A 71,180-nucleotide genomic window follows, 5' to 3' on the forward strand; every position below is an offset into this window, starting at 1 on the left:
TTGTCGCACTAAAAACTAACTTTTATATCTGTTACGTAATTAAAAACGTAATTTTAACAATAATAATATATAACCCAAGAAAAAACCGAAACCAACTTAATTAATGGGTATAGTTTCGGGTTTTCTTAAAAATAAAATAAAATAACCAAACCCTCGATAGGAACCATTAAAAATAGAATGCAACTTCGAAACCAGTAAAAACCGACCCATGAACACCCTATTTGGTACCATGATCAACCGATCTTTGTTTAGCCTTAGGGTGCCCAGGTGTGTCTACCGCAAATTTGTCCTATCTCATTTTATTATATTTTTATTTGAAAATGCGATCTCGTGTTATCAAAGAAAAACGTCCACCAATCTTTGAAGTTATGCCCGCCGCCTACCCCAGACCAGACCTCGGCGCTGCGGTGCTACCAAAAAATGAACAATCAATGTTCATATATGTTTTGGGTATGAACATTTATTGTTCATATATGTTTTGGATATGAACAATCAATGTTCATGTCTGTTTTGGGTTCATTCTTTTTTTTGGGTGTGAACATTTATTGTTCATACCCTCTAAAGCACGGACGCACCTCCTAATAGGTTGTGTCCGTCCCCGACGCCGACACGACACGACGCAAAGATGGGCCTTGGTCGGACGTGGTCAACATGGTCGGGGCGGGGAAAGACCACGGTCGGGGCCGTCATTTTGACCTTTTGAAATAATAATTAATAATCAAAATAATATTAAAAAACTAAATTTTTTCATTTTTTTTTTTGTTTTGTTAAGACTTATAACATGTTTTTAAAGTTTGATTAGAAAATATTAAACTTAATTTTGTGGCTATTTATCTTTAATAGTTTTGAATTTATGAATGTTGATACATTTAATTAAGTTTTTAATGTTTAATTTATATAAAATAAAATTATAAATATTAATTAATTTCCGCGTCCTTTGCCGCGTCCGCGTCCTACTTTTTTTAGATATAACCGAGTCACCGCGTCGGATTAATCAAGGCGTCTGGTCGGTGTCCACGTTCACATCCGTGTTCCTGCAACATAGTTCATAGCTAATGTTCATAATTTGGAGTATGAACAGTTATTGTTCATATCTGTTTTAATAAGCAGTTGATGAAGAACAACTATATAGTTGATTGAGAAGTTATATATGTGATAAAATATATGAAGAAATGGTCACACACCCCATGCTTTCCAACGACAAATATTCCTTATGGGCTTATTAGCGAGTAAAGTGTGTAGGAAAAGACGACTTTGGATTGTGCTTTTAAACAGACTTAAAGATTACAATAACTTGAAGGAGAAAAGACAATGGAATTAGAAAGCCTTAAATGAAGTGCACGTCATGTTCAAGTGAAACGTGTCAGGGATGGTTAAAGAAGTTAAATGGACTTGTATACAAAAGGGTATGCCCGTGCCTTCTTACACATCGGCGCTTCTTTCTGAAAAATGAACAATCAATGTTCATATATGTTTTGGGTATGAACAATCAATGTTCATGTGCGTTTTGGGTATGAACAATCAATGTTCATCAATGTTTTTTGTTATGAACATTTTTTTTTTTATTTGTTCATATATATTTTTAGGTATGAACAATCAATGTTCATATCTGTTTTTGGGTGTGAACATTTATTGTTCATATATCTGTTTTGTTTATACCTATTGTTCATAGCTAATGTTCATAATTTGGGATATTCATATCATATCTGTTTTTTGGGTTCATGTTTTCATAGCCACAATCAATGTTCATAGCTGACGTTCAAAGATGGGGTAGATATGAACAATCAATGTTCATACCTATTGTGGGTATGAATCAAAAAACTTGTCAAGTCTCACAGTTCAAACCAAAACCAACTTCATTATAGGCATTTTTCACCATAAAATAATAATAATAATAAAAAGATTCTAGTGCCTCTTCAAAGGAAACTAAGGCATGTGTGAATATGAATACTAAGGAAGCTTTTCATCACGACAACAATCCGGCTGAAAATTTCCCGCATTGCGACGGTAAATTGCACCATACAAAGTGACTTCTAACATCCAAAGAACCAAAACCAAAGGGACATCGGGATCATCATCATGAGAAATTCAAAATGTGGCTATAAAGAGATTGTATCATTCGCATGAAATTTCCGTCTCAAACACATTGGCGTGATGAGTTGAAACTTGGAACCGGAGAACACACTATTCCCAAATCGAGTGAAGAATGCAATTAGTAACCTCTTCAACAACCCAACCAAGCCATCCATGCATGAACCTCTAGCTGGTGGACATTAATCACTTATCTTGAGTTGTGGGTAGTCTTGATTATTTTTGTTGATGGAGACTTGAAATGATTTTGGGTTGAAGTAATGGAATCATTGGGGTCGTGAAAATTTCAGAAGTGTAAATAAGGAGGCAAGTATATGATGGTTCAAGGAAGCAAACCAAGAGCTAAGCATGTATCCATCCACAAAAACAATGGCGTACCTCGAACATGGATGAAGACGGTGAATCACGGGAGTGATGGATGAAAGATGGCATCTCACGATCTAAAGCGAAAAGTGTTAGTTTTCACCCGGACCCGATCATGGCGTGGAGACATATTCCATGGGCAAAAATGTATGTGTTACCTGATTGGATCAAACTCCATGCCTTGGCACGATTGCGCCCATTTTAGACACATATTTCAGACATATGTCATCTAGACAAATGCTTCAAGCAAGACTTCAGGGTATACGACATTTGTAGTAAGCTTTTCAGCGTTTGGAGGTAGAAAAATACTTACGCGGGCTGCGGAAGTGCACATGGATAATGCCACATATAACTGGCCATGGCTGAAAACTTCAGTTCGAAGATCGATTCCTACAAACTTCACGGATTGTCCTTGTCAGTTATTGAATCAATATGCAAACGGAAAGATGTGAAAATTTTGGAAATTGTTTCAAGTAAATCTTAAAAGACATGGCTTGACTTGTTTCTAGGCACATAATACAAATTTGACTTTGTGCTAAACGGGAAGGAAGGAGTATCAGACAGTACCTAAAGTTGCATAGTGCATTGAGGAATACTTCTAGGTACATCCATTTTGTCTGAGGGGTTTGTCTTATTTTATAGGTGCATTGAGGAATACTTCTAGGTACAACCATTTTGTACGGTTTGTCTTATTTTATGGGGTGGGGGTGGGGGGGGGGTGGTTTATGAGATACATCATAGAGTATTCCCTTTGCACTATCATAGTATCTCCCCTTCCTAATTGGTATGCTCAATAAAATTGATAACTTCAGGAAACAACACATTTCGTTCTTACAAGGAACAATAAAATGGTGTAGTCTATTCACTAAAATGCTAGAAAATCCGAACAAAAAAAAAAAAAACTTCCAACTAAACCAAAGAATTGTAAAGCCAAGAAAATAAAACTAATAAGTAGGAAAAGAAACTACTTATGCACTGACCTGAAAAATGCTTAAAGCAAGACTTCAGGATATACAACATTTGCCGTAAGTTTGGAGGTAGAAGAATACATATGCGGGCTGCGGAAGTGCACCTTGATAATGGCATATATAGCTGGCAATGGCTGAAAATTTCAGTTCGAAGATCGATGCCCACAAACTTCATGGATTGTCCTTGTGATTTATTTATAGTCATGGAATAAGCCAAACGGATTGGAAATTGTCTTCTTGTCCACTTTGTCCACTATAACAAAATGACATCTAACGTGAAAATAAACTCACATGTAAGCGTTGTAATGCAGTGTTAAATAATATTATTTATGTTAAGTTCTTCAATTCAATTATATGGCCACTTTGTCCTATTTTCTAAATCAAGCTTCCAGACTACAATGGTATACTTTATTACGCATGTCATAGACATAAGCTTCCAAAGCATTCTTTTTGTCTTTGGTTCGTTCCATAATTTGATCCTGCTGCACCAACCTAAGCTCTTTACCATGCATGAGCTTCGAAGACTTGGGCTTTTGTCATTCCACTATATATAGTCTCGTGAACAGGTACCTCAATCCTCCTAGAGTGCTTGCTCTTCCTCATTTCATCAGCCTGCACATGGTAATTACAGAGCACTGAAGTTCCAAGATGTAATTAGTTTGATTTAGGCCAGAGCATTTTGAACTTGACAAACAATAATATTAAGAATTAAGGGTATACAAAGTTTAAAGCAAGACAACGGTAGAATAAAACGCTGGACAATATTAATAGCGAAAGTTCAATTAAATTCTTACCTGAGCACCAAACGACAGTAGAAGAGACGGAGGAATGTTATCCGTTGTGAATAAATAATAGACATAATTGCAATGCAAGAAAACAATGTTGTACATATAGTAACCCATGAGGTAACTAAAGTAACACCTAGAAGCCATGAGGTGGCTGAAGAATCAACCTATCTTGTGGGGGAATATAAATATGTCTTTATTGACGGGTGCATTGGGCGCTTGCCCTTATCCACATTTGGTTGGTTGGATTGCTTTAATACATAAAAAGGAAAAAAGAATTAATAATAAAGTGTGCAAATAGATCAACTTGTTGAATAAGTAAATGTAAACAACCATGAAAATAAAATAAAACTAAAAATAAGGAAAAGAAACTACGTATGCACTGACCTGACAAATGCTTAAAGCAAGACTTCAGGGTATACGACATTTGTAGTAAGCTTTTCAGCGTTTGGAGGTAGAAGAATACTTATGCGGGCTGCGGAAGTGCACCTGGATAATGCCACATATAACTGGCCATGGCTGAAAACTTCAGTTCGAAGATCGATTCCCACAAACTTTAGGGATTGTCCTTGTGATTTATTTATAGTCATGGAATAAGCCAAACGGATAGGAAATTGTCTTCTTGTCGTATTGAAAGGAAAATCTGAAGAGGATGGTGACAAAGAGATCCTTGGAATAAATACACGGTTACCCTCGATTTTTCACCGTAAAATTCTCGCCCGGATAACGCGTGTGGTTGACATTGCAACACCATCAAAGCGAGTCCCGTTGCATAACCCATCTCACTGGGGCAATATTAGCAGCAACATTATTGGACAACCCTCTTTTAGATTGAGTCGAAATGGTGGCGACCCGGGGATCAAGTGAGTTTAGGTACTCATTTGGATCTTGATTAATATTTCTAGGATTATTTGCATCCGCCTCATCCAACTTGTCGGCCACGAAAAAGTCCTAGTTTCTCCCGGGAACATACGTAAAAGCTGCAACATTAATGCCATTGACATCATCATTCCTCGCAGAAAGAATTGTCCGCTCAGTTAAATAGTCAGGGGTGACAGTAGAAGTATCATCCAAATTAGGCTAAGTAGCGAAATCAGTCCCCGAAGATGTGTGCAATGATGGATCGTTGAGGGTAGCTCAATAACCTTCGGGGATCGTTTCCAACCCGATGACATAAAATGTGAAATAGAATATTATGAGAATTCTAATAGAGGAATATTATAAATTCGGACATGAATGTTCGTACCTTTGTTAAGAACTCTGCAAAAAGTAAATTCTCATAAGTACCACGCTCTAATCGCATGTTATGTAGCAGGGTGAGAACATTGACGTGATTCCAAAGAACAGAGCATTGCAAGGAAGCACGAACAATTTGCTCTTGGGACCCTCTGGGTATAACTGGCAGACATTGGCGGAAGTCACCACCAAGAACAACAGTGATTCCCCCGAATGGGTTGTCATTGTCTCGAATATCACGAAGTGTGCGATCAACAGCTTCCAAACAGAACTTGTTTTGCATCGGGACCTCATCCAATATGATTAGGTTAGCTTGTCTGAATAAATTAGCTTGTGGTGAACGCTTACTGAACCCACATACAGAGTTATCCATAATATCTAATGGGATGCAGAAGGTTGAGTGAGTAGTCCGACCACCTGCCAATAGTAAAGAAGCTATTCTGGATGAAGCCACCATAATAGCAATGTGTCCTTGAGTACGACACGTAGCAGCAATGGTGTTGTAAACAAAAGTTTTTCCTGTGTCGGCTGCTTCATTCAAGAAAAATAGTCGTCCGCTGTTGTGAGCTACTGAATCTGTCACTTCACTATATGCAAAGTGGTTCTCAGCATTTAAGTGGATGGCATTGGCATGTGCCTCTTCATTGTGTGGGTCAAACTGAAATTGCCTTTGCTCCCATATAAGTCTGTTCCCAACAACCAAGCTCTAATTTCTAATTGGGAGCGGCATTGTAGGAAAATGAGCAAGAGTTCGACCACCTGACTCGTAGAGAATATCATTTAGGAGAAATAAGCCATAATCTTGTACCTGGTCATATGTAGGATGAGGAATGAAGAACATGGTTTGAAGCTTGTATGGGAGGTCATCACAAATGCTTTTGCAAAATTCATTCCATAAGGTTTCAGGTTGCACCGGATTGCACTCCGTGAGAATAGTACAGAAAATTCGACGAAGTTGATACCCAGTTTGCATGATTGCAGCCTCTTGTAAACATTGCACCCATTATTTATCGCCTTCAAGAAGTCCACGATAACACACGCTTCTTTGAAAGTACGGGCGGAGGACCATTTCCAATTCTCTTTAGATCATCAAAGGATTGCGGACCTTTTACAAATGTTAAGTAACCGCCAAATAAAACCGCCACCGAGTTAGGACTTGCAAAGTACATTCTGCCAATAGCAGGTGCTTGAGTCCTTTTTGTCCATCTATGCCACCTTTTACTCCAAATATATTGTTCTGAAAATTCTTGATATGTAAGCCCTCGTGCATAAGGATCTAAAGCACATCGCTCAAAAAATGCAGTTAGAGTTGACTTTTGTTGCTGAGCCCTTAAGAGAATAGTATTCGTTGATTCATTATGATTGTAAACTAATTGGTGCATTCCAAGGAGATGAAGTGCCAATCTCACAACAACAGGCTTCTCTTGGTGAAGAGAAAACCCGAACAACCTCCAAACCGCTTCAGGTGGCCCGATATATCGTGCATCTAAATATTGTTGTATCTCATCGAAGTCATTGAACACCACTGTTTACACACGGGCTACCACTTCCGGTCGATCAGTAGCAGTTTCGTTCTTCTGCAAGGCCTTAATAACTTCCTCCCAATGTGGGTTTGCAGTTATGGTGAGGAATATATCTGGATGGTTGTTGAACCGAGTTATAACCATTGAGTCCTGGAATATCTCAAACATATGCCTTGGACTGCCGACGTATGATGCTGGTAGAACTACGCGCCTTCCAACTTGATCTGGATTTAAGGTTTCTCTTTGGGACATCGGTGAGATTTTGATATAATTCAAAGACGGTACATCTTGCCTAAATCAGTAGTACCGTGTATCTGTTACGTTCGGTGGCGTTCCATGCATCAACTAAGAATTCCCGAAATAGTTTTTCCCTCGAGAATAGAAGAATAATATTTGCTTGGAAACGCCAGATAAGAATAGAAGTCCATCCGTGAGGGAGGCGGTCAGATGGTGGTTGAAGTTGAGGGGTCCGAACGCCCGATCCGGTGACCACCCAAGCTCTCCACGAGGAAACATTAACACATAGTGCAAAGGTAAGTATGCTGGATGACACTCACTGATATGAACAAATTTATTTCCCCCTTTAAGATAAATCACAATGTCTCGCATACAGTCCCGCTCACTGCCATCTCCGGGTAAATAACCGCAATTTCATCAGCTGATGGCAAGTTGTAGCGGCGTCTGTCGATGCTATCGACCGTAATGTAAATAAGCATGGATGTTGAGATTTTCATCATTCCCAACAGAAGCCGATCTAAGAACCTCATATGCATGTAGGAAAGTGTCAGAGAAACGGTTATATTGGAGCATAGTTTTGTGCAGGATTCTAAGAACATCTACATCCGGATTAGGATTCCGGAGCTGCCGAATATCCAATGCTGCACTTGGATCATAAATATAGAGTTGAGAGTATGTTGCACTGCCCTGCTGGATCGGGAATAAGAGCTCCCCGCTCGCGTCGTAGTTCTCCATGTATAGTGAAAGGTCGTGGACCTCGACCAACAAAGACACGTTCATCAGCACCTAGACTTGTAAATGCAAACGCCTGATTGTATTGTCTTCTGTACTTTCGAAAAGACTTTGACTTGCGATCATCTCCCTCGTACAAAGCTTTGAGGGCATCATGCAATGTTTACAATGGAGGCATTTGTATTTTTCCTTGCAAACAGCAAGTCCCAAACCGAGGATTTGCTAGAGACGATCTACTCAACCGTTCGTCTTTCCAATGAAGTGCATGGCAGAAAGGACATTGAACATTCATTTCCCCTAAAGAGTGACGTCCTTGTTCAATTGGACGGTTAAGAACATTAGAATGAAGTACATCATCTTCATCGCCGTCATGTCATCATTTCCATCATATTGTTGTTGTCTACATAATAGCGAATGTGTCAGCAAAGTAGATGAAGGTTAACGCGTCAGCAAATTAGACGAAAATGCAAATAATGATCAATGTTTCGATAAGAACAGATGTATACCCTGCATTTTGGTGATGCGATGTTGAAGGACCATTTGATGTTGTTGGATGTGGTATCGCAGGAAGAAATGATGAGGTTGAAGACTCGGGGGGGCATACGCTGTAGAGAATACATGTAAGAGTTGACTGTAAAAATCAAGATCATACAGGTAACAAATAATTGCCTATTTAAATACCTTGCATTTTGATGACCCATTGCAGAATCAGTCTGAGCACGTGATGGGAGGACATCTGTAAATAGCCTTACAAGATTAAGATGTCCCACAACTCGTTGAAGAGATTCAGAGGAAGTGAGTAGCTCGAATCCAGGAATAGGTGTAATAGGGCTATGGTGAGTTGGGCGTCTCACAGCTTGAGGAGGAGTACGTAGATTTGGAGGAATGATATTTTGTGAGGACCCGGGCAGCCGCTGGAAACCGGGTAAGACTGGTGCGGTAGATTGTGCGAACAAACAACACGAGTTATTGTTTTGTTTAAGGTTTTTTTCTCGTTCCCTTCTAGCATGTTGTGCCATCATTCTTTTTGTTAATATCTATAGCAAAGGAAACAATATGAAAATCTATATAATAATAGATATAAATGTGTTGGAGTAGTGACAACAATTTGAAATTTTAAAAATAAAATCAATAAAAAAAACAAGACAAAAAGTAAGAGTTCTATAGTAATAATACAGTTTGGTGGAGAAATAATTGTAGACGATGGTCGAATAAAACACATCGACAATATTAATAATATGGGAAGTTCAATTCGAAGCTGACTTGAGCACCGAGGGCGGCGCATTTTGAAGAAGAGGGAGGAATGTCACCGTTGGTATTGAACAATTAAGAAATATAAAATAAACAAATAAGGGTAGTAAAATTCATAACAAAATAATAGAAAAGTGTGAGAAGTTGAAGTAGTACCCGAAAGGCAGGTGGTGGTTGAATGGTCAACCTATCTTGGGCTGGATCAGAATTATGGTTTTCATGGTTCGGAGGATCCTCACGTGGATTCATGGGGTGCTTGCCCCTGTGCGCCATTTGGGAGGCTGTGAAGAAGAAGGCATGAGCGTAGAACGCATGAATATGTCTAGCTTACATCACATAATTCAAATTAAGGTACACAATCAGAGAATCATTCTTACAAGTACTTGGATGTAAAAGTGAAGTCCCAGTATACTCGTGGAACTACGGAAGCGAGTTCCAAATATCTTGCTACACGCTCAATCCACTCCTGAACTACGTAGAAGCACATGACAATGGCACGAAATTCAGTCAGAAGAAGAAAATCAGAAAAGTTTCTCAGACATCCACAGAGCATAATGAGTTGGTGACAATTAAGCGTTTGAACTAACCTATACTGTTTTCCCCTTTGCTTTCTTTGCCAATTACAAACTGTTCCATATGAAGAAAGTGTAAGTCACTCCAGTAAGAATTAAGTTACAAAGTTGCACAAAACTATCAAGTTACCGTGAATAATAAAAAGTATGGCAGGTTTCTTTAAGGATTTGCATTTGGCAGGTTTTAATACAAAAAAAAAAGTATGTTGTATCAAAGTAGGCCCTGCTTGCTTCCACTATTATTGACACAACAATAGACACCACATTCAAAGCCAAATTATCTTTTCTATTCCCAGAAACTAAACTAAACATGGTAAAGATTCAACACTAACAAGTAAAATTTCTGAATTTTCTCACGTGTGACCAAACACAGCAATATTACATTTTCTTGGGTAAATATCATGAGAATATTAAGGCCCAAAATAAGCTGAAATGAAGGTACTGGGTTGAGAAGAAGAAATGAGAAAAAACAGGCTCAAACGTAGTGCAATAAAATGGACGAAAGTTGACACTCACAGACAAGAAAGACAATATTAGCTAACCAGTGGTAATCTGCACTATTGAGTTTCTGCACTTGAGTAATCTGCACTTGAATTTCTTGAAAGTGTGGGTCTGCACAATAAAGAAAAATGTAGATTGGCCACTGTTGGAAAAGTGCTACAAATCGGCATGAACTTTGGTTGAATCTACTGTTGGAAAAGTGCTACAAATCGGCATGAAGTAAAAGCTAAAGAAAGCGAGAAGAGAGAGAGACGGTCGGGAGAGTTGTGTGAGAGAGGGCATCAACTAAAAACTAAAAGAGAGTGAGAAGAGAGAGGCGGTTGGGAGAGTTAGATTATATTGAATCTAATGAGGGCGGATGTTCTTTGTGTAAACCAACCGGTGACGGCGTTATTACTTAGATTATCCACGTCATAAGCGAGAAAATCGGTTTGTAGCCGTAAGATGGAGGCCCTGTGGGCCCCACACTGCTGTGTATTGTTAATATAGATAACCCCAACATAGTTGAGTGAATGCAAAGCACCTAGGCCGAAGCTTTTTATTTGTGCTCAAAGCCTCAAACAGGACTTCTCTGCTTGTCAAACTTGTTGATGGGCTTGAAGGTGGTTTTTGGATTCTTAAGCTGGGCCTTGGGAGTGGGTTGCTTAACTCATAAGCTGGGCCAGGTGATCTTTCTGGCTGAGCTCAATTTCCAGCTGCGTACTTCATTACTTCATGCTTTCTGTCTGGCATCTTCTGCGTGTTTCTGTTTAAACTTTAAACGGCCTTTCTGTCATGTTTCCTTATCATCATAACTTCAGAAGTCGATGTGGACGAAGTTGATACGTTTCTTTTAAGTTTTAACCAAATTATAAACATGCCCACGTTGGCATGATCTGAAACCCATTACAAATGGAGCCTATTCACAGGTCAACTTCATTGCTTGAAATAATAAATGGTGGAAGACAAAGCAAGAACATTGATGGTTGAGCCATCTTCTTTTTCTCCTGTCTTTTTCTCTCACCAAATTTTTTATAAATCAAAGATAACGACTGCCAAGTCCCTGCCCCCCTACACACTTTTGCAGAAGAAAGAAATTCAGTCCCTAGAACTCCAGTCCTGTCCGTCATGACTTCATCCACAGTTTATATATATATATACTTTTGATGATGGTTTAATCTCAAAATTGGCTGATTAAAGTGTGAAACCAATTTCTTGACCAAACTACCCCTGACATGTTTAAGGTATTTATATGACTTAATCAAAACTAATAGTCAGCAGACGAAGCGACAAAAGTATAATTTTTTGGATAATGATAATTTCAACGACGAAAGTATTTAATTGTTGTTTATTACGACGAATTCATAGAATATATTTCGATCAATAAAAGTGATTTATTGGTTTAAAGTAGAGGTGATTAGTAATAAACCCCTAAAATGGTACGGTAATAACCACATATATTCCCCAAATCCTTGTGGTGCTGTACATGATTTACAATTTGGAGATCTCTCTCTTAATTTAAGGGACTGAAATGACTTTTACCCAAATTCCGAGGAATAGTTTCAACACGATGAAGTTGCCTTTTTCTACGGTTTTTAATATTTTTAGTAATTGACTGGTTATTGCTCGAGTGGTCCAAAATAATGTTACAGAAAAAAAAAAAAAAAACAAAATGGCAAAAGCCTAGAAGGGTATCGTGGTATTTACAAAAAACAATAAAAACAATATATATATATATATATTATTATTAAGCATCACCATTCACCACCCACACCATTTCCATCAAACACTACAAGGTTCCATTTTAAGGTACAACTGCAACAACACATCAGGGAAAACACAGCAACCAATTTTATTTTTTTTTCTCCCCCTACTTTTTTCAGCTCTTTCAAGTTTCAACTCTCTCTCTCATTCACCCACCTAAAAGATGGCTAGGCTAGAATAGATCCAATCCAAGCTTATATGAAGTAGTAGACTTATATACAAAAGATATGTGTGTGAAGAAACAAGGAAAGAAACAGCACCACTTCTCATCAAAGAGTCCACCCAACACAAAACAACTCTCTCTCTCTCTCTCATATTGTAAATGGCCCAGCTGGACCAAAATTTATGTAGGAGAAGAAAAACAAAAAAGAAAAGAAAGAAAGAAGGAAGATAGATGGATAGATGGAACAAGAGATGATGAGAGAGAATAATGAAAGAAAGGAAACTAGAAAGAAAGAAGATTATGTCTCATGTCTTCAAATCTCTTTCAACCAAACCCATTCCAATACCAATACCAAATACCGATACCAATACCATCACACCAATAAAACTAAATAAAGAGACAGTGCCAATATTACCCTTCTGTCTCTCCTGCCCAGCATCCTCCCAAAACACACAAACAAATATCTTTCCTTTTTTCTTTCTCTTCTTCACCTCAAAGTCTTTCGGAAGATTTATTTCTCTGTCCTTTTTTTTTTTTTTTTTTTTTTCTTATCCCACCTTGTCTCACATCCATTATTTCAAGTTTACTTCTTTTTTGTTTTTGTGATGTTGAAGAAGAAGATGAAAGGTGTTATGTTCGATTCATCACCATCTTATGTTGAAGAAGCTAAAACTAGATACAAGTTTCAGACCCTGATGCATGATTACCAAGACTTGCACAAGGTATAATTTCACAGATCTATGTGAGATTTATTTATTATATCGGTGTTTTCAATTCCATGGATCAACATATTTTATATGTTAAATATATGATTTTTATTGGTATTGATCTTGTGGATCAACATGACTTGAATCTAATTTACATTTTCTTTGAATATTGAATAGGAAACTGAGGCGAAGAAGAGAAAGATACAAGTAACGAAACGGAGGAGTCGCGTTCTCTTATCTGAAGTTGGGTATGTTCCTTGGTTTTTTTTAAGCTTTTTGTATGTATAATTGGTTTTATGTTTTGATTGTTTTTGTGATTGAAATCAGATTTTTGAGGCAAAGATACGAAGAATTAATGGAGTATAAATCTAGGGAACAAGAAGAAGTAGCTAGAATTAAAACTCTCCAAGCACAAAGAGATGTCCGAGAAGTTGCTTTGCGGAATCCAGCTCCGGTCCTGGACTTGAATCAGATTGCGGTATGAATGCATTCTTTATCCCTAAAACTCAAATGTAAACATCGTTTTATTTTTTCAGTATTGGGAGTTTAATCTGCTGTTTCATTGACATCTCCATATAAACTCGAGCTGGTAACTATGCCTTGATGGACATACATGTTTTTACAACTGAAATTTTAAGTTAGGCATAAGTTTTGATTTGTTTTCCAATATAACAATGGCAGTTACTATATTCCATTAAAATTTCGATATTTGCATGTCTTGATAGGTTTGAATTCTCGTCTTTGTAGAATGAAGAAGACGATGAAGAAGAAATTCAAGTTCAGAATGTTGTGGAACCAATGAGGATAGAGAAGAATGCAGTGAAGTTTTCAATAAGCAGAGGTGGTAAACCACCATTGCCACCAAGGACAAAGGATATGAAGCTAACTGTCTGCAGAGATATCCAAAAAGGATCCAATCGGACGGGAAAGAAGAAGATTTCCTTGCAAGATCCGGTGGCTTTAAGGGTTTGAATGATTTTTCTCAAGTCACTGAAAGAGATCATCTCATACTGTATGCGGAGAAAGAGCTTTCTACACATTGGAAATGTTTATATACTTTATAAGTTTTATTCTCCTCTTGTATATTCACCTTACACATGAAATAATTGTTAAAAGTTAGAACTATTTGTCGCACCGTAACACCATCTATAAACAACTTTCCTTTGATGGGTAATTCACATTTTTTCCTTCGTTGGTCTTCATCCCCTTTCTATGTTTTTCGGTTTTGCTGTGTTATCAAGGATGTTTGCAGTTTGCGTAGAGTTAGTCCTTGAGTTTAGCAAAATGAAGTTAATTAGGTTTAGTATGTAGTCTAACAGAGTATGAATGCTTGCAAAGAACATTCAAGGCGCCTGTGTGATGAACTGACGATATGGTCTGGAGGTATGGTCCTCCATTGGAATAAGACTAGCTCTCTATTGTTGACGTCTCTGAGCACATATGCCAAAGTTAAAGCGACTAAGTATAACTTAGCAAGTCAATGGTTTCGCGTTAAGGATATACTGATTTTCTTTTCAAGTAGGTAGTAAATTAAAAAAAATTGAGTTGGCTCACTGGCTGGTTCCACTTTGGCGCAGTCTCGAAAATGATACACTAGTTGAAAAGTTGAAAGGTTAATAATAAGGTTATGCCCCTTTGAAGGGTGGGATTCTAACATGGTTCTTACAGAAATTTCAAACGTGTGGGATCAACATGAGGCTACATTAGGTGTTTGAAACTGCAAACCAGAGCATGTACATCTGACGGCGATCCTTTTCTTTTTTGGGTTTTGAGGTCTACTTATGATGTTACATCAACCCACTAAAGTTGTGCAAGAAGATAAGCTCCTTCTGCCCACCCAAGTGGTTTGAGGTTTAGTTCATTTCAAGCAAGCTGGCCAAGAGTCATCATCACCTCAGAGTCCTCGAGGTTACGTTTTTCTGTACTAGTGATGTAGGAACTGCAGAGATCTGTTTTACTACTTACGCCTGGCAAAATAACTGGGGAAAGAGTATCTGGCATGCTAACTAATCTCTGAAGTCTGCAAATACTCCAGAACTGAAGAGGGGTGAAGGACACACATAAGAGTACAAGTTGGGAACTCGGAAGAGCAGGGGAGAGTAGAAAAACATACAGTTGGGAACTCAGAAGAGCAGGGGAGAGTAGAAAAACATATAGTCTGGTTGCAAATTGGCAAAGGGTGTATTATGCCATAAATCAAGGATCCACACAGAATATATGTGGACAACATAAAAGAGCAGAAGGGGAATGTAAAGAAGTGATTCCTTTTAACAAGTCCAACTGTCCAAGGTTGCACTATGTCGGGCACTTTGGGTTTGAAGCTACGCCATAACAAGTTCTCAAATTGAAAACAGAACGCAGCATGCTCAAAAACTGAAATTTTGAAACAAGAGTTCTTACATTGTAAGAGCACATTGTATTATTTCTATTAAGCAAAGCCTCTTGATGGGCTTCTTCATTCCACCACTTTTGTGGGATCAAACATGTATTTCTTCCATCTATGTACAACTGAGAATCATGGATTTTAAGACACCCCACTACTATACACAATCACTTCTTCAAGTATGTCCAACACTTGCATCGGAGATCTTGAAATGTGCTCACTTAGATGTAAGGGTTGATGTGGGACGTGTAGTCGCGGATCCCTGCTCCTTCCCATCCCATCCATTCTTCCCACATGTCCCAATCAGGATCATACATCCCTCTCATTTGATCATCACCAGTATCAGCGTAGCTTTGATCATATGATTCATATGAATCCGTTGTGTTCGATCTCTCCCTCAAATTGCTTATCAGAATCTGCATTGCATCACGAAACATCCAAAATCAGTAAATCACAAATCTCTAACTTTAATTCACAATTGATACTAGATAGCCATTCTGCAATGGAAACACTGCCTACTAAAAGGATACATAGATTCTGGGACAGCTAAAAAAAATGCTTATAAACAAAGGATTGAAAAAGGTGATCCTACCAAAAATCCTCAAGCACTTGACTAACACAAAAATTTGCTATATAGAAATGCAACAATAAGTGATAAATTTGTGTAGGTGGGATATCAAATTTGCTAAACGGTTAAACTACAGATTAAACAGAATCATCATGCACATTTTAGTATGACCTTTTCCACAGAAGCAGACTAATTGAACCGAACAGGATCTATCAAATCTAGACAGCATTCAATTTCTTACAAAATCAGATCATGTTTGATGTTGAACAAATTATAGTTTCCAAGCCAAACTTAAAACTCAGATTGGGCCTATATCAAATTTTATGATCCTGTGGGAACTTCGACATTAGATTACTTGACCAGTTATACTTTTTATCCATAGCCTTGTTTTTCAACTATACGTTTTCCTCTATCAAATTTCAACTTATCAAGTTAATATTACAAAAATAAAAATAAAACCAACACCATAAAGCCATGAGTATGCATTTTCATTTCAACCAAGAGATAGGTAGAGGCTCCAACAATGATATGTATAAAACAGGACTATAATCATTTCTGCCATTTCAGAACTATAACATACTAAATAACGTTACTCAAATTCAAAAAATTAAAGAGAAAGTAATTTGATTACTTACATCATAAGCTTCATTAATTTGATGAAACTGGACACCACAATTGCTTCCTTTGCATACATCTGGATGATACTGAAACCAACAACAAAAAACCATTAATCACTAGATTTTTTTAAAAAAATGGACAAACAAAAACCATTCACCAACCTGCAAAGCAAGGCTTCTGAAAGCTTTCTTGACCTCAGACTCAGAAGCACCAGGTTGAATTTTAAGAGTTCTATATTGATCAGTTAAAGAAGAAACACAAGAAACCTTCCTTCTAACTTTCCTATCCTTGAAACAGCTTCTTTGAACCCGTGGTCCACCATTAACAGAGCCAAAAGCACTAGCCATATTTGATCAAAACACAAAATAAAACAATGCCCACAGCTTAAAAACACCAACAACAATCTCTCTTTATTATGTTTTTGTTGGAACAAGTTGGAGAACGGAGAGGAGAAATGACGCAAGAAAAGAAGCTAAATAGTAGATGAGTGGGACCCAGTTAACCTATCATTTCATGTTTTTTAACTGAAAGATTCCTTGTGTTTGTCATGGGAAATAAAAAAGTTTTTAATAAGATAAAGTTACAAACAGAAAACTAATATTTTCAAGTGATTTGGCTACGTTTACGTATTAATAATTAGAGGTTGAAAAAGAAAGCAAGGTGTAAAATGTGGCGATGGTGAACTGGTGAAGGAAAGCTGGAGATTGGTTCTTATAATCTTATCCATTACGGCATGTAGGAATGATGTGGCAGGTCTTACTCTGTGGGAAGTTGATGGTTTTTCAATGTTATCCAGAATGGTATTTTTTTACGTGGGATGCCAACTTGAGATTTTTATCCCTGACACTAAAAATAGATCATAGATTATCATGTTATGGAACTGGATGACTAGATCAACTTTGAAGATCTTCTAACAAATATATATTCTCACAAGCAATCCGAATATCCAATTCCTATTTTATCTTAAAAGAGATAAATGCCAAGCATTTTAGTTTCAATCTCCTTTTCAAATAATAAGATGCTTGTTGACGTGTGCTAGTTGGCCAACATTTCTCCCATTAAACTTTGTCACATAAATGAAAGGTAATAGAGATTGGATAATTTGTCCGCAATGTGGGTTAGAAGAATGAGTCCATTTTTATAGTATAGTCTTCTATCGAGGTTGGTCAATCAAATAGCGCATGACGAAGGTAGGAGAGAATGTTCAATGTTGAACAGAGAACCTTAAAACCATTGTGTGTTTTAACTTTTAAAGGGCCTTTTAATATCAGATTGAGAAAGTCAATGGTCGATAATCAACAGTTCATTCTTCCTTAAATAATATAATTGAAGTTGGGACTTTAAGTACGTTGAATTTGTCACCTGATGGAAGTTGGATTAATCGAATGTGAAATTTACTTTCGAGAATTCTCTCTAGTTCACTTGTCTCGGAAAATATACAATCTATATCTTAAAATTAAGCTCCCACAAAGGATATTTTTCTAGCTCTATTAAAATTCCACAACATCTCCTATTAAAACTTAAATTTCTTTCCTATTAAAACGGAAATATCTCTTATATTTGAAAAACATCTCCTATTAAAACTTAAATTTCTTTCCTATTAAAACGGAAATATCTCTTCTATTTGAAAAATGAAAATTCTTTTTTACAATAGAAATTCATCTTCTATTATAATGAAAATTCCTCTCCTATTACAACAAATTCTAACACTTGGAAATCATTCTCCTATTAAAATGGAAATTCCTTCCCTATTGAAAAGAGAAAATCTAGTATATCTAATTAAAATTGAAATTATTCTCCAATTAAAACATGATATCTCTCTCAATTAAAAAAAATAGGTTTTTAAAACTTAATTAAAATAATTTGTTAGAAAATTAAAACGGATTAGCGATTAAAATGCCCAATTTTCTAAAAAAATCTAAATATTTTCAAAAGAGTATGCACGGGCTTACAAGCTAGTATGTAGTATTTCCTACTTACAGAACAATCGCAGAAACAGTCCTCTGCTCGTTTTTAACAGTTTAATACAAGTAGGGAACAACCGTCCCAAATGTACTATTCTTAGGTCCTGACTTGCGGTTGATCCACACAGAAATGGCAGCTCATATTGCTCCATATTTAAAGGTCTCATATGGAGTCCGCAATTTACATGGTCTAAACCTGGAACACGAGACTAACGAGAGAGGTCCTGACTTGCAATTGATGAACACAGAAATGACAGTGCATAAAAGTTTATGGCCCATAGTAGGCCCAGCATACACGGGTAAATCATAAAACTGTAGAACTAGAACCTGGGAACTAGCCACCAACTGTGATAGGTAAGCTATCCATTTCCAATAATTTAATCTTCAACGTTTGGATCGTTGCAATCATTTTGTCTTATAGATTGCCTAACACAATGCACAAGCAACACCCCACACAAGTGCACCGAAGCATCCACAGGAAAGCGATCCAACATGTAAGCACATAATGGATGCTGTTACTCAACCACATTCATCATATCCGACGAAGGGACAAGAAGGGAAATGTTGAACAAGAAAATACATAGAGATCTTCATTCTTATGCATGTACAAATTTTTAATCAATCCGCTTGAACCTTTTTTCATCATTAAACAATGAGTATATCATAATAACAATGTATTCACTTGGGGTGCAATATCAATACGAACAGCTAGGTATTTGTATGTTTGAATTTAAGAACTACGAAGCAACAGAGGTGATGAAGATATAAAGACAGATTATTCAAATTAAAATGAAATACGCAGTCAGTCAATGTGGCACAGAAACAAAGTAAGAAACAAATTAGATTAACTCTAAATACGTTCAGTACCTGTATTAGGGGTGACATTAACCATCACCTCTGCTAGACTCAGTAAACAAAAATTTCTAATCCATCTCCTCGCCAGTCAAATTAGCTCCTTCGTTCCTTTCATGACTCTGCTTCTGCCCATCCACCAAAGACCACATAGTTTTCTCCTCCTGCTCTTCTGGTTTGACCTCTTCCTCACCATTCCTATCCATATCTACCTTTCCTTCCCCTTTCGCCTCCTCAGATGCACCTTCTTCAGTTGCCTCCTGCTCTTCTGCTTTGACCTCTTCGTCACCTTTCCTATCAATATTTAGCCGTCCTTCCTCTTCTGCTTCTAGAGATGCACCTGTTTTTCCATGATTAGCATCTTCAGCTGTTGTGGTGGAAGAAGCAGTGACACCAGCTTGTTTCAGTTCCTCCATCTTGGCTATGTGCTTCTTCCCACTGCAATGATGATTTAAAACAGCCTCACTATGACACCCTACCTGACAATCTTGGCACCAAAATGCAAACTTTTTTTTCTTCATTTCTGGGTTCATTACTTTCTTAGCCTTCACTTTCAAATTGTTCAGGGTCTTTGGGGTGGGACTGTTATTCTTCTTAGCGACTTTAACGGGTAAATCAGTTATCTTTGCTGAAGGACTTGAGTTGCTTTTGCTCTTTGTTGCTGCTCTACTCAAACTTGCTTCTTTGGATTTGTGCTTCTTCCCTTCCACATGTTCATTAAAACTTTGCTCGGAGGTGGTAGTCACCTGACAGAGAGCACAACTCCACACTTGGGGGTTCTTCTTCAAACTAGTCGTATTAGGATCACAAGCTCCATCAATAGCTGTAACTTTCCGCTTTGTCCCAGCAAGGTTAGCATTAATTGGTTTAGCCTGCAAAAGAATAATCACTAAAAGTTCTCATGTGCATAAACATATATTTAGTTCAATCGCAAATCAAGCAACAACAGTTGAGGTTTACCAAAAAGTGGTGGTGCCGACATTGGAAATAAGACATTCAAAGCAATTGCTCATTAGAATTTTCCAAGTTTTAAACGATGAGATAACAAGACAAGATGGTGCTTTTGTAAATTAACAGACTTTTAAAACCACAGATGTTGTCTGTTCCCCATTGCCAAGCTGGAAACTTTTCTCAACAAAGCACGCAGCTATATATGTCGATGAAGATTACGTGATGATGTCGTGATCTTTGGGTCTACTATGAATATGGAAAATACATATACAATATCATACAGCGTCCATAGCAAACACTGCAGCCAAGGCTTCACTTAGATGTCACGTGGTTTACAAAGTCAACAAGCAGTTCCCAGGTGGTAGCAATGCCACTGCCTTTCTAAATGCTTTTCGCTAATCACTTGTAATCATTAGCTCTTATCGAACTATGTATTACCTCTTGGGCTCACCATAAAAGATCCTATTGCCTAGGTATCACCTTATAACATTTTTTTTTTGTACATAAAAATTATGTCCATGCCTATGGACCCGATATAAGTCATAACTAAAGGCATGCACTATGCCACTTGAGGATCAGTTTAGTAAAGAAAATTGCAAGAACAGGATTTAAGCTGGGGATTGTGATTCTCAGATCACCCAGCAACTAGAGGAAAGTATGACATTTACAATTTGCAAAGAATAAGAATTTCCTAAAAACATGTATTTTAAATCTATGCGGAGAAAAGGAGGTTTCCCATTATCCATTCTTTTACTTACTCTCCAGTAAGTGCTTACAGCTTCATGATCCTATCCAGTGTCAGCTTAGAATCTGATCCATTGTGAGCACCACTAGGCACCTTCAATCAGGTATAAACATGGGATAGTCATAACATATAAGGATCTTCCCAGTTTCATAATATTTGCTCGACTTCTCTGCTTCTATGAGAAGTAGGGTTACAGCTTCAAGCCGTGAAGCAGACGCCGCACTTAGCGTGTTTAATCTCATATCACAAGTGACTGAAAGAAACATTTATAGCTGGAAGCGATTTTTTATTTATTTTTTAATCTCAACGAGGTTTAAATGTCCTTTTTTCTAGTAGTAGGTTGAGTTAGATAGAGAAGGATATCTTGTGAAATCAACAACAATTACAAACACTTCACTTAGAGAATGATAAGATTCCTGACCAATGTCAGTGAAATCAAGATGAGAGCCCAAAACGATGTAGCAAGTATGAATATTGCACCATTGTTTTATTTTAAGGCAAACTTAACATTGATTATTGGCTTGAAAGTGTTGAAGAGGTCTTCCGATTGAAAGGTACTAGGGAACAAGGCATGGTTGATTGATAGCTAAAAACCATACAGAAGAAGCGTATATTATTTGGCATGAATTGCAACAACAAGGTAAATACATGCCAAATAATAAATTTTCTCCTGCAAGATTTTAGTATCCATTTCAACCTTGTGTTGTTGCCTAACACGCTCCAATCTGAAGACCTATATTACAGTTTGAAACCAATAATCAATGCTAAGTTGGCCTTATAAACAAACGATGGTGCAATGTTTGTACCTGTTGTATTTCCTTTGCACTTTCATCTTGACGCCAATAAAAATTGTTCACAAATCTCATCACACTGCAAACGAGGTGTACAGAGTTGTTGTCGATACCAAACTCCATAACTACTAACTTGCACAAAAAACCAATGAAAAATACATGTAAACAAGTTTTAAAAGTAGTTCAACAAAACACCATAACTTGAAGCATATTCCATAATTCCACTCACAAAAAATGACGCATTGGCAAGGAGACAAAATGGTAAGAAATACCAACTTCAGCACAAAAGGGAATATCCAATTATACTAATATCCTAAAACATAACACCAATTTCACTCAAAGAAATAAACACAAACACAATAAACCAAAACAAGCGAGTTAAATAAATAAACAAATGAATAAATAATAGATTACGAAACTCACAAAGACCATTAGTTTTCCAGCCTGCCCCGTGCTACTTTCAGCCATCTTAGCAGCTTCAACACTGCGCTGAAATGGTACTCTCTCAAAAGAACCAACTTCAGTTCTAGCAACAGTATACGGTAACCTTTCTGCAAACAAACCAACATCAGTCCTCCCAGAATAAGGTAACCTTTCCGCAAATCCAAAACCACTCGATTGACGATCAAGCATTGAAGGCATCACCCTCGTATCAGACCACATTGATGGAGAAGAAAACGAATACCCTTCCGGCCTTCTTAGATATAAATCACGCTCCATAGCTAACTCTCTCCTCACCTCTGCTTCAAGTTCTCGCCTCCGAATAATCTCTTGAGCAATAATCTCTTCTCTTATTCTTTCTTTCTCTACTTCTCTTTGTATTGCTTCTCTTAATGATGGATCAGAATTCATCATATATTCTGATCTCTTAACTTCACCTCCTATAAAACCCGCTGTAAACAAACAAAACAATAAATTCTCAAAAACTGATTTCCACCCCTTCATGCATTGCTTGTAATTCAGTAATAAAAAATCAGTTAAACAGTTCAGGTTCCCATCATCCCCTCTCCACAAGTGCTACTGGATTTTTTTTTTTTTGCCACAAAATATACAACAACAAAAGAATAAGAATAATGTGTTGAGGGAAAAAGGACGTACCACGCAATGCATTATTAGCGAAGAAAGAATCACTGGAAGAAGTAGGAACAAGGACCCTACTATTACTAGAATCAGAATTGTTTTCAAGACCACCCAACCCCATTATTAACAAATTATTAATACTCAAACTCAAAAAGAGTGTTTATTTTTTTTATTTTACAGAGAGAGAGAGAGAGAGAGAGTTATTAGGTTTTATTGAATTGAGGAGAGGGGTAACTGAACTAACAACAATAATAATAAGTGATAGTTATATTTGTATTTGTAAAACCAGAAACGTATGCCGAACTTAAACCAGTACGCACGTGTGACATCTTTTTGTCCCCACCAATTATAGGAAAAAAACAACTTCCTAAATTTTGTGTCATACCAATTATAGGAATACGGCATTGAGATGCCACAACAAACTTTCATTTTTTTTTGCTTTTTCCTAACAGGTTTCGCCCTTCTTGAGTTTCACCGAGTTTGGATGAGTACAATCTTTACAAAAGGCAGACATGTTGAATTTCTATACATACAAAATGTAATAACGCCCAACAAACAATGAAGATGAACGGCCCAGAGTTGTTCGTTTTGACATTTAGTGGTGGAAGTGATTACAGAGTTGGGACATAAACTTTTATCAGTTCTGGGAGAAACATACACACTCACAAACATGAAAGAAACCTTCTATTAATATATATATCTGATCTTTTTAAGCTAAGCAATCTACATTTACAGATGTAAGCACCCAAGATGAAAAGAGCTACATCAGTAAGAATCAGCCTCAGTTGATCAGTGTGCAATGATTTTACAAGAACCTATTTTAACTCGTTTACTGCTGGTTCAGACTCTGATATTTGCTCCTCCTCCACGGGTGAAGCGGAAGCAATGGGTTTCTTGAACTGGACCAAAATCATGGTCATGTTGTCACAACCCTCACCACCTGCAGTTGATGGGGCCAGACACCTATCGAATACTCTTTCACATATTGCTGACAGCTTAGCTTCCTGCATAAAATGATTAATCAAGAACGCCATTAAGACTCCCACATATTTCATAACTTCTGAGTACATCTCCACATCTTATGACTGGTGGACAAGAGAGCCATATCTTGTATGACTGCCAAATAAACAGTCATAGCTGATCCTTGGATCATGGAATTAGCCTCCCAATCATACAAGTTCTATCTATTAAAGGATCGGGAAACATAAGAGGTGATCCATTAGTTACCAACTAAACTGGTTGGATCAGTTGATAACTATGTGGTTAACTCGTTCACTGGTCAATTGTTTCATTAGTTCAAAGGAAGACCACTTACAGAGTGCAATTGTTCATGAACAAAATCCACTAGTTGCTGGCTTGACATGCAGTCCCTGAAATTAGTGTTAAAATTAGCTTTCATCAAATCTACACAATTCAGAAACTACAATTCAACTCCACGGATATAAGATACATACCAAATACCATCACAAGCCAGCGCTAGGAACTCATCATCATCACAAAGCTCAAGCTGATCACAGAGAAGCCAAACCAATAAGTATGCATGCAGACTTGTATTTATTAACTTCCTTTTACACTAAATTAAATAAGTTAAGACAGAATAATCTAAACATGCTAAGAATTATCATCCAGCAACTGTAAATAACTAAATATACATAATTACATGTAACACAAAACAATCCGGTGATTGTATGTGGGAGTAGTAGGGGTCTTAAAACCAAAAAAGTGTTACCAACAAGATGTCCATATTACCAGCGAGAATTAGTTCACACAGCTTCCATCAAATACTTACAAGGATCAAAAAGATTACCACAAAAAGTATGAGAATGGAATTAGTGTAGGTCAGAGTTTAATTATATTATCACCCTGATGCGGACCTACTATATTGCTAAGGAAGAATCCAATCCCCCACCCACCCCCCTGATAATAAATAAATAAAAATACAAATAATAGAAAGGACACAAGATACACACAGTGTTTATATCGGGACTTGCAGTTACAATCTGCTTTTCCGCAGGCAAAAACTTGTTCTGTTTGAATTCCATGTCTCCTGTAATCAACAGAAAAGACCTTAAACATGTACCAGTTTTAAAGCTTCGTTTACTCTCTACATAGAGAGGAAAAAAAGTAGTAACCAGAATTACCAATTGCTCTTGCTAAGTTCAAGCTTCCATTGACACGGCCAGCATGAATAAAACCACCAGCTTTGAGGATCCTTTCCTTCTCAACCTCAAGCTCTGGCTTGTGATCTCTTGACAAATTGTAAGCCTGCGCAAGAAATGTCGAAATAACACCATAAGGTGATCATTCACTGGAGCCAACATGAAAGTTTCTCCTTCACGCTACACGGTGTTAAGATAAAATGGAATTTCTAAAGTCTTTTGAATGGCATAAAGAAACCCAAACACGTTCCTACATAACCTACCAAGGGAGTGTTAATAAGATTGTGCTAATTTTAATAGTTACCTCACCCTTCCTTGATATCACACAACGTGAGTCGCCAGCATTTGCGACAACAACTTGGTTGTTCCGAACAATTGCAACACAAGCTGTGCTTCCAGAAGTTGGCCCAGAGAAATCTGAGTGGGGCCCCTGCAAAGTTGATTAAAAGCCTAGTAAAAAACAAAGGCGTGGCAACCAGGGAAAAAAATCATTGCAGATCTCACTTCGACAAGTTAAAAGAACAACAACAACAACAACAACAACAACAACAACAACAACAACAACAACTCTAATTTACTTCTAGTGTCAGCCATTTCTCAGTTGACTACTAGTAATTGCACGGCCTGGCTTGTTCAGACAAAGCCTTTATTCGATGGTCAGGGGATCACCAAGAATGTACAAGATAAATATGTATTAAACAACGCTATGAGGGGCAAGGGTTAGTAACTAACTGCTTTCTTCTGTTTAGAGCTTAAACTAATACAATAGTACCTCCTCAAAAGCCCAATCATCAACTTGTTCATCGGCTTCACTACTCCTTGGAGACCATATCAGTCCTTCTATCATGCCAGATAGTTTGTTCATTTTGTCCCCCAGTACTGCCAACTCTCTCCACCCTCTTTGCCCACGCATCATCTCATCCATCCTGATCATTAAAGTACCAAACCAAGTAATGAAATTCGGACCAGAAATTGTACAACATTGAGCTATGGGCAAATATCCTACACTCAAGCATTTTTAGCGCCAAACCTTATGAGAAATCAGTCAATGATATGTAGATCATCTCCTGACGGGTGGTTCGCCGATTGAAGAACCGAATCCCAAATGGCAAATAAAAATGGGTACAGATGATCCTAAGATCTTCTTCCAATAAAAGAAGTGCTAAGCATGCAAAGGTCAATAAAAGTGAAAGCACTAACCTAAAAAAAGCTTTTCGAAGAGAAGTGCCTAAATCTCCAGTCGAGTATGCCTCATTCCTCAAGATCTGTCGGTGAAGGTATTTTGCACAAAACTTCGAAACTACTTTACCTGCAAAGCAACATACTTCAGTGAGATCAGCTTAATATCAAATAATACTATTTCATTATACGATTAAGTTTCCAAACAACCAGGTCTTTGAGGACAAGCTCAGGTCAAGATGAAGACTGCTCAGGGCCTCGTACTCACGAGAAAATGAGAATTAATCATGAAGTTCGCATATGGACTATATTTTTCCTATACATGGCGAATGATAAGCAGCTAACCGAAAAACAAACTGTGAATATTGACAATAAATTATGACACATCATATGCACATTGACTCCCACTCAAGAGGCCACAAGATGTATTTCATTTTAATGAAGATGATAACACCATGGAAAGTGCCCATCATTCTAACACTTCCATCCAGGTTTCCTTAAAATTTCAATTGCGCAGCACTCTTAATGCAATGTCATTTGCCCCTTTGAGAGTACCAAAATACCTCTACCCTACAAATATATACAACAATATTACCTTATCACTTTTTCTCACAGAGTAAAACTTTTACTCCACCAAAAAGGCAGGGATTACAAGGTCTCACCTAATCATCATATGGTTAATGATTCCATCTAGTATAATCATCACATCATCATCCATTAGTGATTTCTGAAAACCTTCCACCTTTTGTAATTTCTCATCTCTAGAAGTGTCTGCAATTCTGTATATATCAGCTGACCTATTATACGATCGTCAGGTGCCATAACTGACATCGAAACTTCATGCTTCTCTAGGTAATACCAAGGTCAAACATTAGAATAAGACTGTATTTTTCTATCTGATGCTCCAGCCATGAACAAACAGTTTATTACACCACTTCAACTTTCCAACACCCCTATAAGCTTCCATTTATTTCAGCATCTCCATATAGGTCATTGTTTTTCCACCACCCACTATAACAACCTGGTAAGACACCCTTACTAAAATTAGTTTAAAGTAAGAATGAAACCTCAAAATAAAGTTTGTAGACATTTTTGAAGCTTCACAGTGAAGTTTTGCGCTGAAATTTTCTTGGACTCTCCTCTATAACAACCTGGTCAGACACCCTTGCTAAAAGTACTTTACAGTAAGGATGAAACCTCACAATAGAGCTTGTAGACATTTTTGAAGCTTCACAGTGAAGTTTTGGCTGCAATTTTCTTGGACTCTCCTTCTCTCTTCATGTCCAGCATAATCTACTAATATGATAGTACATATAAAGAATCCTTTAGAAGAAAGCCAGATTTTTTCCAGCCCAACGAATGGACTCATTGGATCCTACAGTTGCGTCTTACATCCAATCAAATGTCTTCCATGTTGTCACCACTACAACCAAATTTACCAACTTAGTTTATTCAGTCATAAATGACAAAGCAGTGAAGCACCAAATCAATCCACATGCAGTTGTAAAGTGATTTAACTTGGTGACCAATGGTTGGACGTTCGTATGATTTCTATAAGTAAAATTGATACCAGCAGACAACATCACCCACTCACGTGAATATCAAGCTTGACCTTGTACTGGTCAACATCCATTAATCAAAGAAGTTGCATCAGTACACATTCGAACATTCAACTACACTTTACTCCAAGTTAGGAAATTGCTCTCCCATTCCAACATATATGAGAAAATTTAAAAGGATTACACATAAATGTTTACCTCCATGGCCATCATAAACACCAAAGAACGATGTTGAATCATCCAAATCAGTGAGTGCCGCATGCTATACAATACATCATACCAAGTATTGTCAATAACAAACTTTAGAAATATACAAATCATACAAGTACATGGCACAAAAATATCACTTCATATTTTGGAGGCTTGGGAATAACTAATTTGTCGGGCGTCCTTCAGTTGAAAAGAATGCATAACGTTCCAAATAAATAGAAAAGCAAAAATGGCATTAAGAGAACCTAAATGGGAGAAGCCATCAAAATATTAAGTGCCTACAAAATCTCTACAAGGAGATTTTAACTGCACCTTTAGAAAAGTGTATCTTTGTCAGACCTTCTTTATACTCTCTTTGAGAAGCTTGATTACTTTGGTAATGAGTTAATAAGCTCAGTGTTTCTTATTCAAGAGATAAAATGATAAACTCCCACCAGATAATATCATTTTGGAGCAGCTGATGGTTGGGCTGAAACAATGTCAGTTCTAACTTCCCGTCAGCCAGGGTTTCAATTATTCTGTGGCAATAATTCAAACTAAACTTTTTCTCCCTTTCAACTCTCAAGACACCATTTTCGAATCTTAGTTTAGCTTTTAGAGTTTCCCTAGTTACACAGTGAGTTTTGTAGCAAGATATGAGTAGACCCCTTCAAAGCACTAAGGCTGTGTTTAAAAGCACATGATTACTGATTAGATTATGTAGTATTCTCAAGCGTACGTCTGAGTCCTAGACATAAAACTTCATCAACAAGATTATCTTCTGTTGAAGACAACAAACTGTCAAAATTTCAGCTGACCCTTTTCAGCCAACTTTGCTTTTTCTTGCCTTCACTTCCACTAGTTTGCCAATGAGCTTTCTAGAATGATATGAGTAATCTCAAAGTACTAAGGTTCTGCTTAATACTATGGTAAATTTATTTCTTTATATTTTTGTTGGGGGTGGGAGAAGAGAGCAAAGAAATGTTTTCATGCCTCATCACACCACCGAAAACACACACACACACACACACACACACACACACAATTCAAAACTTTTATTTTCCCATGTGGAGATTCTCGAAAACAGAATTTTATTTTCTGTGCTGTCAAAGACAGCCAATTACAAGACGATACACTCTCAAATGACTCATAATTTTCCCTGCAAATCTTTCGAATCATACCAAGCAAGACCATAACCTCCAATTGTGACCACACTGTTACAATTTTTGACAGACTCACCTGGTTTTAAAAACAAGTAACTTTACTGTTGTTTAAGTTAACTCAGGCAAATAAGTACTCTAGAATGTCAATCGTCTTCCTTATATCATTAAAAATGCTTGTGCCACTTGAATTTTTGTAGAACACATCAGTATGAGATCCATACTGACAGTACTACAGTATGCTCGTACGTGATTGCATTTAGAAAGGCCTCTCATCCTACAATCCACGTACTACATATTATGCTGAAAGGTTTCTTTTTCAGCTTGTCTTAGATTTTAAATATTTAGAAAATCAGCTTCAAATTTCAAATCAGAGGCATACAGAACACACCAATAAACAGAATTTCTCCCACAGTCAACGAAGTAATAAGTGAAGGAACATAGAAGATATTAGATGGCACTCAATATTTGGAAATAAGTGAACTTCTGCCCATCTCAAAGTATGAATTATAGAACACGTTGTTGGTCTGTTGTGATTACTCATACGTCCTTCTACTCAACCCAATATATAATTTTTCCAGTCGATGGATTTTCAGCGAACAAATTGAAACGAAGACCCCAGTTGACCAATAAAAGGATTGGCTGCACTTAGGTAATTGGCCATAACTGCTCATTTCTGTAATCACACAAATGAACCAAAAGCTGTCTTACAGAATGTACCATAAGCAATCAAGTTATCAGTATCAGTTAGCACAGTCAACTACTCTATTTAGCAGAATAATCAGTCCATACAAATTGCGAACAACCAATACTAAAAACCATAAATTATAGTACTTTCTAAATAGTGTAAAAAGACACAAACACGGAATCTAACTGAACTAGAAAAGTAGGAATAAAATTGTCAATTACTCACAGCATCTTCCATGGTAGCACGCCATCCTTGCATAGACGACAAACCATATCTAACCCTTCCATTTTCTCCATCATCAGAAAACTTTTCAGTTTTTGGAGTGCTCAAATAAACTCCCATTTGTATCTGTGATGATACTAATCACAAATAAAAACTCTTTATAAATAAATTTGCCATTAACCAATCAATATAAAACATCAAAACTATGGTAAATCAAACTTTTCTCAAAAATTAAAGGGGGGCCTACTTATCATATCCAATCTCATAGAAATCCCCACAGATTAACAAACATGAAAATAAGACATACCCAATTCATATATTCATACTAAAATGAACATTAAAAAAAAAAGGGTTAAAGATTAGTTAGTTTACCCTGATTGAGAAATACACACAAGGTGGGGGATTCAAGTAGAGCTTAAAAACACTTAAAGGGTCAAAAATGAATGAGTCTTTCTTTTTTTCTGCCTTGTTTTTTAGTTCATTACACTTACTTTTGGTAAACAGTTAAAATTTCTTCTCTCTCAAATCTGGATATTTTATTCAATTACTCAAAAGCATGATTGGTATTCTGTATTTTTTTATTACTTTCGCCATGGCCAGCTTGAAAATGCCAAGAGATATCGCGACATTATACTGATATTTCAGGAACAAACTTCAGCATTCATTCATTAGTTTACTTCTGCAGGCATTTGGCCTTGTACTCAAGTACTGGACATTTTCCTCTTTCAGTTTGTGCTTTTTTTTTTTTAATTAAGTCTTTTATATGGTCTCGATATAAATTTTTTATGTGAAATGTTCAACGACAAGTATTTTATATACACAACTAAATAGACGAAAATGACCTTAAAACAAATTAAATACTTCGAGTACGAGTACGGAGTACCTAGCATCTTTTGACATTTGGTGCTTCGTTCATCTCTTTGAAATTCCTTTTCTTTAATTCAGTACATATATAAACTTGGGCTTATTACCTTTTAGTGTTTGACACAACTAATTACCAGATTTGAGCACATTGTTATGTGCGAACATAGTTTTAATATAATCTTTTTATAAAGTTATTATTAAGGGAGTTACTACTTAGTACTTACTAGTAGGTAATCTCATCCTGACACCTCTTGATGCATGGGCGGATTTTGCCCCAAAAATATATATATATATGGTGCACAGTTGCTCACTAATTCATAAATTATACCCTCCAAAAAGTCAAAAACCAAATTAATAGCGGCGATTCAATTAAGGCTCTGCTTGTGGAGAATCCTGCTTCCACCCGTCTTGATCACAATTATATATTGATATGAGATATGAAAAGGCAGGTCAAATTGTCATTGTTAATATTCCGATTTCTGAACGAGTCTGTGGTCATCAACATTATTCTCATAACGTTTTACATATCAAACCAAAAACAGAATCGTCATCCTGTGCTTGCTAATATCCAAATAGAAGAATCTTATGCCGAAAAAACTAAAAATAAAATAAGTATATTTTTGCCAAATAGAAGCATTGTTCTTGCTTCAATTCTAACAGTATTATCATATTCTGTTTTTGTTTTACACTTTTTGAATTGTTTTGAGCACTCAGATACAAGAGTTTCATTTCTTTTGAGCAAGTATTCAACACGTACAGGTGCTTGTATGAGACCGTTTCGATTAAAGAACAAAAGTCTTAAACAATCATTGATGCATTAAGACGGTACAGAAATAGAGAAGAAGATATAGTGACTTTGAGAGTATCTTCAACGCCAATTACTTGATTTGGAGTGCAAAGTGACGTCATTTACTTAAAAGATGATGCTAGTTGAAGTATGAAAATTTTTTATGCACCAACGCACCACACTCCAAATTATTGTTTTATAATGAAATCTATCATATAGACACAATTCACTTACGATAAAATGTTACGACTCCTCTTTCCTTGCCACCACCCCATATCTCGTCCATATACCTTACCACTCTCTACCTTACATCTTTCTACAAATAAAAAAAGAAGCTTAGTTCTACCCATTTCTAATCCCAATTTTAGCACAATATTTTTGTGTGTAAATTCATCTCTTCATGAAATTGAGATGGATGAGTCAAATCAAGATCAAACACTACTTGCTCATTTCATTCAAACAAATTACACGATAATTGGAAATTTGAGGTTAATGAAAATGATGAAGGAAGGTTCCAACGGCTCCTTGGTCGGCATCGCGAAATTCGTTGTAGGCATACTCATATAGCTTTTCAGGCTGCTTTGATAGATCATTTGTGGGAATTGCTTGGGCAAAATTAATTCAGTAATGGTTGATATGTGCTGCTCTATATCACTTTCTTATTTTGGTGCAAGTTTGTTTTACTTATTATTTTGTTGTAAGTTATTTTGAACTGAATGTGAAATAGTTTTTTCAACTGGATGTGAAGTATTGCTTTGTTCAGGCTTTCTTTTTAACGGACATGTTTGAAAGTAGCTTATATATAGTGTCTTGAACAACCTGTTCCTGGGCAGCTTATATACGACAATGTATAAGTTGCGCACGACACTATATAACAGAGAAAGTTTATATACGACAATTTATAAGCTTATATACGACAATGTATAAGCTGTGCACGACAATGTATAAGTCCGTCCACAACTGAAGCACACACTTGCAGAGAGAATCATATGTTTTTAACATATCAACACATTATCCTTGAATTAGAAATTATTCGTAGTGATAGAAAATTAATTAAATTTGGTTGTTTGCACATGTTGCGAGTTGGGGCAGCTTGGGCAACTAGTATGGAGTGACACTTGATAAAGCAAATCAAGCTCTATATTTGACCCCCAAAATAGAGTGTGGTGAGTTGTCAACTTGATATAGAGTATGAGTTGGTGTGGAAAATTTGAGCTGCCTACTCAACACGTAGGACAATAGAGTAGCATTGAAGATGCTCAGCCACCATTTATATTTATCAATCGAGTACAAAGAAATCCTAACGGGTTTAAAACAAGGGACACAGTCCAATAGACCAACATAATTATTTAAACAAGGGACATGGTCCAATAGACCAACATAATTATTTAAGCTATTCTAACACTCCCCCTCAAGCTGGAGCATATATATTCGTCATATGCATCTTGTTACATATGTATTAAATTCGAGGACTCGGAAGTGATTTGGTGAAAATATCTGCAAGTTGGTCACCTGTTCGCACATGCTTTAAGGAGATCATGCCACGTTGGACCTTTTTCACGAACAAAGTGACAATCAACTTCTATATGTTTCGTTATTTCATGGAAAACTGGGTTGGTAGCTATATGAATGGCTGCCTGATTATCACACCACAAATGTGGTACTTCTGTACATTGGACACCAATTTCATCAAGAAGTTGTTGCATCCAGACTACCTCACTCGTGATGTGTGCCATCGCCCTATATTCTGATTCTGCAGTTGAGCATGCAACTACATTTTGTTTTTTACTTTTCCATGAGACCAAATTACCACCCATAAATATGCAATATCCGGTGGTTGACCTCCGATCATAAGGAGATCCTGCCCAATCTGCATATGAAAAACCTTCAATTTTAGTATCCCCCTGATTGCTATAAAATATCATCCTTGCTCCAGGATTACTCTTTATATATCTCAAAATTCGTACCACTGCATCCCAATGAGGAATGTGAGGAGTTTGCATAAACTGGCTTATGACACTCACCGGGAAGGCAATATTCAAACGAGTTATTGAGAGATAATTCAACTTTCCTACCAATCTTCGATACTTTTCAGGATTAGAAAATAGGTCCCCCTCTTCAGGAGATAATTTAACTCCTGGATCCATCAGAGAATCACATGGTTTGGCATCAATCAAACCGGCTTCTTTAAGTATATCTAATGCATACTTCCTTTGGGAAAGGAAAACTCCACACCGTCCTCGAGCTACTTCGATACCCAAGAAGTATCTAAGATTTCCTAGATCCTTTGTCTGAAATCGATTCTATAGGAATTCTTTTAATGAGGCAATTCCAGACGTATCATTACCTGTGACTACAATGTCATCAACTTACACAAGAAGAAAAATGCTCCCATTATCATAATGCATATAAAATAAGGAGTGATCTTTTTCCGCTTTTTTGAGCCCGAATTTTATCACAGTCTCACTAAATCTCTCAAACCAAGCCTGTGGGGACTGTTTGAGATGGTACAAAAACTTCCATAGTCGACATACTCTGTCGGACTCCCCCTGAGCAATAAAGCCAGGCGGTTGCTCAAGATATACCTCCTCGAAAAGATCACCATGTAAGAAAGCATTTTTCACGTCAAGCTGATGCAAACACCACCCAAAAGTAGTAGCCAAAGAAAGTAAAATACGTACAGATGTCATCTTTGCAACAGGGGAAAAAATATCATTGTAATCAATACCAGGTATCTGGGCATAGCCTTTGGCCACTAAACGGGCTTTTAGGCGAGCAGGGGAGCCACCAGGATTAACTTAAACTTCCGTAGTCGACATACTCTGTCGGACTCCCCCTGAGCAATAAAGCCAGGCGGTTGCTCAAGATATACCTCCAAAAGATCACCATGTAAGAAAGCATTTTTCACGTCAAGCTGATGCAAACACCACCCAAAAGTAGTAGCCAAAGAAAGTAAAATATGTACAGATGTCATCTTTGCAACAGGGGAAAAAAATATCATTGTAATCAATACCAGGTATCTGGGCATAGCCTTTGGCCACTAAACGGGCTTTTAGGCGAGCAGGGGAGCCATCAGGATTAACTTTAACTGTAAAGACCCATCTGCAACCAATAATATTCTTGCCAGGAGGAAGGGAAACAAGATCCCAAGTATTAATTATTTGATTCAAGAGCTGCCATCTCATCCTTCATAGCTTGTGTCCACCCAGGAGAGGAAAGAGCCTCCCCAATAGTATATATGGGGAATAGTAATAGAGTCAATTGTTGATATAAAAGCCTGATGAGATGGCGAAAGACCTGTATAACAAAGAGTGGTAGTAACAGAATAACGTGCAAGTCATCCTCAATGGCGTGTACCTTTTCGAAAAGCAATTGGAAGATCGATATCAGGCAATAGAGTAGTAACCCGCGGATCAGGCGGTGTGGAGGACGACATAGCAGGAGTTATTGGCTCAGGAACATCTACAAGCGAGGAAATGGTGGGTGTAGGGAGGTTGATAGATGGTGACTAAATAGTGGATATGGGGGTGGTCAACATATTGTGGAGGTAAATGTTGAATTGTGTCATAAATCAACATATTATCATTGGATGCATGAGGTTCCCTGTTGGAAAAGGAAAATGGGGAAGATTCATTAAATACCACATCACTGGATACGACAAAACGACCCAACGTTGGTGAGTAGCACCGATACCCCTTTTGTGTCCGTGTATATCCCAAAAAGATGCATCGTAGAGACTTGGGATCTAGCTTTGTCACATTTGGTTGGACATCACGCACATAACAGGTGCAACCAAAAATCCTTGGCGGCAAATGATGAAGCGGTTTCCGTGGGAAGAGAATTTGATAAGGAATTTGGCCTTTTAGCACCGAGGAAGGCATGCGATTTATCAGGTATGTAGCAGTTAATACTGCTTCACTCCAAAAATCCTTCGGGACACGTGTATGAAACATAAGGGCACGAGCAACCTCCATCACATGTCGATTCTTTTTCTTGGCAACTCCATTCTGTTGTGGGGTATCAGGGCACGAAGACTGATGTATAATACCGACACGAGACATAAACTTTTGAAACTCATTAGAAAAATACTCATGGCCATTATCACTACGGAACATGCGGATGGATATGGACAATTGATTTTTTATTTCAGCATAAAAATCATAAAATATAGAAAACAGTTCAGATCGCATTTTCATAACATATAACCAAGTAGTATGAGAGTAATCATCTACAAAAGTTACAAAATACCTATACCCAGATTTGGATATGGTTGGACATGGTCCCCATACATAGGAATTGACCAAATCAAAACAAGAGTTAGATGTTCTCTCTACAATCGGATAATATGATCTACGGTGGTGTTTGGAAAACTGACAAGACTCACAAAATAATTTAGAAATATGATTTAAAAACGGACAAAGTCGTTTGAGTGTCTTCAAATTAGGGTAGCCAAACTTGCAATGAAGATCAAGTGGGGTGGACACAACACTGGAAAAGGCTTGTGGTTCCTCGCATAACACATAGAGCCCTCCTGAAGAACGCCTCCCCTACCAATAGTCCTCTGAGTCCGCCGATCCTGAAATTCACAAGTATCACCAGAAAACACAGCAAGACAATTAAGATCACATGTGAGAGCACTCATAGATAATAAATTTAATGCACTACACCATAACAGGCTATTTGCAATGGCAAAAAACCGTTGCTAATAATTTTCGCAACGTTTTTTAAGTGTTGCAAATATGGCGTGGGTAAAGTGTTAGAAATATTTGCAACGGTTAATAAGAGTTGCAAACAGAAATTCCCAACGGTTATTAACCGTTGCAAACAGAAATTTCCAATGCTTATTAACCGTTGCAATAATGATTTGTAACGCTTTTTATAACTATTTTGTACACAAATTTAAAACCTTTGCAACGGTTTTTAACCGTTGCAAAATATTAGTTAATTAAAAAAAATCATTTAAAAATCATTTGTAACGTTTATAAACCGTTGCTGATCACTACACCATAACAATTTTTTCTTTCGCACCCCATTTTTTTTGGGGCTTCGTGAATCTGCAAAAGCTTGTCCTTCCTGACTCTATATACAAACAAATATAAAAATTTGACATTCGATTTTAGCTACTGATCCATGAACCACATTCACACATTTTACAAGTAAATCGACAGCATAGACGAGCATAATACTCATTGAACTATATAACTTAACAACATTGAAAGATTTTCTAGTGGTTATACTTTTGTACAATAGTCTTAAACAAGAGAAAATCACTCGTGATTGAAAGGTACAAAAATCCACACATCCACTGTCATAAATTCCAATTCCAAGTACTTTCCAATTGCAATACCAAGTGCAAGTATCTCCTTCAATTTTGAGCTACCAGGCACAGGCATAGGCGATGGCTTCACTCATTACAAATGATAAAAAACAAGTCGACCATACACTCCTTGGTGCAACTCCATAATTCCATTTATTTCCTGAAAATTCAATGTCAAAATACTGCTTGTTAACTTGAAAGGACACCTAACTACCTTATAGGATAATGAATATAAAAAAGGATACTTTACCCCCTTCGACGAGGTTAGCTATTATAGGATGTGACTGTGGACAATTTAAACAATCAAATGGTTGGATATTTAATGCATGGAGTGAAAAATAAAACTGTTGGGGAGTTTTTATATATATTATTATTAGTGTTTGAAGATGGAATGAAGATGTACAGGATAATGAGGAGAAGTGTGAATGGAAAGATGAAAAGGAAGTTTTTTTTTCTTAATGTGGGGAGTGTAAATGAGGATTTGTCACTTTTCCATGCACAAGGAATACATACGTATTTATTCTAAGCAACACGATCCATAAGTAAATCTAAGTGAATGGAAGTTATACCTAGTGCAGGAACTGATTTATCATTGAAGTATTATCAGCAAATCTATAACTAAATATTGTACACTACTTATGCATCAATAGAATAAGTGTTGTCAATAGGATAGGATGAAGATTAAAAGCAAACAAGAAATTTGTTTCTGTACTACATCACTTTCTGTAAAAGGAAAAAAAAAATGTGCTCACCAAGAAAAGTGATTGGAAATGGAAGTGGCAAAAATATACTAGCTCAATAATATCTCAATTGCTAAGCATCTTGTGTACATTTTACAAAAACTAACTCAAGCATATAATTAGACACAAACACAAAAATAGTTAAGATAATCATGGTTGCATACTGGCAAAATTGTTGACTTTCACCTGAGCACAGACATCCCACCTATAAAACACGCTTTCCACGAAGAGATAATTGTCCCTCCCGAATCTGCAAGCGGAGTTGCTTGACCAGATCAAGTGAACCTTCCCATAGTTTCAATCCTCCTACTCAATACACACAAAATAAGATTCCACAATCAATCATTCAATCCATTGAAACCTAACAAATCCAAAAAGAATCTAATGTAACAAACTAATAGAATGGAAACTGAGAAGCACCTTCATATTTTCCAAGAACTAAGTCTGAATTGGAAAAAGAAAAAACGTCTTGCGTACTTACTCGACCCTACAAAACAAACACACTACTAGATTCCCCAAGATGACCCCCCTACTATGTTGATCACGTCCAGAAAAAATCAGCTCATTTCAGTATCTCTAGCCTTGTCGAATGTGATTTACAAAACTAAAATAATATAGACCATTACAAAAAATTGCAAATGTAAACACAGCTTTTGGAGATTACACAAAATGAAATGAGTTGTGCACCTGCAGTCTAAGGTAAGAAAAGATTGGAGTCTCGAGCAAGCGGATCAACTTGTCCAGCTGGACCAAGAACTTAACATTAATATCTTCCTCCACCAGTGACTGAATTACGGAACTTGCGTGCTGGTAAACCTGTCAAGAAAGACAAGTACACCGCTTACGTAAAGCTTCACAAGGGGTTTAAATGTTTAATTGCCTGCCTGATGCGCATGACAAGTTACCCACCTGAGTTAATAAGCAAAGACTTATTGTTGCTGCTGGTGAATGGCACATATGTCAAATCCATGGCATATTTTTATTAGAAACAACACAAATTTTTATTACTTTCTTAGACACGTCAACTTTAAACCATACCTATTCAAGGTTTGATGTCTTAGCTATTTTCGAGACCCATACTTTTCTTGCAGTATTCTGTTATTATTTTTCCATTCATTATGTCTTTTTCTGGTCTTGATATTGCAGTATATCATGGATGAAAGTGCTTCAATGGAAAATTCTAAGATGCAAAAAGTATATGAAGGACAGAGTAGCAGCGAGATTGGTGATAAAATTAGCAATTTACTAGATAATATTTTTCGTTACATTCTCTCATCTTCGAACAAAATATGTTGTTGGTACTAGTGTGTTATCGACTAGATGGACGTACCTTTGGATTGGAATCCACAATCTTGACTTTTGTGAACAGCTGTCATATGCCAAATCAGCAGACAACACATATGTCAAAAATTGTAATAAATTCTCTCCCTGGCATCACTGTGGATGTTCTCACATAATATTACAAAACCTGAACCATGATGGATGCAAAATCCAAGTCAGCTTCTCCCTCAAGAATTGTGGAGAGTTCCAAGTACACACGCTCAGCATCCAAAAGAACACATAGCCGATGGATTATCAAAGCACCACGCTTGAAAAAAAATATTAAAGACTTACATTAGAAACAGAAACATGTTTAAACTCATAAAGAGAAACAACGTTATCCAAACCGATTGGTAAACATAAAAGGAAATTAACTCACTTCTCGAGAAGCGAGTGGTCAACCCAGAATTTATGCACTAGGAAAACAACAAGTTGGCGGAATTGAGGTGCATCCCTCGTTATGCATGCATGCACATCAAGCACCAGGAGAACCGAGAACTACATGTGAATGATAATCTCATTTTAATTTACTCCTTAATTCAATAGGGAAGTAAGCCTTGAAGGCGCAAATAACACATAAAAATTCAAACACGGAAAAAGAACCTTATCAATAATAATAAGATGAAAGATCGACATGAAATCTATAAAACAAATAAAATTTTTCAGACATGCATCTATATATACAGTCTACAGTAGCATTATCTGTCAATTCAATTATCAATGCTAGATACTAAGTCAAAGACATATACACTCATATATTCCCGACATAAAAAGGTTCCTTCTTCATTTCCATATTGAATAGAAAGGGCATGGAAAGACATAAAAAAATAATCATTTCTCAGGAAAATAAGTAATGTCATTTCATATTATAACATTATCTATTGGTTTCAGAATCTAATGAACTTGCAATTTCAACCCAAGAATACCTGAACAGGTTTTTTATAAACAAATAATATCCCTACACCATCTTTACAAGCAATCACAATCCCTGAGCGCAAATTGATGGCTGCAATCTTACTTTTACAAAGAAGAAAACTCTATATGACCTCCACAACTCCTCGCAAGTTATATATCAGGCCAACTTACACATTTCAGAAAGATTAAACTGAATTTTCGTCTCTAACGAAGAAGGAGGTCATGCTATCCATTTCTTAAAACAGTCATACCAAACTTAAACTAGATATATCAATATCCCTCGGAACAACGCAGTTAGCCATAGGCCAGATATGCTTCGATATTGTTCATGCTTGCAGTTCTAACACATGAATGGAACAGATTGATTGCCGCTTAATATATCCTTCTACCCTATCTTTTTACCGCTCAAAGAAAGAATGTCATCCTCGATTGGAGGGAAAACATGACTTCCATAAAAAGCACATTGAAATAAGTAAATAACGATGGACCATATCAAATGAATATAACAACCCTTCAATTTTACGAGGGAAATCTACAAATTCATCGCAAAGACTATGAATGTGGGATATAAAGAAGAAAACACTTACATAACAGTCAATGAGCTGTGGAAGAGAGAAATACAATTTGGGCCTGTGGGGGCATACTGCATTTTGAAGTAATAAAGTTAGGACTTCTTGAAGGCCAATTTTCTTTCACTGCTTGGAGATACAAACGACAAGCAATATTCCATCTACATGGAAGGTAACATTTTACTCTCACAATGGCTAGTAAAATGTTTCCCACTAGCTATGGGTGCATTTCTGAAACAAATTAACTTTCTAATATAACTCTAATCATAGATTATCATTTTCTAAAGACCCTTCCTCCACATAAGCACTTAAGAGTAAGCTTCTTACAAACTCTTCTAAATGCCAAAAAAATTTTAGGTCCAACACTCTACACACTGTGTACAACGGTGATTGATTTGGACAAACAAACAATATCCATTTTTCAGGGGAACCCATAGAATGGAGCAGTTTCTCATGTGTTTCCAGTTTGAAAGAAGTTTGAGATGTCACAATAGAAGCTCTCACCTCGTTAGTCCAAAATTAAAGTTGCCTTATATGATGTATTCTATCCCAACATGGGTCTTCTACTTATTAGTGCAAAGTCTTTTAGTCTCATCATGCACCTTACTGCTGCAACCTGCAAGCCAACCAAGAAAGGTTGGACTATCAAATTCTCCGAGCAACGAGAATTTATTAATGACTATTGAATTAATAAATGTGAAGTTCGGGAATACATTAATGTTGAAATCCAATCCTTGCGAGTAAAAACGAGGTCTTTGTGGAGTGGAGTTGAAGAATCCAGCTGAATGAAGCCATGATGAACACAATACCCTATTTTCTTCCCCAAAGACATGGGTTTCTCCTAAGTTGGGCTTATTAACACAACAAACAACATCAGGCCAGATCCTTACACCAAAACATGAGAAAATTAAATGAAAAGTTAAAATAAAAACCTCAGTTAAAAGCAGTTCGACACAAGGACGAGGCTATATTGCTATACGAAGCAAGTTTTGAGCCTGTTTCAACAAACAGAGAGATGTTAATTGTTAGATCTAGTAAAATTTGAAGTGAAAAATCATATTAGTACTATTTTTTTTCCAGATCTACAACTTATATATGAAGAAAACCTCAAAAACGATGAAAACAAGCCGAATTCATTTCCTTTATCACTAAAATATCGACTGAGCAAATAGAGTCAGACCGAGCAAATAGAGTTAGGGTAGAAAGAGAGCGAAGGGCGGTGAGAGAGAGAGGAGAGAGAGTAAAATTATGTTTTATATTTCGAGTTTTTAATTTGCAACACTTCTCACACGATTTTTAAGCGTTGACAATTAATTCCTAAAATTCACCGAAATAAAACAACGCTTTATAATATTGCTAACGTTTATATAGCGTTGGCAACTTGCTAACTGTAAATAACCGTTGCAAAGCAAAAAAGGTCCGCATTGCAAATGTCCTATTATGGTGTAGTGATGACAAATCAGGTAAATACAATACAGAGGATAAATGAAGGAAAGGTGTGGGTGATGCGGTCCCAATGCCTCTAACAGCAATTATAGAGCCATTTGCCACTCGTACCCCAGGTAGAGAATCTGTAGGTGAGTAGGCACATAGAATGCCCATCGTACCTATCATATGATTTGAGGCTCCAGAATCAATTACCCATGTATGAGGATAAGAAGAAGATGAGATACAGGCTGATGGAACATTTGTCTGTGCCAAAGTAAGTGATGAGACTTCTGGAATAGACTGAGACGACTTAGTTTCAGAAATAACATGAGCTGAGCGCTGATCGGGATACCCATGAAGTGGCCATCATCGTTCCTTAGAATGACCAGTTGTCCCACAATGGCCACACACTACTAAACTGCGTCCACCACCTCGACCTCCACGTCTCCCACCACGGTAAGTTCCACGACTACCAAAAAAGGCATGATTTTCACTTATAAGAGCATTGCGATCATAGGTCGGGGTAATAGCCGAGGTCGGTCGTATAGACCGCTAAATGCGAGAATAGGCCTCGGCGAGAGATGTCTATCGACTGGATAAAATATGAGATCGGGCTGCATCATATTCGTGTGGAAAACCACTTAAAAAGGCCAGAATGCCAATTTGTTCCCGTTGTTGCTGCATCTCAGATATATCAGATGTAATGGGCATAATAAAGTTAAATGCAGCATCTGTTCTTGAAAACTTAGCAAAATAATTATGAATATCCCCCTTCAGCTCTGGACGGAAAAACGATAGACACACATCATAAACTCTATTCATATAATTTTTACCAGAATATAACAATCCCAGATGCGCCCAAATGCCTTTTACCGTATCCGCATGAGTGACTAGTTCGGCAATATGTGGCTCCATAAAGTTAATCAACTGTGTATATAGGCGCGCATCGTCTCTTCTCCATGCAATAAAGTCGGCAAATTTATCATAAGGAGGATCGCCAATAAAGTGTTGCTCCAGTTCACTCATGCGTGAGGCAGCAGAGCAAGCATTATAGTTCACTCATCTTGGACATGTGGAAAGCTTGTTCACTGACGGTCATGGTAAGTCTATGGAAAACTAGGAACAAAGTAATCTATGACAACAAAGCTCCAAGCTACCCACAAGTTTGTTTCTTGGTCAGGAGAGCGATTATAAGAGCGCACCATAAGTCCTTAGGGAATATGGAGAACTCGATGCATGATCTCAAGATTCTTAAACACTTCAATCTACAGCACAAACTTCGCAGGTCCCCAAAAATCTTTGAATGCTTTTGGCTATTACCTCCTCCGGGTATACTCAAGATAAACACTGACGGATGTTCGAAAGGAAATCCGAGAAGGTCAGGATGGGGTTATGTATTCAGAAATTATAAAGGAGAATTTTTGGGAGCTACTGCTGGCGGAATGGGTATCTCCACAAACTACATGGCAGAAACAATGACAATTGTACATGCCATTAACCAGGCGATTGAATTGGGATGGCGCTATATTTGGGTGGAATGCGATTCTTCTTCAGTTGTTCATGCTTTCCAGAACAACACAACACATTAGAGAGTTAAAGAAATATGTCAATCTCTGAAGGAAAAAGCGGCATGGATAAATGTCACTCCAACATGGAGAGAGACTAATTTGGGAGCTGACAGCTGTGCCAGACAGGGGGCTACTTTAACACAGGGAGACAGTATATGGTGGATTTCTCGACCCTCTTTCATGATTCATCTGGAGAACCACTATATTATCTATTTTCGATTTGTTAACTAGATAATCATATTATAGTGCAACCCTGTATTTATATTTCTTTCTCTGTTCCGCTCTTTTTGGTACCATGTAACTCTTATTATTTTATAATTAATCAAGTACCTTTAGCAAAAAAAAAAAAAAAAAAAAGTGTTGCTCTTTACCAAGGCCACAAACAGCAAAAAACACAACCTTTTTCCAATGATGGTAATTGGGGCCAGTTAAGCGCTGTTCAATTAATTTGGAGGAAGAGGATATAGGCGCGCATCGTCTCTTCTCCATGCAATAAAGTTAGCAGATTTATTATCAGGAGGATCGTCAGTAAAGTGTTGCTCCTTACAAAAGGCACAAACAGCAAAAAACACAACCTTTTTCCAATGATGGTAATTAGGGCCAGTTAAGTGTTGTTCAATTAATTTGGAGGAAGAGGATATAATCTCTGACATAGGAGGTCTAGCCTCAACAATCTTAGTTCTTGGTTCAGTAGCCATTATAAACAAACAAAAAATACCGACTGACTCACAACCAATAAAGGAGTCTCTCAAACAGATCTAATATTTTGGAAGAAAGAATGTCCTTCGAAGATAACAATGAGTAGTGAACCAACCAAAAGTATGAAGCCAAACATTCACAATATTTTCATCGATGGTGTAACTCTTATCCCTAAGATTGCTAACCCTGAACATATAGCTAAGTTCAGACCTATTAGCTTATGTAATTTTGTGTACAAAATTATCTCCAAAATTCTTGTTAATAGGCTTAAATGCCATATTCATAAGATAGTTTCACCTTTCCAGGGTGCCTTTGTCAAAGGTAGGAATATTGGGGACAATATTGGGTTAGCTAGTGAGATTTTCCACAATATGAAAAATATGTATAAAATGAAGGAAGGGTGGGTGGCTCTAAAGCTTAACATGGCTAAGGCCTATGATAGAGTTGAGTGGTCTTTTTTAAATGATATCTTTGGAAAACTGGGGTTTTGCAATAAGTGGAGAGGGCTGATCAACCAATGCTTGTCTTCTGTGTCTTTTAAGGTCCTTCTTAATGGTTCTCCTCTAGGGAACATCTTCCCACAGAGGGGCCTGAGATAGGGTGACCCTCTGTCCCCTTATCTCTTCATCCTTACATCTGAAGCCTTGTCAAGGATGATTAACCAGGCGGAGGTTTCTAATGCTATTCATGGGATCAAAATTAGGAGAAGTGATCCCCCTATAGCACATCTTCTTTATGCAGATGATTTGCTTCTGTTTACGAGGGCCTCCCTTAATGAGGCTGCTACTCTGAAAGGTATCCTTGAGGATTACTGCCTGGCTTCAGGGAAAAAAGTTAACTTTGATAAATCAAGTATTTACTATAGCAAGAATGTTCATGCCAGACATAGGAAAATCCTTAAAAAGCTTTGGAAGATGAGAAATTTTGATACTAAGGATAAATACCTGAGAGTTCCAATTGTGCTTACTGACAGTAAGAGTGAGGATTTCAATTACCCGGTGGACAACATTCACAATAAAATTAAAGGTTGGAGGGCTAGACTGCTTTCACAAGCTGGTAGGACTGTGCTGATTAAGGCAGTGGCCCAAGCTTCACCCCTCTATGCCATTTCTGCCTACTCTCTACCAGTGTCTGTGTGTGATAACATGGATAGGGTTTGTAGAGATTTCTGGTGGCATGGTACAGAGGAATCTAAGAGTATCCACACTATTGAGTGGGATAAACTCTGCAAACCCAAAAGCCTTGGGGGCTTAGGGTTTCGTAAGTTTGCTGATATTAACAAGGCCCTCTTAGCAAAACACAACTGGAGAGCTCTAAATGATAAGGAGTCCTTATGGGCTAGAACTTTCAAAGCTGCATATGGGAACAAATGGTTTGGACATGAGGAAGGGCCACCTTCCAATGCTTCTTTCTTCTGGAAAGGGGTACATAAAAACCATGACGTGATTCAGAATGGGACCTGTTGGAGCATTGGGAATGGTGTGACAACCTCTGTCTTCTAAGATCCTTGGCTTATGCTACATGGTAAACCTATTATTCTCAAGGACATCTGTCCACCCAGAGGTATGCAGAAGTACTGGAAAGTTAGCCATCTATTGAGAGCATATGGTACTGGGTGGAACCAACAAGTCCTTAATGAGAATTTTGATAGTCTGATCAAATCTCTTATTAATGAGGTTCACATTAGACCCATGGTTGGGAATGACAAACTCATTTGGTGGCCCGACAAAAAGGGTGGCTTCAGTGTTAAGTCTGCTTTCAACCTACTAAATCAGAAACAGTGGGAGGAGCAAGACTCAACACTACAAGTCAAGTCTATAAAGAGAATCTGGAAGGCAAAGGTAGCTGCCAGAGAGCAGATGCTCTTATAGAAAATTTACCTCAATATTCTGCCCACTAGGGACAGAATTAAAAACATAATCAAGAATGATGATATCTTATGCCCATTTTGTTCAGAGTAGTTTGAAACTCTGGAACATGTGTTCTTTCAATGTCACTGGGCTAGAAACATCTGGTTTGCTTCCCCTTTGGGGATTAGAACTGAAGTATATAAGGATTGGAGGGCTAGGAGATGGATAGATGAAATCATGGAGTGGAGTAACAGTAAGGAAAAACACAGTGCTGACTTGGGTGTATACGTATGCACTCTGCTGCAAGGCATGTGGGATAGCAGGAATATGCAGAAGTTTGGCAAGGGTGCTCTGGGTAAAGAGGAGATACTAGCCTCTAACAATATCCAGTGGCACAGAAGACTGAAGGCATTCGAAAGGGAAGACACCCTAACCCAAGGAAGGAGAACTAGCAATCCAGTTATAGCTGGAACATCTTCTAGTCCTCATACACATATATATACACACAACCATCACTTGAGCACAGTAGATAACATGGAGAACCATAGTTTAACAAATGTTGTGTATGATATGAATATCAGATTTGACGGAGCTTTCAATAAGGACAACCAAACTGGAGCAGGAGCTGATATGGCCTAGAATGCACAGGGAGACCTAGTAGCCTCTGCAGTTAGGAGGTTTAAAGCTCGGACAGCTTAGGAAAGTGAACTCTTGGCGGCTGAAGTGGCAGTCAAGCTAGCATCAACCCTGGAGGGAAGGAAGTATGTCTTTCAAGGAGACAACGCTGCTGTCATCAGATCACTGGCAACCCAAGTTTCTACTCTAAATTGGTCCCTTCAGACGATAGTTGAAGCTATTTGTAGAAGTGTCAGTCTTTTGGAAAATGCAGTTTTTAGGTGGTTTAACAGATTTTGTAATGGGGATGCCCATGATTTAGCAAAATGGGCAAGTAACTTGTGTGACATGAATGCTCTGCCTAGATGTTGCAAAGACTATAACTGTAATCCTATTATCTGGTAGTAATAGAAAAGGGGTGGTTAGCGAAAAAAAAAAAAAAAAACTTCCATGAAGCAAGACAGAAACAGAGAGAAAGAGCGACGACGAGCTATCCGCGCACGGTGGAAGTCGGTACGCGGCGGCGGAAGTGAGGTGGGTTTTTCTTGTCTCTATGTTGGATGTTTTGTTTTATGTCACTGATACCATGTAGAGAAATAGAGAATAAGAGATAGTGCCTTTGAGAGGGCAACCACCATTTATATTTATAGATCGAGTACAAAGAAACCCTAACGGGTTTAAAATAGGAGACACGGCCCAATAGACCAACATAATTATAAAAGCTATTCTAACAAAAACTTTCTTAACCATAATTATGGAGATGGCCATGGGTTAACTATACGACTATAAGTCCCTTGTTCTCCGTCAACCATCCAACCAGGGGTGAATCTATAGGTTGGATGACCGGGGCTACAACACCCCCCCCACCAAAAAAATGTATTAGTATGAACAGTAAAACCGAAAACAAAAATGAATCCCAACTGAGTGCAACTGACTCGTTTCGTTTCTCACAAACAGTAAAACAGAAAAAACAGAAAAGTAAAACAAAATACAAAATAGCCCACTGGCCCAGTCGCACAATTCTCACAAGTCACGATCCCTCACATTCTCACAAAAAGTAAAACAGGAAGAAAAAAAAACTGAGAGGTCAAAACAAAAGCACTTTTTGCTCTACTGTTCACAAAAGAAAATTTTTCTATTATTGTCTTCTTCCACAGTCGGCAGTTCCAATTCCGCACCCCATCCATTTATCATTTTATTCCCTATTCATTAACTAAGGTAAATTGTTTTGCATTATGCCTATATTTTTTATTTCGTTTTTGTTTTCCAATTTTCAAATACTAATGTGTTCTCTACTTTATTGCCTTGTTAACTTGTAGTTTATGTTGGAATATTAGATTGTCATTTATTTTTTGGTTTTATTTAATTAGTTAAATATTATTGTAATTATTATTGTGATGTTTTTTTTTTGTTTTTTAGTATAGAGCAAACTATTGATTACGAAATTATTATGATTTATCTTAGATAAGATTGTAAGAATGTTTGAACATCATATCAAGCTCGTAAGAAAATGAAAACCATGTGTTCCTTCTTTAAAATTAAACCCAAAGATGCCACCCCGGGAAATGATGTAACTTCTACATCTAAGACTTGATAGAGATGGCCAACCTCCTTCACAAGTTCAAGTTGTTGAAATTAAGCAAGTTGAACCTTCTCCTCAAGCCCAAAGAGTTAGTGTTGAAGAAGTTGACTCCACATTTTTATTTGAACGTGATCCGGGTAAACGTACTCAAATATATAATTACCCGGTTAATCAACAAGATGATGTTCGACGAGCTTTTCTTGGAAAGGGGCGTTGGTTACTTGAACTCATTGAGAAAGAGTATCCATCCACCATATTCGGAAAGCAAACTCGCTGGTTCAACTCCTCTTGGTTCACACTCTTTCTTTGGCTAGAGTACTCACTCCATACGAATAGAGCTTATTGCTTTCCATGTTTTATATTTGAAACAAATCCGCTGAAGCATCCTGCATTCACTATTGAAGGTTTTAAATGTTGGAAGAAGATAAGTAATGGAAAGAAGTGTTCCTTTTTGCAACATGAAGGAGGTCCATGCTCACCTCATAGGTCGGTGATGATAACTTGTGAAAATTTCATGAATCCTTATCGACATATAGACAATGTGTTAAATACATTATCTAAAGAAGAGGTTGTTAAGAACCATTTGCTAGTCAAAGCTGTTCTTCAGTGTATTCAATTTCTTGCACTACAAGGGATTTTTTTTAGAGGCCATTTCGAGTCCAAAAAGTCAAAAAATAGTGGAAATTTCAAGAGAGTGTTGGGATTTGCAGCGATGTTGAATGACAAGGTTGCAGAATTATTAAAAGATGCTCTGAGAAATGCCACATATTGATAGAGTTATATACTAAAAACATTACTTTTGTATTAACTCTAATTCTTTATTTTTTGAATGAGAATCATATGAGCAAATGTTATGCATATTATGTATGTTATTAGTTATATGCATGTGTCTAATACTTTATGTTGTAGATGATATGGTGTGTGGTGACACACAGAAGATCATATCATCAGTACCTTATAAAGTATAAGTAAACGTTCATAACCTAGATAAATTTGGACAAACTATTGGTACAGTTGTTGTATAATCTGGTATTAGTTTATCTTGACTACATGATTACACTAGTACACTTTGTGTGTATTGAATATGACCAAGTGAGGTTGTTTATCTTTATACTAACTATATAAGAGAACAAACACCTCTGTTATTATGGATGTTTGTTCTCTTAGTCCGGATATAATAATGGGCACTTACGTGCATTGTACATTGTTTTAAATTATCAATGTGTGAGATTCATTTTGTGAATCAACAAACTTGATGGATTGGGTAATGACATTGTATATAAGGTGTGCTGTTGATAATAGAAGGAATTCGTGACCCGCAGGAAGTCGGGTTGATGATGTTCCCTTGAGGAGCTCATAAGGATTGTCATGTAAATCCTGTAGGTGGATTTAATCCGACATGACAATAAGGTTGAGTGGTACTACTCAAGGACATAAGAAGTTGATTAATGTAGTTGTCAGTAACTTGACTTAATCAACGGGTATTCAATATCTTAAACATAGGGAGATCAACGAGCATATAATATGGAGCCCATAATCGTAATTTGGGATTAGGGTGGTAGTGCAACAATGACCTTTAGTGGAATAAGCCATTTGTTGACGGACTTGGGCCATGTGTTCTGGGAGAACATGAGAAGCCCAAGCCCGTCAGGAGGCCCAACCCTAATTTCTCCTCATGGTCCCTGTTGTAGCCTATATAAAGAAACATTTTCTTCTTGGCCGAATTCACTATTTACTTGATTGGAAAAAGAGAGAAAGAAAGGGTGGTAGATCGTTGCCCACATAACGTCCATTCTAAGGATATGAATACAACAAAAGATTAAGAGGTTGCTGATTTCGTAGATCTTGGATTCTCAGAGATATCACAGCTGATCTAAAGGTATGAATTTCTAACCAAAATCATGAGAACCTTTATTCTGCTGCGTATGGTTTTCACGGTTTGTAAACTGTGACCATAACGGTTCCTACACATATACCTCACATTCAATTCAAAAGACACTTTTACATATCTATGCCGATAAAGTGAGAGAGAGAATTCGTGAGGAAATTGGTGATGCAAAATTTTGTGTTCTTGTTGATGAAGCACAAGATAATTCAAACAAGGAGCAAATGACGATTGTTCTAAGATTTGTTGATAGAGGTGATTTTGTTAGAGAGCATTTTCTTGGTATTGTTGGTGTTAAAGACACTTGTGCTTTAACTTTGAAAGAAGCTATATGCAATATCTTTACTCGCTATAATTTGCATATTATAAATATGAGAGGTCAAGGTTATGATGGTGCTAGCAATACGCGTGGTCAATTAAATGGATTATAGGCATTGTTTCTAAAGGAGTGTCCATATGCATATTATGTACATTGCTTTACACATCGTCTACAACTTGCTCTACTTGCGGCTTCTAAAGATTTTTATAATGTTTGGTTGTTTTTTTTCCAAGTTGGCTTCTATTGTTAATCTTCATGTTGCGCCCAAGTGTAAACAGGAGTTGGAAGATACTCGAAAATTGAAATTGATAAGCTGGTAACTAGTGGTAAACTTGTTACTGGAAAAGGAGCTAATCAAGTTTCTACTTTGCAACGAGTAGGAGATACTAGATGGAGTTCTCATTTTGCTTCGGTTTGTAGCCTAAAAGAGATGTTTGATTCAATTTGTATAGTTCTTGAAAGCGTCATGAAGAACGGGTCAAGCAACTCTATGCGTGGGGAAGCTAAATGTGCTATTCTTGCAATAAAAAGTTTTGAGTTTGTCTTTCTTTTTCATTTATTGCATAAGACTATGGGAATTACTAATGTCTTGTGTAAAGCCTTGCAAGAAGAGTCCCAAGACATTTTAAATGCTATCAACTCTTAGTCTCCAGTACGAAAGCACTTTTTCAAGAATTAAGAGGATCTTCTTGGGACGCTTTTCTTAGTGATGTGATTTTGTTTTGCAAAAAACATGACATTGATATGCCTGATATGGGTGCTCGACGCATGGTGGGTACAGGTCGTTCTTGCCAGCAGAAAGATTACATTACAGTTAAGCATCACTACCGCGTCGAGTTATTTAATGCTGTAATAGATTACCAGTTGGTGGAATTAAAGAACAGATTTCCAGAATAAATAATAGAGCTTCTTTATCTTAGTTTTGCTTTGGATCCGAAAGATGCTTTTAAGTCCTTCATCATTGATGACATTTGCAAACTCGCAGAAAAGTTTTATTGTGGAGACTTCATGAAAAAAGAGATACATCATTTGAGAAGTCAACTACAACATTACAAACTTGATGTGCTTAAGCATCCTCTTTTTCAGAAGTTGTCTACCATCTCCGAATTATGTCAAAGACTAGTTGAAACAAGAAAGATCTAGATCTATTATTTGATTGATAGATTGATTCGTCTTGTCTCGACACTTCCTGTTTCCACGACAACTACAGAACGGGAATTCTCAACTATGAAATTGCTCAAAACATGACTTCAATTCGTAACAAGATGGGGGATGAATTTCTTGCAGATTGCATAATTATTTACATTCAACGGGAATTTGCTAAAGAAGTTGATTTGGATGCAGTAATAGATGTATTTGATAAGAATCCACGCAGATCAAAACTTCACTAGTGTGATGCTAATGTGCTATGTTATTCTTGCACATTTCTTTGTTATGTTTGTCTAGGTCTATAGTGAAAACACTCTTTTGTCCATTTTGGGTAATGTAATAAAAGTGATAACTCATTTGTTTATCAATGCTAGCTAATTATGAACTCAAATAAATATTTATATAATTTTCCGTAGACATTGATTATTGGTTCCTAAAAAAATCTTTAATGGTTAACTCCATATATGGTAGCCCCCCTGATCTAAAATCCTAGATCCGCCCCTGCATCCAACGACATATATATCTCCAATCGATCTCTATGTAGGATTGAATCCTCATGCAGTAGCAGTGCAATTTTTATTTTCCTTTTATATATCCCAAGTATTAATTAATTTCAAAAATAAATTTCATTCATGTTAGCACGTAGGAGTCAACTAGTCATTAGTTACTGATCCAACTTTGGAGAGACAATTAACAATGGCCAAGCGAGATGCCGAGATGCATGTATACTAGGGTGGGCAATAGGCCGGGTCGGGTTAGCCCGGCCCTAAACATTTAAAGCCCTTCAAATATTAGGGCCGGGTCGGCCCGGCCCCAAAGTCAGCATAGGGCCGAGTCACAAGTCTAAACCTCAAGCCCTTACCTTACCCTAAGCCCTCTTTAAAGGCTTTAGGGCCGGGCCTATATATTTTCTTTTTTTTTACTACATCAGTTTTAAAAATCATTTATATTACAAAAATGTACAATAATCTACAAACTCAAAGTCCAACCAATCTAGTAATAATCCTGTATAAGTCCAAAAATTTAAAATGCACATCCATAATCTAATGAACTCAAGTCTGTGAGAGTTCGAATTTGTTCTTCCTTGTACTCAAACCTCACTAAAATTACATTTTAAATTGAAATACATAGACAAATAATTATATTATCATTTTAAAGGAAGAAGTAATAGATATAAAGAAGAAACATAATAGTTTTGGTTAAGGGTCATGGAAGTTGTTAAACTATTTGTAATATCATAAATTATTTCTATAATAGATTCAAACAAATATAATATTACCTTTCTTCTAATTTAAAAGTGATTCAAGCTTTGTATATGGAAATGAAAATATTGGCTTTTGAACAAGTGATGGAGAAAGGTTTGAGATTATAAATGTCATTTTTCTGACAAAGGTTGTTTTTTTGTTTCTATGTTACAAATGTCCTTCCTCAGATTTTGCTTTTAATGGTGTGGAAGGAAATCTTTAGTTTTAGACTTGGCTTGGATGTGAATAAAAATATAATTTATAAGAAATAAGTGAGAAAAGAAATTGAGAATAATAAGTTATGGACTTTGACTTGATGATCAAAGGAATAAAGTCTTATTTTTTATTAGGCTAGTGCTCATTGTTCTTCATGGCTGTTAAATTGACAAGTTTTTGTTATATAAGACAAGTTATTGGAAGTACCCTTGGGTGTAAGTGATAAATTACAAAGGACAATGTTATTTTAATTGAAAATATTTAACAAAGAGTTGGACAATTATGGTATGTGTATTTATAGTGAAAGTGTGAAACATGGCCGGTTAGGGCTTGGTTAGGGCTTGGTTAGGGTCGGACTAATGAGGGCTGAATTAGGGTCGGGCCTATGTTTTAGAATCTTAGCCCTAGCCCTGCCCTAGAAGGCATTAGGGCCGGGCCGGCCCGGCCCTAAACTCTGTGAGGGCTTTAGTTGTGAGGGCTTTATAGAGCTTAGGATCGAGTCGGTCAGGGCCGGGTTAGGGTCGTTAGGACCAAATTCCCACCCCTAATGTATACCACAGATACTCTTGACATCATGACATGCAATGTGCAAATGATTGAATAGTTTTATTCTACTGCTCTGAAAAGTAGAGATAAGGGATAACTTAGTCATCCTAGCTAGTTAGTTAGTTTGTTTATTCTAGTATCAACATGCATCCGTGTATATATCTCTATTAGTAAAGTACACTATAATTAACCTGACCTTTTAAATTAGACCAACCTTTTATCTACCACTAAATACCCTTGATTAGATATTAAAATAAAGTAAAGTACACTATAATTAACCTTACCTTTTAAATTAGACCAACATTTTATCTACCACTAAATACCCTTGATTAGATATTAAAATAAAATATTCAATACCTTTAAAAAGGACTATTCCGTCATTTTAACTTTTATTTCCATTTATACCCTTGAGTTATAACACACTCACAAAGGAGTTTCGTGTAAATTCAGGTTGAAAACCAAATGCACGCACTATATGACTATATGAATTGTACGCCTATATTTATTAGTCATAAATTAAAACTTGAATTACCATAAATATACTAATCTTTTCCCTTTTCGTCTCCCTCTCAATCTCTACGTATCCCACCTTTTATTCTTGCAGATATGTAGCATGTTGAAAAAGAAACACGAGGGGACGCCAAGGATCTACTGGTTCGTGCTATTGTTAGACCAACCATCTTTTTCTTCTTCTCTTCTTCTCTCTCCCAAATCACCTCTAATTTGCTCTCTCTTAAAAAAACTAAAACAGAAAGCCAAAAAAAAAACAACAACAACAAACATATATCCCTGATTGTCTTTCTACTTCCGATTATTATTAGAAGTAAAGCAAAAAAAAAAAACAAAAACTCGGTTTCAAAAGGTATTATATTTCTCCTGTATTTGATTACTTGATTTCGCATCTCTTCGTCCTCTTCGTTAATGTTTTTTTTTCATCAAGACTGGGTGTGAATAAAAATGATTCTCCTGAGAAAAGGTTAGTTTTATGCTCAATTCGATGCTTGAGAGGTTTTGAGTTTTGTGAGATTTCATTGTTGGGGTTTGGTTTTGTCATGTTTTGGTCAGTGGGTTTTGCTGGAACTTGCTTTCACAATGCTACATCAGCATCTGCTACACTTTTATTTATAAGGTTGGTTCGTTGGTTCATTGATTTATTTTATATGTTGTTTGTTGATCAGTTTTCTTATTGTTGTATGTGGAAATTACAGTCATTTTTTATCTCTATTTTTTTAGTAGTTGATTTGGATTTTGTACGCAGGAAAAAGAAAAAGGAGTGATCAGCTAGCTTCAGCTTTCAGCACATATTTCTATATTAAAGAGTAGTTTTAAATCCATATTGGTTTGGATAATATTATCTTGAGTATAAAGACGAGAGGTGTAAACAGAAAGCGTAACATAACAAGATGTTTTTGTGCCCTTGGCTGGAGTCATGGCTACATCGTTACATCCTGAATCGAGACGTATGTATTCATGGTGGTGGGACAGTCAAATTAGCCCAAAGAACTCAAAATGGCTTCAGGAAAATCTTACTGGTATTCCCTATGTTTCCTATTCTATCTTTGTCAGTTTGGTTGTAGTATGGAAATGCTAATGCCCTGTTACACATTAGTAAGGAAATAGTATGATGCACTGATCAGATGGTTAATGTTATTGATTAAGGTTAGGGAACATAAAATCCAGGAGTTGTCCATTGCTGTATATGGATCAGAGAGTGCCCCTTTATTTCAGTTAGTGAGAAAGAAGAATATGGAGATCTCTGTAATTGATCTCGAGGGTCTTAATGGTGATTTAAGCAATGAGACAATGGACCTTCTTCACCAAGCTTGTGAGAAGTGGGGTTTCTTTAAGGTTCGAACAATGAAAAATCTTTCTTACTTCTCAAGTTCCCTTTCTTTCTAAACTATCTTTTTTTAAGGTACTAATAGTTTATTACGTGTTTCAACCATGGGATTGACGCCGAACCGATGGAGAAGGTGAAAAGATTAGTGAACATGCATTATGAAGAGTACATGAAGGAAAGATTCTATGGTTCAGATATTGTCAAGGGGGCTTGCAAAGTAAAGAAGCTATTAGGGAAAAAGATTGGGAAAGCGGCTTCTTCATCCGCATCAACCAAAATTTCTAATCTCGACGAAGTTCACCAATTTCTCGAAAGACACTGTGGTGAGTTCATAAAAAAACTGCAGTGTTCTATTTCAAAGATCTAAGAACATAACAAACACTTGAATTAGTGGAAAACCTTAGTATGTATATAATTCAATTCAGAAAAACTACATTTGTTGGTAATGCAAACTAGAAGATTGAAGTTCAAGATGAGGGGCGACCTTTACCACTTTTTTGTAACATCACAAAGACCGATCCTGTGACCCTAAATATCTGACTAATAGACTTCCATTGGTTCTTGCCAATCTCTTTCCTAAAAAAAACTGATCATATGACTACATGAGTGTCAAAAAGATCCAATAATTGAAGTAATTCTTGAGAAACACATCCTTGTAAACTATGCAGTTCCCTCATCTTGACAAGCATAGCCACCTAGGACAATCAGTACAGATCCCTTCAGGTTTAGGACTTCGATTTAGGTAGTAAGTTCAATCCAGGAGACATTATTCCTACTGAATGGGCATGTTAGGTAGTTAGTATAATCTGTTGATAAGATTACCGCAATCATTTACACTGACAGAGTATTCTTTTGTTGTCGGATTTAAGGTATAACTCCAAAAAAGGAGTAAAGGGTTCCGTTTTTTTTCCAAGATACCTAAAATTACTAATACCCCGCATCTATCCTTTTCATATAAAAAAGCATGCAAGAACTTCTAATTGATTAAAGCCTTGCAGCAAAGCAATGGACGAAAGTACATTAACCGTATACAAGTTAGCAGAGAAACTTTCGTGAGCTCGTGAAACTTTCAAACTCGGATCTTTATTTCCACCGATAATCGATAACATTGATATATATATATATATATATATATATATATATATATATATATATATATATATATATAACTTTTCTGATCTTCTACAAAAGTGAGTCGGTCTGTGCGGTCAAGCTTGAAAGCAATGTTCGAATCTGCCTCACAACTTATGGTTTCAAAAATCATCGGTGCTAGCTTAGCCGTGTATTCCACTAATCCTTTCTTCGTCATTAAAGTGTTTTCTTTAACCAAAATAGAAAAGAAAATCCTTTTTGTTGAAATTTTAGCCATGTGGTCATTCCAGAGTCTATTTTTATTTCAATTCTATTAGATATTGGCGTGTCTAATTCAATTTTAACGCCAAATATAATTGTTTCTAAGTATTGTTATTTGTGGTCTACTCGATCTTTTCTTTGATAAATAGTTTTCGCAGACTTATCGATATTTAATATGCATGGTGTGTTTGTCGTAATATAATGTCTTGGAGCTTTATGTATCTGTCGTCCATCCTTTGAGTACGTGGAGCTTTAGAGATTCACTCGACTATCTACTTGATATGCCACTCTTCTAGAAAGGCCTGTATACATATAGAAAGCGCCACATGCACCATTCAGAATGCATGAGAAATTTCAAACACTAGATAAGAATGTTAATCTTAGAATTTTTTTGTTGTTTTGGGGAATATGCAATTGTCGAGTTGGGCAAAGACTGCATAAATATTTTTGGTGTAAAGTGTCAGTGGAGTGTTGAGTTAAAACTGCCATTGTGCACCATTCAGCTTTGTCTTCTCCTGCTCTGTTGAAATTGAGATTAATTCTCATGCATATATCAGCAGCTTATTTTCTGTACTATAGTGACATGAATTATATTGGGCTGTGCCAACTGTTATCAATGTGTGTAGGCTCTTAGATAATCTTTGTCCAGTGTGATTCTCTCATTTTTTAAAATTCTAGCTTTCGTTTGAAAGATCAGTTCTCTTTGTGATTGTAATCGAAGAAAATATTAATTGTTTAGGTTGTTTACATTATACTTATTATGGGTCAAAGTTATGAATTTTTTTTTAACAGAGTTCTATACATTACCTCAAATTTGTATTGCTAAATTGTGGCGTACTTCATCCAACGTTGCAAATCCATTTTTTGTTGCAAAAAGGTCCAAAGGAACAGAAAAAGTAAGTATACAAGCATGCTTGGCTGAGTCCCTGAAAGTAAATACTGAAGAGTTAAAGCAACATTCTGTGGAAAGCAATGTAATTGTTCACCAGCCAGTGCATATGACCCAAGAACTTAAAAACCTTACAGGGCACAGAAGTAATGTGCATCAACAGAGACAAGTTAAAGCAAACAAGTTCGATCAGGCAAATGGAATTTCCAGTGAAGAGAACGTAAGTGTAGTTCACAACAGGTACAGGTGCATGCACCATTTAATAATCGACAAAGACTATCACCATCATCAAAATTCTGCCCGAGGCACCAAAAGATCGTCATTCTATTGCACGCCAACAACGAATGCTGATAGTAACACGTCCTTTACTTGGAAGTGTTAGCCAAGGAAAAGACGTTGGAGGCCATTGCAAAGCTTATGAAATTGGCACCCGAAACAGGCTATGTTGTTAACTCTTGACACTGAGGGAAATGTGACAAATGAAAAAGAAGTTGATAGTCGATTAATACAAAAGAATGATTTAATTAAGGAACTTCCTGGTACAAAGGTAGCTTCAGATGGAATTGTTACATGGTGAGAGTATGATAACAAGAGAAGCCCGACCCGTGGCAAAGAAAAAGGGTGATGTAGTTATTGGAGGAACTTTGAATGAGAATGGTGTATTACATGTTCAAGCAACACGAGTTGGGTCTGAAAGTGCCCTGTCACAGATGGTTCGACTTGTGGAATTTGTGGAATCACCACTATATATAATTGCTTCATACAACGCCCTTTACTGTCCGATATGATACAAGAGTAATAATAATATCGACCCTCTCAAAGAATAATGTACATGCTCTATGAGTCTATGACACCCATTTTCACCGATATGGTTCTCAATCGCGTTTAACCCGTTCACCAGTATCAATATGTAATGTTTGAAATGAGCGTCCGTGATGACACGAGTATCACTTTACCAAAAAAATGATACGAATATCAGACAAGTGAGTGCAATTACATTCACCAATACAAGCTACTAAACTTTTATTTTTTGGGATCAGAAGCTACTAAACTTATTAATCACATTTCCATTAAAAATAAGTATAAACTTAACAAAAATTATCCGATCCTGCCTCTCGGCCTCTCCACTGTATACACCAGCTTAAGTGAATTTTAAGGGGGGGAAATCTCCTTAAAGGAGAAAAGTTTTGTTAAATAGATGGTATAATAACTTGGAAGAACTGATCGAAAAAAAAGGCCCGGTGCTCCAGAAAAGTACTTATGCCAAGTGATCTGTGAGTCTGTGATACTATGACTAAATGGAACAATACAGTCATACAGAGATCATAACTAAACGAAGAAATGCATGCTAATGGATCGAAAAATGTCGAAAAGGTAGTGGCGAATCATACCATAACTCCAAAACCAATACCAGCAACAAAAAGATTTTCCATTCCAAATGCGGCAAGTTCATAAGTACCAACATGACCCAATAAGGTCTGAGTCACAGTAGCCAAAGAATACTGGCAAATTGATGTTAGAATTGCTGGGCCTGCTATGTACCATATTAACTTTGTTTCAGCCCACAAATCTTTTGCAAAAGATTGTGATGAACTTATAAGCTTCTCTTCTTCCTTGACATTTTCACTCTTCTTTGTTAGCAAAGGAGCTGATGGAGAAGAGTAATAAGTAGTGTCCATTTGTCTTCTCTGGTTAGTATTTACTTTTGCCATTTTCTTCTTCCCTTTCAGTTTGTTGGAGACTTCTCTTTTTCTTTTTTGTTGTGAATAATTAACTGCGGAAACAACGTTACCCACACCAAACGGATCAATCCTACACAAAGATTGATCTTTCTCAATAGACAAGACTTCAACACCCTCCAAGCAATATCCCAACACTTCTCAATATCAAATAACAAGCATATGAAATAAAACAATCAATGTAAAAGAAGAACAAACCACAAGACGAGATATATCGTTTCGTTCGCAATTTGCCTACTTCCACACTGCGAGTTCCAAGCTTTACTAGATGTCCGGAGTAACTGATTACAAGTCTCTCTCAATTCACTCACAAAGAATGAACACTCAACTCACAAAGAATTGTTCTCTTGTAATCACTCTCTTTCTTGGTTTTGGAAAAAGTTAGGTTTTCCAAAAAACTGATTTTGTTTTTATACCAAAAAACCAAAAATCGCGGTTACTGTAGCGAGGCCCGCAAAAGGACTGGCCATTTTGGCGCTGGCGCGCTTTGAATGAGAATGGTTCGCTGGCCGAGTTAACGGTCGCGCCAAAATCATCGATTAGCAATCGAGCGCTTCGCTCCTTTGAGCGCTCGCTAAATCAATCATGAGTCATGAGCGAAGTCGCCACTTCTCTGGCGCTTGCGCCTCGATCGCGGAGAAACGTAAATTTTCTACATTCTCCACCTCGGTGAGGTTTTAACACATAAAACCGAGGCGAACACATCCAAAGATCACATCCGGTAAGTACACCTCCAAAGGAAGAAGACTTCGAACCAATCCAAGAAGCTCGGCGGTGCCCCATTTTTCACACTCTTTCAAACATGTAGGATTTGGAGCAAGTCCAAACAAATGTTGGAACTTAACTCCGGTGACAACTTTCGATATATCAGCGCGTTTAACCTGTTGGAGAAGAGCATATATCAAGCTACTAGGTTGTCATGGGTGTCTACTTTCTCAAGTGCTACATCACCATCCTCAACGACATCCCGTATAAAGTGATATCGACATCGATATGCTTGGTCCGACCATGATGAACTTGGTTCTTTGCCAAATGAATAGCACTCGACTATCACAATACACAACAACACCGTTTCGCGCTCAATACCCAAATCATCTAGAAGACCTCGAAGCCATAGTGCCTCTTTTCATTTGCCTCGCTTAATCGCCATATACTCTGCCTTTCGAATCCACAGTAGATAGAGCAATCAGAGCCCACTTTAGCATAGACCTCCAACTAACCGGTGCACCATGCATCATAAACACATAACCGGTGAGTCGATCGTCGTCTATCTAGATCACCTGCATAATCGAATCCACAAACCCAATCGACATAACAAAGTGCCTCCACCATAAGCTAATCTCACATCCAAAGTACCGCTTCAAGTACCTTAGTACCCATTTCATCGCCCCAATGTTGCTTCCCGATTTGCCATATACCGCCACAACACTAATCTAACTGCGGAAATGTCCGGGCAGTGCACACCATAGCATACATCAAACTACCCACGACACTTGCATAAGGAACATTAGCCATATGCTTTTGTTCCTCCAATCAACTAGGAGAGAACTTAACTTAGCCGAAGCCTAAAATGCCCAACTAAAGGAGTAGAAACCGACTTTGCATTCTCCACCAAAATCGAAATTACTTTCTCGAATGTATTTCTTCCGAGATACAACTATCCGTCGCTTTCTTCCTATCTCTCACAATCTCCATGCCCGATTATCTTCTTGGCTCCACCTAAGTCTTTCATCTCAAACTTCGAGCTAAGTTGAGATTTCAACTTGTCTATCTCCACCATGCTTTTGGAAGCAATAAGCATGTCATCCACATAAAGCGGAGGAGATAGATGAAGTCATTACCACGAAGCCTTCTAAAGTAGACACCAAAATCATACTTACCGGGGTGTACTCATGTTGCATCATGAATGTGTCAAAGCACTTGTACCACCATTGCCCGGGCGATTGCTTTAACCCGCAAGGACCGATTCAATTTGCATACATAATCTTCTTTTCAAGAACGACAAACCCTTCGGGTTGTCTCATATAGATCTCTTCTTCCAAGTCCCCATGCAAGAAAGCGGTTTTCATCAAGTTGCTCTAACTCCAAGTTGAAGTGAGCAACTAGACTCAATAACACACGAATGGACGTATGTTTGACCACCGGGAAAATACCTCATTGTAGTCGACTCCTTCCTTAACGGAAAAACCCTTTGCTACCACTCTTTGCCTTGTACCCGATCTTGACCGGACTTCGGGGGAGGACCTCTTTCTTTCGAACACCCATTTATCGCCGATAGTCCTTTTGCCCTTTGGCAATAAAACTAGGTCCCATGTGTGATTTTTATCAAGAGATTCCATCTCTGCTTGCATAGCTACCAACCAATCTCTCGAATGAGCATCTCTAACGGCTTCCTTGAAGCTATCCGCTCATCATCTTCGATATTCGGTCATATGCCACTAAATCCACGACCATAGTGTTTCACCGGCTTCTCATGCCCATACTTGTGCACTTCTTTAACTTGTCTCGTGGCCTAGGGTCACCACTACAAGTTCGGGATGCTCATGCTCTTCTTCCCGTTCTTTGGGTTCCATGATTTGGTACCTCATCATGATCTAACCATTCATCTGCGCATCGGACAACTCAAGCTCGGTAGCTTGAACTTCTATAGACTTCACCATTCGCCCTTTTTGGAAACTGCTTTTACAAAAGATAACACGGAAGTCTCATCAAAGGTAACATCTCTGCTGACCAGGAACTTGTGGTCTTCTAGACACCACAATCTGTATCCCTTTACCCCATTTGCGAAGCCTAAGAATATGGCCTTCTTAGCTCTAGGATCTAGCTTGCTGTCCCTCACATGGTAGTAAGCTGTCGATCCAAACACTCGCAAAATACTATAATCAGCTGGGTTACCTGACCACACCTCATAGGGTGTCCTGCAATCTATGGCTGGGTAATGGGTGACCTATTATGCGGGTAACACGCCATGGACACCGTGATCGCCCAATACTCTTTGCCTAGACTGGCATTAGACAATAAACATCTTGCTCTTTCAAGCAAAGTTCTATTCATCCTCTCTGCCATTCCATTCTCATTGTGGTGCTTCCTCGATCGATTAATGCGGCAATTCCACATTCGCCACGAACTCTTGGAAAGGTCCATAGGTATACTCAAGATTACCATTGTCGGATCGTAATGTCTTTACCTTCCTATCTCGTGCGATTCTCAACCCTTGCCTTCCCACTTCTTAAATGTCTCAAACACTTCATCTTTCGATTTCATCATATACACCCACACATAGCGAGTATGATCATCAATGAATGAGACATAATAGCGGTTACCTCCTTGGAAGCCACCACGGAGGGTCCCCAAACATCCGTATGCACATAATCAAGGATGCCTGTTGTCGTGTGTGCTTGCTTGACTTGAACTTGACTCTGCGACTTTGCTTCCCATAGACGCAATGCTCACGAACCCCATACTTGGCTTCTTCAAGTTCTTCAAGAGCCCTCGCTTACACAACTCAGACAAACCCTTTTCACTCATATGCCCTAAACGCATATGCCACATCTTAGTGCACTCAAAATCATTACTACATGCACCCACTGCTACATCGCCTATCACCGTACTACCAATTAGAGTATACAAGGTTCCATATTTTTGACCCTTCATAACAACTAAAGAGCCATTAACAATATTTAGGACTCCACCTTCGCCCACAAATTTGTGGCCTTTGGAATCCAAGGTACCAAGAGAAATAAGACTTTTCTTTAGCTCAGGAACATGTCTCACATCGGTTAGAGTCCTCACTACACCATCATACATCTTGACCATATAGTTCCAATTCCTACCGCCTTACAAGCAACGTCATTACCCATTAAAACAGAACCACCATCAATGCTCTCATAAGAAGTAAACCACTTTCTATTCGGGCACATATGATAGGAACATCCGAATCAAGGATCCACCTCTCCGGTCATATAGTCTTGTGTGGACACACGAGACCTAACTCATCCTCTTCAGAGCACGAAGCATAATTTGCCTCAAATTTTGCCTTACCTTTCTTCGACCCTCTCTCTTGTTCTCTTTTTCTGGTGAGGACAATTACTTTAGCGTAATGTCCTTTTCATTTAATTGTAGCCTTGTACATGTTTTTAAAGGCTTCTTTGACTTGGACCTAGAATTATCATTACTTGAATAATTACGTTCGGATAAATTTCCTCTTGCCACTAGCCCCCGACTTGCATCAATGCTATTCTCTACACGCGTGTCTTCTTCATCAACTCATAAGAAAGAAGTGCACTCTAAACTTCGTCAAGATCGGCGACTTCTCTGTTCATGAATGTAGTCATTAGATGCTCATAGCTTTACGGCAAGGAGAATATTAAACATGCCGCTTGATCCTCATCATCCATCTTCATACCAACATTCAAATAATCCGCTAGGCGTCGACGGAACTCACTAACGTGCTCTTGCATCGTTGAACCATCGACCATCATGTACCGATAAAGACGCTTCTTAAGGTACATCTTGTTCGCATGCTCTTGGTCATATACATAGACTCTAGTTTGAGCCAAATACCGGCAAATGTATTTTCTCCCCATCACACTATACATGACCTCATTAGCAAGACATAACCGGATTGATGAACAAGCCCGAAGATCGAACTCTTCCCAATCATCATTACTCATACTTTCGCCTTTTAGATTTAATCCCTTCAAAGCCTTGTGCAAACCTTGTTGGATGAGGATGTCCTTTACTTGGACTTGCCAAATCCCAAAGTTATTCTTCCCATTAAACTTCTCTACTTCAAACCTTGCGTTTGACATCTTGGGAGCCATCTTTCAAGTTACACACAATAACCCAAAAGAAACAGTTTCACCTCGGAATTTAATCGAACACCTTGTCTACACAAATTTTTAGTACTAAACTCAAAATCCTAGGTCGTATACCTACGCTCCGATACCAATTGTTGTGAATAATTAACTGCGGAAACAACGTTACCCACACCAAACGGATCAATCCTACACAAAGATTGATCTTTCTCAATAGACAAGACTTCAACACCCTCCAAGCAATATCCCAACACTTCTCAATATCAAATAACAAGCATATGAAATAAAACAATCAATGTAAAAAGAAGAACAAACCACAAGACGAGATATATCGTGGTTCGGCAATTTGCCTACTTCCACACTGCGAGTTCCAAGCTTTACTAGATGTCCGGAGTAACTGATTACAAGTCTCTCTCAATTCACTCACAAAGAATGAACACTCAACTCACAAAGAATTGTTCTCTTGTAATCACTCTCTTTCTTGGTTTTGGAAAAAGTTAGGTTTTCCAAAAAACTGATTTTGTTTTATACCAAAAAACCAAAAATCGCGGTTACTGTAGCGAGGCCCGCAAAAAGGACTGAAGCTGGCGCTCCTTTGGCTTTGTGCTGGTCGGCGCAAAAATCATCGAGCACCTTGCGCTGGCGCTCCCTTGAGCTGGTCGCTTAAATCATCGGAGTCATGAGCGAAGTCGCCCACTCTGGCCTTGCTGCGCTCGATTAATGAGAAACAAATTTTTCTCTACATTTTTCCTTTTTTTTTACTTGCAAAGTTCAAGAAATTTGTTCTTGGATAAATTTAGTCAATTCACTTTTTTATACATTTCAGTAAATGGAAAGACTAAAAGGATAACAGACCATTTTTTTCTTTAACAGCTTATTGTAGACAACATTACAATTCAGTGTTCCTCAAGTGTTGGACCATTTGGGGATTGGATCAATAATATTTATTGTGAAGTTGAATAATTTTCATAGACCTACTGAGTTTAGTTAGACCGTAGGAATAATTTTGTATGCTATCTGTTTTGAATCAGTGTAGCTCCATTTAGAATCTTATGATATCTTATACTTTTGCAGGTCATTACGCTTTCATTGTCCACTTGGCTCGCCTGGTATATGGGCGGTAAACTTAGTTGGTACCCAATCTTGGATACCTCCTTCAATGGATAGCTTTCAAGTGGCTCTTCAGTTTGGAATATCTGTTATGGCCATAGCCTACCCATGTGCACTGGGCCTGGCAACTACCACTGCAGTTATGGTTGGTACTGGAGTTGGTGCTTCTCAAGGTGTATTGATCAAAGGTGGCCAAGCACTTGAAAGTGCCCATAAGGTCACTTTGACAGTTTTTCTATAACTTCGACTACTATATACTAGAATGATGGGAAAATGTTTCCAAGTAAATAAGTATTACCACTATCGGATGTTACTTGACATAAAGATATGTTTGCTTTTTTTTTTCTCATCCATTCGAACTAACTCTTGGATACTAAATTGTGCTTTTAAATCCAAATTTCTTACCTCGAAACTCAAAATTGGTATGTGATGACCCAACCGCAATTATGGGGTTTCTTCTCTATATTTGTTAAGTAAATAGTTTTTTTTTTTTCTCTGATGATTAGGTTTCTTTTGGAGACCAAGTCTGTCTTAGTAAATAAGTAGGAGAAAAAGCTTATGGATAGTAAAAATTGTATCCAGCTCGCACGGACGAGTATAATATTTTGAATGTGACCAGCCTAGACAGAAATGTTTTGAATGTGGCTATGATGCAATATAATATCTTGATGCTAGCAGTAGTCCGATTTCTATTAGATGTTTCGCAGAACCCAAGATGGTGTGGAAGTTTTTGCAATATCTAAGCAAATCTACATAATAGTTTTCTGGTAACATCCATAAAAAATATGTTAGGAAGAAGTTACTCTAGCATGTGGGAGCAATTGAAATTATTCTGTATTTAGAAACTCGCCCATTACTTTGTTGGATAAGAAGGATTGACTATTTTGCAGCTAGAAGACTATAGATGCATTTTTGTATTCTGGAACTTGAAACCATTGCCTATACAAATTTGGACCACATTGTAAAAATGGCCCAGTCCAGTTGTATGGTTGAACTGCCAAATGATTGCATACAGAACAAAAACAACAATTCGTATTTCAGTTGCATGACTCTTAGTGCTTCTTCTATCAAGGATCGGTGTCGTTGTTTTGGCAAGTAAAATATTGAACATATTGGATTGTGATGGTTAGATATATAAGTTTGTGCTTCTACTACAGAACACTATTCCAACATCCAAGTGTCATATTACTTGTTCGGAGCATTTGCTAGCTTGAAGCGGTATGCAGTTCACAAGGCTTCATCCTTTCTCTTCTGACATCATAGCTCAACCCTTTTTTCTCTTATTATGTATATCACCATTTTCTTTAATTTGCTGTCATGTATTTGAGATACACAAGTCAATTTTTTTGTTTAAATATTCAAAATTTTCGTTGTCTACGTTCTACAGCACATGTCATCATGCCAACCGACATTGCGAAATACCAGAGCCAATGTCCTCGATTAAATAGAAGCAATTACTCAAGACTACTTCTCCAGTTCATGCTCATCGAGCATGCCCAATTTACCTAAGGGTTGGATACTGATTTCAGTGAACACCGTTACATAGATGTTTTTGATGCACTAATATTTTATCTTTGTCGTTTGCAACGTGCACTTGCTAGGATGAGAGGCTCAAAGTACATGTTATTTTGAGCTATACTTAAAAGTTTATTGCTTAGGTATGTCTGGAAATCAAATAGGAATGGAGTTCCATTCAATTCAAAATTTAAACGGTTGCCAGTGTGTCTGCTCAGACATAATGTCAATTGTAAGCGTGCTCACCCAAATTATGTTTATACTTTTCGGCAAGTTTTGTTTAATATCGCGTGCATCTTGTTATAAGCACAAATATATATTGTTCATGCACATCAATAGTGGTTATCATGTGCAGAGCACGTACATTATGCTAGTATAGGATAAATGTTAAGTTGGAGACATGTATCAATAATGTTAACATTTGTTAGGAAGAGATAACATAAAATTTTCATTCCAAGATACGATCCCTGATATTATTTATTAAATACAACTTTTAAATGGGCCTAGTATGTAGTTGGACACGGGTTATCCGGCCCAAGAAGCATGGTTTACAACTTTACATACCAGTTTCATTTCTAACTGCCATAGTTGTAAATCATCATGGAAGGAAACGAGGAAGAAGAAATAACAAACTCAGAGTGGGCTGAGTTGACTCACGAGTTACTAACAAACATTCTAACTCGACTCAGTATAGAAGACAGATGGAAAGGAAGCATGTTCGTTTGCAAGTCATGGTTCCAAGCATGTAAAGACCCATCATTATTTTCAGTTTTCAATCTCGAACCATTCTTTGAATCGGGTACTGAGTCACCCCTTTGGTGGGCACCGAGTTTCGAGAGAAAAATTGATTGCATGCTCCGGAATGTTGTTTATTGGAGTGGGGGAGATCTTAATGAGATTCGTATTAGACATTGTTCTGATCATTCAGTCAATTTTGTCGCTCAAAGGTATAATTTTTTTTTTTTCAAATGTGAATTTTAGGGATGGGATTGTAAATTGATTTAGAATAGTAGGGCATGAAATGAATTTTTATAAAATTACCCCTCCCTAGGTAGATATTGTTTATAGATTCACGTTTAAGCTGTGTGCAGTCTTTATGTCTTTAAGGTTGCTGATGTTTAGTGTTTTTATTTACAATGATGAAAGTAGTAGGATTTTACCAATGAGAGAGAGAGCACCAGTCTGTCTGTTTGGTGAAAGTGACAAGCCAGTGTTTTGGAGTACAGTATATGTTGAACATGAAGAGAAAAATGTAGTGGAGGGGAAAAGGGGAATATGTACGGAGAGAATGAGAGTTGGAAGAAAAGGATAGGGCAACAGTAAGATTGCTAAATATTAATTCCGTTGCAGATTTGAACTTTTCCTAGTTGGATAGCTTCACGGTAGATAGAAATAGGGGATTCTCTCTGGTGCCAAATGCTTCTTCCAAGTTTCATATAGTGCAAAGATATGGCTTGTAGTTATGCGCAAAAAACAACAAATCTGAAGCGACCAGTCCACCTTGTCTTTAAATTATTTACCACAAATTTTCTTTCTTCGGAGACACTCTTTCATTAAATCATAGCCTGATATGTCTAATACTAAGAAAATGGTGGGAAAAGATGAGCCTGATGTTTGAGTTTATCCATGATGTTGTGAAATGACCAGGCTGATTTGTTGGCCATATCAGAGTGGGCAGAAAAACCCCTGGAGTGTGGTAGTGCTAATCTACCATTTTAGCTCTTCACTTGAGGGGTCCCATATTTTTACGTAACATGTAAGCCATTGGATTTGTGTTTGCAGTGTATATCTGTTTCTTAAATGAATTTTCAGGTGTTCAAACTTGCAAGTTCTTTCAATCAAGAGCTGCCCAAATGTGAGGGACTCATCCATTGCTAAGGTAGCTTCTGCTTGCCTGATGCTTTTAGAACTGGACATCAGCTACTGTTATGAAATATCTCATGAATCTCTGGAGTTGATTGGGAGGAAGTGCTTAAACCTTAAGATCCTTAGGCGAAACCTGATGAATTGGCTTGACCCATCTCAACACCTTGGAATTGTTCCAAAAGAGTATCTAGATGCTTGCCCTCAAAATGGGAACGAAGAGGCTGCTGCAATAGGAAAATTCATGCCGCACCTGAAGCATCTGGAGCTTCGTTTCTCCAAGCTGTCAGTTCATGGTCTCGTTTTGATAACTGAGGGGTGCCCATGCCTTGAATATTTGGATCTGTTTGGGTGTGCGAATTTAACCAGCCGTGATATGGAAACTGCATCAACCAATTTGAAGAACTTAGAGAGGCTTGTGAAACCAAATTTTTACATCCCTAGGTCTGTATTCCACACAGAAAGGTACGGTCATTGGAGATTGTATGATGAGCGTTTTCAAACAAATGTCTTCCAGATTTGAGAGACAAAGGTTGTTCCAGGTGAATCCTTACGGCCAATTGTTATGAGGTTATCGTTGCAACAAACCGAATGACACTTATCAAGTGCCAAAACTTGCTTCATTTGCTGTTCTGTATTGAAAATAAATTATCACTACTACCATTGTAAATTAATATTGTGCATGGAGGTGGTGAATTTATGTATTCTGATGATTTTTGAGGATTCTGAAAATTGTTCTCAGGTCTAAACATTGAATAACTGGCTTTCTTCATCTTCTCTTATGTTATGATCGCTTTAGATTCTATTTCGGACTGGTACATTTTGAACTTCACAAACTCTACCTATATATGTATTTAGTAAAACGCTTAAATACAAACTTGAAACCCTTCCACTGTCCTCTTGTACTCTTGTTACGACTAAAGTTGCACCTGTTTTCTCCTGACAATGCCAATTTATTGGAGAGTTTGAAAATTTTCTCTTACTAGTTCTCACTGAACACAAGTGATTCATCGTTCGGAGATTGTTTGTTTGTTTGGTTCAAATTACCTTGTTACGACTAAAGTTGCACCTGTTTTCTCCTGACAATGCCAATTTATTGGAGAGTTTGAAAATTTTCTCTTACTAGTTCTCACTGAACACAAGTGATTCATCGTTCGGAGATTGTTTGTTTGTTTGGTTCAAATTACTGGAGTATTCAGCGGTAGTCTTGAGTCACATTCTGCATTCAGCACCAACTCTGCGCTTGTGACTTAAGAGCAAATTGTTGGAATTTCCACTAAACTACAGATTAAAATGCCTTTCACATCATTTTTGATTTGTCGGAACCTTACAATGAAACCTTGAAATTTTAAATTGTTCGATGATATATATAGGGAATCTTTTCAACCTTAAAAACTTCAAAGTTTTTGGAGAAAGTATAGGGAATTTCTTCACCTAAGAATCATTTTGGAGACAGGGATTCAACTCGTCATGTGTGCTGTTCAGGACTTCTTCTGAATTATGACAATGTACATGTAGGGCAGGGAATCGGGTCGGGTTTGACCTGAATCCGACCTGACCCGAATCCGAATAGTTTGGGTTTCAGGTTGATTTTCATATCCGTTTATTTATTCGGGTCAAGTTCGAATTCGGATATGTTGGATTTGGGTTCGAATATAATTTTTGGGGTTTTTTTAAATTTTTAGTGTTATCCGATCAAGTTGTTCGGGTTCGGATATTGCCAAAGTATTCGGGTTCGGATTTGGGTATAGCCATATCTAACCCGTTTCCTGCCCTGTGTACAAGTGTGTAATAGCAACCCAAGTGCATGAAATGTTTTTCATGGAGAGAGAGAGACGAAATGAAGTTTTTCATGGCTAGTGATTAAGGCTTTGCGATTGAACAAATGAAATGTTTTGTTCTTGTTATGATGAGTGGAAGAATGGAAGGTGGGTGTCGGATTTTTGAGAAAGCAAACACAGACAACGTTAAATGTAAATGTCTAAATTTATCCTGAAGGATTATTAGGACATTACACCAAATTAAGACTTAGCTCTTAAGTTAAGATGGGGAAAGGGGATGATTTTGGTTGTGGTTAATGACTGCTTTTCATAAGGATGAAGATGCCTATCCAATCTATATATTGGAGATAGTAGTGAGGTATGAGCTAAGTCTTAACTTGGTGTAATGTCCTACTAATCTTTTAGGATAAATTTAGACATTTACACTGCACATGGGGTTTGGGGTTTGATACTCACTAGCCTAGCACGGCTTGTGATTTCAGTCCATGTAATTCTTAGCTGGTGAAGATTGTCATAATGCGTGCCTGGTTTCTCTAGAGTAGGTTTTGGTTTAATGGACATTGGACATCCCACCAGTCACGTGATGTGTACAAGACTCACACACAACGACTCCCCCAATATAATGCGACCGTCAACCGTATGAGTGCCCCTTACACTTGCAAACAACTCCAAGCACTCGC

The 71,180-nt window shown here is 37.4% G+C and overlaps 6 protein-coding genes and 2 long non-coding RNA genes across 11 annotated transcripts; 3 read left to right on the top strand and 5 right to left on the bottom strand.

Moving 5' to 3' along the window:
* Window positions 1-12,001: 12,001 nt before the first annotated feature.
* LOC147508329 (uncharacterized) lies at window positions 12,002-14,046 on the top strand. The gene is made up of 4 exons (XM_086600884.1): window positions 12,002-12,887; window positions 13,050-13,120; window positions 13,200-13,350; window positions 13,620-14,046. Exons 1-4 carry the CDS (start codon window positions 12,771-12,773, stop codon window positions 13,842-13,844), a joined length of 564 nt encoding a protein of 187 aa, XP_086457010.1. The 5' UTR covers window positions 12,002-12,770; the 3' UTR covers window positions 13,845-14,046.
* Window positions 14,047-15,251: 1,205 nt separating this feature from the next.
* LOC147508330 (chaperone protein dnaJ 8, chloroplastic-like) lies at window positions 15,252-17,126 on the bottom strand. The gene is made up of 3 exons (XM_086600885.1): window positions 16,603-17,126; window positions 16,459-16,527; window positions 15,252-15,671 (listed from the first exon to the last, which is right to left on the bottom strand). The coding sequence occupies exons 1-3, from the start codon at window positions 16,786-16,788 to the stop codon at window positions 15,477-15,479; spliced, it is 450 nt and encodes a 149-aa protein (XP_086457011.1). The 5' UTR covers window positions 16,789-17,126; the 3' UTR covers window positions 15,252-15,476.
* Window positions 17,127-19,162: 2,036 nt separating this feature from the next.
* Window positions 19,163-23,080, bottom strand: LOC147508331 (uncharacterized). The gene is made up of 3 exons (XM_086600881.1): window positions 22,843-23,080; window positions 22,168-22,637; window positions 19,163-20,129 (listed from the first exon to the last, which is right to left on the bottom strand). Exons 1-3 carry the CDS (start codon window positions 22,943-22,945, stop codon window positions 19,329-19,331), a joined length of 1,374 nt encoding a protein of 457 aa, XP_086457007.1. The 5' UTR covers window positions 22,946-23,080; the 3' UTR covers window positions 19,163-19,328.
* Window positions 23,081-23,491: 411 nt separating this feature from the next.
* Window positions 23,492-30,714, bottom strand: LOC147508332 (putative protein phosphatase 2C 60). 2 transcript variants are annotated; one of them, XM_086600882.1, is made up of 11 exons: window positions 30,353-30,714; window positions 29,984-30,117; window positions 27,920-27,983; window positions 26,184-26,292; window positions 25,756-25,909; window positions 25,288-25,413; window positions 24,966-25,089; window positions 24,795-24,871; window positions 24,279-24,331; window positions 24,140-24,194; window positions 23,492-23,828 (listed from the first exon to the last, which is right to left on the bottom strand). In XM_086600882.1, exons 2-11 carry the CDS (start codon window positions 30,098-30,100, stop codon window positions 23,640-23,642), a joined length of 1,068 nt encoding a protein of 355 aa, XP_086457008.1. In that variant the 5' UTR covers window positions 30,101-30,117; window positions 30,353-30,714; the 3' UTR covers window positions 23,492-23,639. The 2 variants fall into 2 exon arrangements, with proteins under 2 accessions (XP_086457008.1, XP_086457009.1); XM_086600883.1 differs by having other exon boundaries at window positions 29,984-30,106; window positions 30,353-30,669.
* Window positions 30,715-36,789: 6,075 nt separating this feature from the next.
* On the bottom strand, window positions 36,790-39,732 carry LOC147508333 (uncharacterized). Of its 3 annotated transcripts, XR_015216341.1 has the most exons (5): window positions 39,019-39,732; window positions 38,376-38,504; window positions 38,109-38,292; window positions 37,875-37,994; window positions 36,790-37,108 (listed from the first exon to the last, which is right to left on the bottom strand). It is a non-coding gene; the product is annotated as an uncharacterized LOC147508333 (long non-coding RNA). The 3 variants fall into 3 exon arrangements; XR_015216339.1 differs by having other exon boundaries at window positions 36,792-37,108; window positions 38,109-38,504; window positions 39,019-39,347; XR_015216340.1 differs by having other exon boundaries at window positions 36,793-37,108; window positions 37,894-37,994; window positions 38,109-38,504; window positions 39,019-39,347.
* A 778-nt stretch (window positions 39,733-40,510) lies between these two features.
* Window positions 40,511-41,670, bottom strand: LOC147508334 (uncharacterized). The gene is made up of 5 exons (XR_015216342.1): window positions 41,599-41,670; window positions 41,425-41,487; window positions 41,206-41,343; window positions 40,997-41,108; window positions 40,511-40,566 (listed from the first exon to the last, which is right to left on the bottom strand). It is a non-coding gene; the product is annotated as an uncharacterized LOC147508334 (long non-coding RNA).
* Window positions 41,671-43,140: 1,470 nt separating this feature from the next.
* Window positions 43,141-43,509, top strand: LOC147508335 (uncharacterized). The gene has a single exon (XM_086597051.1). It carries the CDS (start codon window positions 43,141-43,143, stop codon window positions 43,507-43,509), a length of 369 nt encoding a protein of 122 aa, XP_086453177.1.
* Window positions 43,510-67,419: 23,910 nt separating this feature from the next.
* Window positions 67,420-69,491, top strand: LOC147508336 (F-box protein SKIP1-like). Its single transcript, XM_086600886.1, has 2 exons — window positions 67,420-67,803; window positions 68,669-69,491. The coding sequence occupies exons 1-2, from the start codon at window positions 67,457-67,459 to the stop codon at window positions 69,240-69,242; spliced, it is 921 nt and encodes a 306-aa protein (XP_086457012.1). The 5' UTR covers window positions 67,420-67,456; the 3' UTR covers window positions 69,243-69,491.
* The last annotated feature ends 1,689 nt before the right edge of the window (window positions 69,492-71,180 follow it).

Source organism: Coptis chinensis, chromosome 3, assembly GCF_015680905.1.
Source record: "Coptis chinensis isolate HL-2020 chromosome 3, ASM1568090v1, whole genome shotgun sequence".
NCBI classification, from domain to species: Eukaryota; Viridiplantae; Streptophyta; class Magnoliopsida; order Ranunculales; family Ranunculaceae; genus Coptis; species Coptis chinensis.

Excerpts from the sequence above, each read along its gene's own strand:
- LOC147508332 (XM_086600882.1), bottom strand. The coding sequence starts at position 30,100 with ATGGGAGTTTATTTGAGCACTCCAAAAACTGAAAAGTTTTCTGATGAT. Across the intron at positions 25,090-25,287 it reads TGATATCAAGGAAGGGTGAG|GCTTACAATTTGTCAAGAGA; the intron begins GTAACTATTAAA and ends TTTCTTGCGCAG. Across the intron at positions 23,829-24,139 it reads TTCATGAACAATTGCACTCT|GAAGCTAAGCTGTCAGCAAT; the intron begins GTAAGTGGTCTT and ends CATTTTATGCAG.
- LOC147508336 (XM_086600886.1), top strand. The coding sequence starts at position 67,457 with ATGGAAGGAAACGAGGAAGAAGAAATAACAAACTCAGAGTGGGCTGAG. Across the intron at positions 67,804-68,668 it reads GTCAATTTTGTCGCTCAAAG|GTGTTCAAACTTGCAAGTTC; the intron begins GTATAATTTTTT and ends ATGAATTTTCAG.
- LOC147508335 (XM_086597051.1), top strand. The coding sequence starts at position 43,141 with ATGGAGAACTCGATGCATGATCTCAAGATTCTTAAACACTTCAATCTA.
- LOC147508329 (XM_086600884.1), top strand. The coding sequence starts at position 12,771 with ATGTTGAAGAAGAAGATGAAAGGTGTTATGTTCGATTCATCACCATCT. Across the intron at positions 13,121-13,199 it reads GTTCTCTTATCTGAAGTTGG|ATTTTTGAGGCAAAGATACG; the intron begins GTATGTTCCTTG and ends GATTGAAATCAG. Across the intron at positions 13,351-13,619 it reads TGGACTTGAATCAGATTGCG|AATGAAGAAGACGATGAAGA; the intron begins GTATGAATGCAT and ends TCGTCTTTGTAG.
- LOC147508330 (XM_086600885.1), bottom strand. The coding sequence starts at position 16,788 with ATGGCTAGTGCTTTTGGCTCTGTTAATGGTGGACCACGGGTTCAAAGA. Across the intron at positions 16,528-16,602 it reads TCAGAAGCCTTGCTTTGCAG|TATCATCCAGATGTATGCAA; the intron begins GTTGGTGAATGG and ends TGTTGGTTTCAG. Across the intron at positions 15,672-16,458 it reads AAATTAATGAAGCTTATGAT|ATTCTGATAAGCAATTTGAG; the intron begins GTAAGTAATCAA and ends GATGCAATGCAG.
- LOC147508331 (XM_086600881.1), bottom strand. The coding sequence starts at position 22,945 with ATGGGGTTGGGTGGTCTTGAAAACAATTCTGATTCTAGTAATAGTAGG. Across the intron at positions 22,638-22,842 it reads CGCTAATAATGCATTGCGTG|CGGGTTTTATAGGAGGTGAA; the intron begins GTACGTCCTTTT and ends GTTTGTTTACAG. Across the intron at positions 20,130-22,167 it reads CTGGAAAACTAATGGTCTTT|GCTAAACCAATTAATGCTAA; the intron begins GTGAGTTTCGTA and ends ATTCTTTTGCAG.